The sequence below is a fragment of the Dromiciops gliroides genome, chromosome 1 (genome assembly GCF_019393635.1).
Source record: "Dromiciops gliroides isolate mDroGli1 chromosome 1, mDroGli1.pri, whole genome shotgun sequence".
Classification (NCBI taxonomy): domain Eukaryota; kingdom Metazoa; phylum Chordata; class Mammalia; order Microbiotheria; family Microbiotheriidae; genus Dromiciops; species Dromiciops gliroides.
The window spans coordinates 125,472,565-125,544,653 of NC_057861.1; positions in this window are offsets into that span (position 1 = coordinate 125,472,565).

Consider the following 72,089-nt stretch of genomic DNA (forward strand, 5'->3'; position numbering starts at 1 on the left):
GGTAGGGGTGGAAGGGAGGGGAGTGAGAGGGAACCAACACACAGAATGAAGCCCTAAAGGGGCTGGGATGGGCACTATGGGGTACCTGCTGGTAATCAGGTTCCTTGGAGTTCAAACCAAGCAGAGGTGTGGACAAAAAGTGAAGAGTTAGTTGGAAAGTTAAGATCCCAGCCTTCTATAAAGGAGAGTTTTGGTAGAAGTTTAGTGCTCCATCCTCTAGCCCTGCAGTCTTAGGAGAAAAGAAGCTAAAAGAGTTAGGGAAATTTTGAGTATCTAAAGGTAAGATTTCAGTTTATCTTGGAAGGGGCATCATGTTCTATGGAGTTCAAAACAAGCAGAACCATAGATGGAAAGTTCAGAGTTGCCCAAGGTCACACAGGTAGTAAGTAGAATAACTAAGATTTGAACACAGTCTCTCATTACAAATCAAGGGCTCTTTATACTGTTAAGAGTTAACTGGGACAGCTAGGTGGCACAGTGGATAGAGCACCGGCCCTGGAGTCAGGAGGACCTGAGTTCAAATTCTGCCTCAGACATTTGACACTTAGTAGCTTTGTGACCCTGGGAAAGTCACTTAACCCTCATTGTCCCCCCCTCCCCCCTGCAAAAAAAGAGTTAACCAATCAGTTAATCTGATAAAGTATAAATTACTTGATGGTAGGGGTTATTTGATTTGGTTATTCCTTCCCAAGAACTCCAAATAGTCCCTGGCATATAGTAGGCACTTAAGAAATACATATTTAATTGAGGCTAAAGTAAGTATCCACAATTCCTGAGTTTATAAACCTTTTCTAGAGATTCTTTGCAATTAAACAGAGCTAATTTACTTCCTAACTCAAAACTGTGATCAGTATCAGTATTTCAGATATTATGGCAGATGCAATTGAGGATGTCGCGGAAACCTTTTTTAAAACTATTAGGTGTCTTCCTGTTGAGACAGTTCTATTTTCTAATTATTTTGATTTATTTATTTGTTTTTGTTTTGGGTAGTTTTTTGGAGTGGAGAGGATGGGAAGAGAGGGGAATTATAATGTACCTTACAATCATTAGTCTCCAGCCAGGGGAAGAAGTCTAAGAAAAGGTGGAAGGAAAGGGCCATTTGACTCTAATTAGAGGATGGTATTTTGTTAACAGAGTTAGGTTTCCTTCCTACGTTGTGTAGGTCTGTTGTAGACCTTCCTTACAAAAAGCACCTGAATGATACTCAGCCTCCTCAAGCTCAAGGTAACTGGTACTGCAGTCTGGCTAGTGGGAGGATATTGTTCCTGAATATGTTGGGAAGTTTTTCTTCATCTTTAAAGCCTCCAGCAAAAATTTGACAACTACTGTTTTTATTATTTTGTGTTGTGTATCAATTTGCAATTTTACTTTGATTTAAATTTTTAACTTGAACTATTTTTGATGTTAGACTTTGAGTCGAGGTTGTGAGTTAGAATCCTAACTCTTCTTTACCTTGTGTGACCTTGAACAATTTGATCTATCTAATGATACTGTGTCCTCCTCCTTAAAATTGGGATTTTGGACCAGATGTGTTCTAAAGTTATGTCCATTTCTTATCTTCTATGATTCTATAAGCTTCGAATGTATTGAGATGATAGGTCTCAACCACTATTTTTGAGATTTAAAAAATGATATTCATTAGAACGTATTCTTATTTTAATAAGAATATGGAACATGCTAAGATTTGTAATCTCATTTGATCCTATTTGTGAGAGTACTTGTGAACTTATAGACTCCCAACAAAGCTAGTGTTTGTGTGTTTTTATCTTTACAGTTAATGTTAATTTATAATTTATTGGAGTATTTTTTTTTTTAATGAGGCAATAGGGGTTAAGTGATGTGCCAAGAGTCACACAGCTAGTAAGTGTTAAGTGTCTGAGGCCGGATTTGAACTCAGGTACTCCTGACTTCAGGGCCGGTGCTCTATCTACTGTGCCACCTAGCTGCCCCGTAATTTTTTTTTTTAATTTACAGATTAACATGTCTTTGCTGCGCCTGAAATTCCCACTTAAGTTCATTTACTTCCAGGTTCCTATGGAAAACTATCCTCTATTTCAAAGGATAACATATTCAGAAATATTAAATATCAATTTAAGTTTTTCCCCCTCTTTTATTAATGTGGCTCTTTTGGAGGAAATGAGATATATTTGGAAATGAAAATTATGCAAAAATAAAAAAAATGAAAACAATTTTTTGAAGAACTATTCAAATGTAATCACTTATTTTACAAATGAAGAAACTGATGCCTGGTGACATGAATTGACTTGTACAGACTAATGTACAGAGACAGGATTTGAATGGTGGTCTTCTCACTACAAATTTAAGACTCTACTGTGTCACACAATCTATATAATGGGGCTCAGTCTAATACAGCATCCTATCAGTGACCTATTTGAAAAAGTTTCAAAAGTTTCTAACTAGAAAGTAAGTTAGGGGAGCTAGATGGCACAATGGATAGACTGCTGGGCCTGGAGTCAGAAAGACTTATCTTCCTGAATTCAAATCTAGCCTTAGATATTTACTTGATGTATGACCTTGGGCAAGTTACTTAACACTGATTTGTCTGTTTTTCCTTTGTAACATGAGCTTGAAAAGGAAATGCCAAACCATTCCGGTATCTTTGCCAAGAAATTCTCAAATGGGGTCACAAAGAATTGGTCACAACTGAAATGACTGAACAACAGTAGAATTGCACATTTAAGTCTCTACTCAAGTAAATTACAACATGAAATCTGATGTGAAATCTATTGCTATGAAGACCAGCCTTAACTGCAACTAACATCATTGTCCAAAATACAGTTCATGCTTCTAGACTTCCAGTGACTGAGCTGCATGAGAAGAGTTCTCCTACCTGAGGCTGTCTATACCAAGGGAATCTCAGGTCTGTGGGGGCCACAAACAAACAGCAAAGCAAAATAATCTCAAGAGAACTATTGTATTTGATATGGTAACTTTATTTTATTGAACTCAAGCCACTTTTCCAAATGGGCATATTATATTTGGGAGACAGATTTACCTTCTTAATTATATTTCTCTTAAGCTTATAATAAAAGTTGCTTATATTTGCTAGCACAGGCACCATTATCAGTACTGCAGGCTGGCTAGTAGGAGCATATTGTTCCTGAATATCCTGGGAAGTCTGGCTTCATTTTAAAAACCTCCAGCAAAAATTTGAGAACTATTTCTATATTACCTTGTGTAGTGACAGTTTGCAATTTTATTTTGGTTTTAAAATCTTTCCTGAATTGTTTTTGATATTAGACTTTGAATCTGAGACTGTGAGATTGAATTCTTCCTGGCCTTGTGTGACCTTGAGCACATTGTTACATCTACCTGATTCTCAGTTTCCTCAGTAAAATGGGGAGATTGGATTGGATGAATTCTAATGGCATTTCTACTTTTTATATTATATGTATTTATAACCTTTCCAATTTTTAATGTACTTAGGTGCTGCATTTCAGCCCTTATTTCCTAGATTTTAAAAATGAAATTAAGAATAACCATCATATGTAAAAATTTGTCCTTTTAATAGGATTTTAATTTTATAGACCTTTGAACTTTCAGTACCTAATGACCAGTGATCCCTGTAACCCTATTCAACTAAATAATAAGCGTGTTAGACTAAATGATTAATATTCTATATGAAATTATATTATTCATGTGTGATGAATTTAAAATGAAAAGTGTTATTAATAATACTCTCTGAAGATTTTGTATCTTCTCAAATTCAAAATTCACTTAGAAAAATGCTATGAAATACGTCCTTGGAAGAAATGTGCTTTGAAAATCAAGAAATATGGCACCTTTGACTTTAATTGGAAGGCAATTTATGAAGATCATTTTCTAGTTCTATTTTGTGACAATACAATTATTTTAATTAATCAACCAATTAAGAAGTATAAGTAAGGCTACTATGTGCCAGGCACTGAACAAGGTGCTGGGAATGTATAAAACTGTCTAGATCTTTGAGGAGTCTACTCTTCAGCAAGGATAACAGAACATACATATAAAACATAATTGGTACAACTAAATTCTGTCCATAGTTAATGGCATTTCACTTATTAGGGCAAGTTCCCATTGAATGGTACTTACAAGAAAGAGTGCTCTATGAATTCATTGTGGGTGGTAATTGTAGTTTTGTATGGTCAGAGTTGTCACAGAAAAAGTAGACTTGGAGGAAGAACAAAATTTAGATGAGCACAAAAAGGAGAAGAACCTATTCCAGGCATAGGAAACGTGAGTAAATTTACAGAAACCAGAGTATGCATGGACCTGTTAGAGAAACAATGGATGGGCCATTCTATATAAGAGTCTTGATGGGGGGTGGTTGGAGAAAAATATGATAGGATCACAGGTCCTGATTAACTAAGAAGTCTAAACACAAAGAACCTGTTTCTTCAGTTGGTTTAGAAACTGGACTCATTCATATTAAATAAAGAAAAGAAAAAATAGATTTTTATCCCCACCCATATATTGTACATTTAAAAAATGTATTCTACTTAAGTGTTCTATGGGGTGGTTAGGGGCACTGTACATTTCTGAATATTCTCTTTTACTCTGTCATAATCATAAAACCCCATTATTAATCATTTAAATTTTCATTACAAGACAATTTTAAGCTATACTCTAATAAACCACTTATAGAAGCAGTGTAGCACTCAAGACACAATCTGGCTCCAGCTTACCTTGTCAAACTTATTACATATCAATTCCTTTCACATAGTCTATGGTTCATCCAAACTTTCCCACTTGTTCAAAGTTTCCCATTTATTTTTCTACACTTTTGCACACTACCATTACCTTCCTCCTTCCCCAACTACCCCATGCCTGGAATATACTTTCCTTTTATTTCCTTATATTTGCATATGCTCTTCCCTCCAAACAAAATGTAAGCTCTTTGAGAGTTAGGGTTGTTTCATTTTTGTCTTTGAACCTCCAGGATCAATACAGAATCTTCTCTTTGACTTCTAAACCCCTTCATACTTAGCCCTTCCCTAGCCTTCAGGTCTTTTTACACCTTACATCATTCCCCATCCCAACTTACTCTTTAATCTAATGATACGGGCCTTCATGATATCCCACAAACAAGCTAATTTATTTCTCTGCTCCTGACATTTTTTCTCACTGTTCCCTATGGCCTGGAATGTTCGCTCTTCTCATCCCCACCTCCTGACTTCTCTGGCTTCTTTCAATTCCCAACTAAAATCCTACCTTCTAAAAGAAGCCTTTCTCAATCTTTCTAAATTCTAGTGGCTCCTCTCTGGAGATTATCTACCTACAGAAATAGGGAAGTTAGGAAAAGCGGATGGTCTGGGGGAAAAGATAATGAGTTCAGTTTTGCACATGCTGAATTTAAGATAGTAGATACTTAGATGCTTATTGAGTGAGTGACTGACTGACATGTCTGCATACCCAGTGTTTAACATAGTACTTGGCACACTGTGGATGTTTAATAAATAATTAATAAATACCTTCTACCTTTCCATCTATATTATGACTTCTTTGAGTTTAGGAATGAGGTTTTATATCTCTTTGCATTCCCCCAGCAATAAATACACACTGTACCTTGCACCTAGCAACAGCTCATTAAGGCCTCTTCTACTGTCTTGCAAATTATCAGTCTAACAGTAATGTCAGGATAAAGTCATGTAGCAAAACAAATCTAAACAACTTGGCAATGCTTGCTATATGGATTTCAGTGGTATTGGTTATGGTCCAGTGATTATTGTCAGGATAACCATGTCTGCATTGTGCTAGCCTGAGCAGCCATCTCAGCCTCTTGTGGTGTCCTTTGCTCCAGAATCCTCAGTCCTTCCTCCCTATATGAACTTTTATGATATAATGTTCCATATTGCTTCTACTGATATAATACAGTTCTAGGAGATGCAGAATATCAAATTCTAAAACTTTATGCATATGTGGGTGTTTGATCTATTGTCATGATCAAAAGAGCATCATTATAATTTTGATTCAATTACTTTTATGAAGGATGTTGCTTCTTAATTATTCATACAAATATATATTTAAAAATCTAAAATATAACCCTTCTACACTTATTATTTGAAACTTTGCATACTTTGGCTTATATCAGTTAGTTTTTGAATGATTATTTAATCAACCTCTATTCACTTCCTTTTTAAAGACCAACTCAGGACACACCTCCTCTATAAAGTGTTTCCTGATAATACTGAGAGAAATAATCTGGGCCTAGAATTTATCATAACACCTGGTATGCACTTCTCCTTTACACTTAGCACAGTGACTAAAAAATATCAAGGGTTGGCGGCAGCTAGCTGGCTCAGTGGATAGATAACTGGCCCTGGATTCAGAAGGACCTGAGTTCAAATCCAGACTCAGATATTTGACACTTACTAGCTGTTTGACCCTGGGCAAGTCACTTAACCTCAATTGCCTAAAAAAAAAAAAAAAGAAAAGAAAAGCATCTCTCCAGAGGAAGTGTGTTTGGGGGCAGATAGGTAGCACAGTGGATAAAGCACTGACCCTTGATTCAGGAGGACCTGAGTTCAAACTCCAGCTTCAGATACTTGACACTTACTAGCTATGTGACCTTGTGCAAGTCACTTAACCCTCATTGCCCCATGCAAAAAAAAATCAAGGGCTTTAAAAAGGCTTGTTGATTGACATCATCTAATTCAAATCATAGTTATTTAGCTACACATATTACTTTCTTTATTAGATTATAGCCTCCTTGAGGAAAAGGTCTGATTTTGTATCTCAGGTACCTAGTATACTACAATCCACTTAGTAGGCACTAAAATACTCTTGTGTTTGTTTTATCATCTACTCACCTGTTCATGAAAGGTAGCATTGTGTGTGTATGTGTATGTGTGTGCATCTGTGCCTGTGTGTGTGTATAATTATATTTAAACTTTTGGTGTAAACAGTGATGTTTTTATTAATTCTCCTGCTAATCTAAGAGCCTGAAGAAAGTCTTTATGTTTCTATGAGGATAAGGTTAGGTTGTAGTAAATAAAAACCTCAAATAACAATGAATTCTTTACACTGTAAACTTGATGGGAAAATGTAGGAACCAGTTGACCTCAACCAGTAACAAGAATATACTCAAGGCTATGAGAACAGGTGACTTCCATTTCTATTATTGCTTTGTGAATCCTATAGTGGCAGGATAGTAGAACATTAGCAAAATACACTGATTCAAATACATTCACACTTACATACATAATACATGCATGGAGATAACACTGATGTCTATAATTATATGCATACATGAATGTGTATAAACATACAACACATATACATTGTATTGTAACACATGTGTACTATACATGTGTTTATCTATACATACCCAGTCTAAATTCATATATGTGTAATTCCATATATACATATACATAAATTGTTATTCTTTGTCCTTCATTCTTGAAGGGGACCATGACACTAGGATGACGTCATGGCTTGCAGTGAATTGTATTTAAGTGAGAGAGGGTTGTGCAAAGTCACCAGCCTCACTCTCTCCTTCAGAGCCTTCTGGGTCCAATGGCAAGATAAACATTAGTTTATACTAGAGATGACCCTGAAATGTTTAAGGCATTTGTAGCTAAGTTATTTGCCCAGAGTCACACAGCTAATAAGTGTCTGCAGGGAGATTTGAATTCAGATCCTCCAACTTCAGGACCAATGCTCTATTTACTTTGCCATCTAGCTGCCCCTTACATATACATATACATATACTTATATATGGAATTAGACTTAGAAGATTGAATGTCAGCATTTCAGAGGAAAGAATGACTGTCTCCTGGGTAGAATATGCTTTGTTTGTTTGAGGTGGTTCATCTATTCAAAACCCCCAGCTGCTAACTGTTTTGCCATTGGTAAAAGTTAGATGGAATTGTTAGAGCATCATCATCACTATCTGCTTTTTTTCCCATCTGTGCTGTACTCTGTGATACAATATTTGTGGAGAGAGAATGTATACGTTTAGAACTTTTTGTTCATGAAATATTGGGGCAAGGACGCTCCCCTACATCATGTATACCTATTTAGACATTTACAACAGGCTGTTTTTCTTTTAGTGAATAAGAAGTATTGGATAGTGCAGCTATAGAACCATTGGCTCATAAAAGGCAGGGACTTAATCTTATGCATAGAATGACAGAATGTTAGAACTAGAAGGGACTTTAGAGATAGTCTAGTTCATCTCCTTCCTTTTTGTCAGGGAGAAAACTGCTTTCAGAGTTCCCTGAAGTTTTAACACAGTATTCTTCATAGGATGCATGCCCTGTCAAAATGATTTTGATTGTACTCTTTTATTATCTACCTAGAGTTATCCCTTCCACATCATGACTTTCCCCATTGCTGATCGACATAAGAAATTAAATGGGAATTTGGGAGAGTTTTGTGGAAGCTTCAGACAACACAGGAAGGCTAATAGATGGCACAGAAGAAGTTTAGAAACTCAATAATGCATAAAGTATGTGTATAGTATTGTATAATATCAACATATTTTATCTTTTAATAGAATAATAATTAAGTCTTCTTTTCTGGTACAAAGGGAGGCTCAAAATTTTTACATGGGTTTTCCAGATCACAAGGATGCTGTGTGCCCTTAACCCCTGCAGTGTGGAAGGGATAACTCTATCATCTATCTATATCTTCATCATCATCATCTATCATCTATCTGTCTCTCTACTTACCTACCTATATATTTATAGTTGTGTGTGTGTGTGTGTGTGTGTGTGTGTATATATGTATATATATATATGTATGTATGTATATGTATATATATATATATGTATAAGCTTATATAATGTGGTAAAAAGTTTTAACAGTCGATTAGCAATAATGGAGAGACGCCAGTTTTTGAAGGTCCACCCTTTCAGGGAGGAGACCAACAGCCATGCATGGGCTACGCACGCCAGTCCGGCTGCTAAGCACTCCACTTCTGGGGTTCGAGCTTAAAAGGCAAGGAGAGAACGGAAGTGGGCTCTCTTGCCTGCTTTCCTGGTCCGAGGACTGTCGACACACAGACAGACGCTGACTGGAGTTGGACGCAGGCCGGCTCGCCATTAGCAGCACGTGCCTGACGCGGCTTTCCCCACCAAAGGTGGCCTTGGGCTTTTGGTGAGTCTTATATGGAATATAGACTAAGCTTAGACTTAAGACTATTTGTTTGTATTTCTACTTTCCTATCCCTCTAATCAACATCACCTTGTAACTACCAAACAATAAAAGCTCTAACTAGAGACAAGAAGCTTCTTCCATTTACTAGTCTGGGAGATAAATTAAGGGAAAGGTTAAAGAGGGGAGATTAATGCTCTATTATGCAATTTTAAAATTCACAATATGCATATATATGTGTATGTTTTTTGGATGATTTGCAGAAATACAATAGATGTTTTGCCAATATCTCAAAATTGATGCTGTGAATTTATGATTTTTTCTACTGAACTCTTCTCTGCTACACACACGCGCGCACACACACATTTCTAATTTGACTTTATTTAGGAAGTTATTCTTCCTTTACCAAATAAATAGTTTATCTTTAATTTCAATTCATGATTTTCTCCTACTAAAACATATCTTCCTTTATACTTGGAAAGACCCTGACCTCCTTTGTAATGTTTCATACATTTTTTTAAGACCCAGCTTTCTTTTTATTTTTTCTAAACATTTTGTACTTCTAAATCTAATTTAAATGCTGGATTTCAGACCCAAGTCTCTGTGGTCGTTCTCATCCCTAAATATCTCACAATCTAGAATCTGTTGGAAGAGAACTTTACATTGAATCCACCCACTCAGAACATCTTGAGATTGTTAATGACCAGCTGTCAGATTCAAAAGAGCCAATTATCTGACCATTTTGATCCTGGTTTCAGTTTGTAAACACAGCAACACAGAGATTTGCTTATTATTAGATCATTATCACATCCCACAATACCTTATGAAACAAGAATCAGAAAAAACCTCACTATCAAAATTCTCAGTTTGCACAATAAAGAACTGGTATCCATATAAGCACTTATTTGAACTTTTTATGGACTGACTCCTTCAATTAGTATTTTTTGTTTCATTTTTCACAAAATCCCTTTTCTTATAACCTTGTTTAGATGTCTGAACACCTATACTTATCAATGGAATTTAAAATAAAATGTATATGATTTTAAACAAAAACAATTAACTTTTTAAAAATATACTCTCTAGGAATTCAGAATTTTCCTAATTCATTTACTACGTCATTTCTGAACTAGACCTTCAAGTCCATCAAATTAACCAACTATTTTGTACAGGTAGACTCAATCATCCTAATCTGTTATAAAATATAGCTCCTAAATAATATATCCCCATGAATGGTATAATTATGATTATTTTTTACATTATCCAGAAAAATGTTTAAAATGCAGTCTTCCCTTTCTATATCAAAGGTTCTTAAACCCTATTTGGGGTTGTATAAGTGAATATGGGGATTGAAAAACATTTGGCAACAGTAAAAGTTTATGCGTACCTATTTTATATACCTATATACATGGGGTTGCATAAAAATGTCTTGGGCAAAAAGGAGTCATGAGTGGAAAAACTTTAAGAAGCCCTGTTTTATATTATTGTATCTACATAAGATTTATCATAATTTTTATGTGATTTATTCTGGTCATTTTTAGGGTGGAAACTGGCTTTTGCCTCTTTTGGTATCTCCAGCATTTTGTATTTTATCTGAACATAGAAGGTGCTACATGATTGCTTATCAGTTGCCTGAATTTCTAGTCTTGCTTTGGCAAAATGACTATGTGACTTTGGGCAAATCACTTAACTTTTCCAAGGTCAAAATTGATTTTTTTTTCTGAATTGTAGATAGACAGATGATGATGATGATGATAGATAGATAGATAGATAGATAGATAGATAGATAGATAGATAGATAGATCCTAAATAATATATCCATATGAACAGGATGTGTATATATGTATATATTAATACACACATTTCTTAGAAGAATCATATTTGCAAATGTACCAAAGGTGAATAGAAAGATGGTTGGTGGGTATAAGTAGATTGGATCATATTACAAAATGAGTCAATCAATAAGCATTAATTAAGCATTTACTATTTCATGCATGGTACTAAGTGCTTGAAATACAAAAGAAAACAAAACCATTACCTGCCTTCAAGGAGCTTGCTTTCTAATGGAGAAAACAATACATAAATATGTAGGTATATACATAATACATATAGATTAGATGGAATATAACTTTAAAGTGGAAAGTACTGGGAGTGGTGAAGTATTGGGAGAGAACCCATGAAGAAATGATAGGTTGTGTATAAGACATGCTATGAAAGAACTCATCAAGGTAATGCATTGCTTGTAAAGGAGGTAGGTTGTTGATGTAATGAGAATGCCAGATAAGAGATGAACAGCCTGGTATTCATGAAATATAATGCAAGAACAAGAGAAAGGCTTCTAGTTCATTTTGTTGTGGAGGATTTATGAAATGAGAAGAATGTACATCATATAGGATTTGATAGTGGGGATGGGACTTCATCAGCCTCAAAAAGATCACAAATCCATTGGAGTAGTGAATTTTGAATTTAAAACCTCTAAACCCTTGTAAGAAAGACCACCAGTCAAACAATTTTAAAAATATTTCAGTGAATAAAAATCTTCAAATCTCTTCCAGTCAATCTGAAATAAGTTGAAAAACATGCAGAGTATAGTTGGATTCAATGTTAATGTATGCACCTTTATACTTTTACTTTCACCCATAGTCCATAAATTGCTATCATATAGCCATGTGCTATTAACACTTCCAGAAAGAAGTGGTGTGAGATGTATTTAAGTTAAAAAAATTGAACATTTAAAAAATACATTTCCTTGATTCTTTAGGCACATAGTTACAATATAACTTGAGACACAAATATAATTGGTAACATTTTTCACTATTTCAGAGGATATACAATCTTGTCAAAGGGAGCACCCCCTCCAAGAACACAGAATGTAATCAATATAAGTCTTGTCATCCTGTAATTCTTGTCTCTGTTTCTGACACATTGTCCACAGGGGACCCACCCAAAGTTCTGGGAGCTTTCCTTTAGGTAACTTGTCATAACTGACTCCTAGAGCATATAGTCTGTTGATCTCTTCCTTTTTATTCTTGGTACATATGTGGTCCCAATTTCCTTTCTGAATATATATTTCTTTTATGATTTTTATACTACGGATGTGTAATTCAGCAGTGAGAGCAAAGGATAACAGATGGAAAGCTTGTGCACAGGACTGAAACCAGGCATGTGTTGGAGACATCCTGAATTGGCTCATAAGACTCAATTGTTAAATTTTCAGTGGGAGCATTTACACCTAAAAACCCAGCAAACACTATAAAATAGATTTGATTGAGTTATTGTTTTGCTAAATGTTTAGACTCAAGGATGATGGAGAAAATATTAATAATGCAAAGTTTAGAAGTGTGTCTTAAATACCTTTTTCCCTCCAGGATGGGAACTCTCTCTCTTTTAATCTAGGGTGGAATGTAATCTACAAAACATAGTCTCTAGAGAGTTAACCTGAGTGTTTAAATGGCTTGCCTATGGTCATATAGCCTGAATGTGTAAGTGACTGCACTTGAACCCAGGTCTTCATGGTTTTATAGACAGCTTTCTAAGGTAGCAGTCAGTATAGAAAGAATTGAATGTAAGAACTACCATAAAGGTAGAATTAATAAAAAAAAATGACAATAATAATAACATTCCTATAATACCTTAAATTTTACAAAGCACTTTTTAAATGTTATTTCATTTTATCTTCACAAATTTTTTTAAGAGAGGTGCTATTATTATCCCCATTTTATAGCTGTGGGAACTAAAGCAAACAGGATTAAACAACATCAGGAAGCTACTATGTCTCTGAGGGAGATTTGCACTCAATCCTTCCTGAATCCTAATCCAGGTATCTACTGTGCTGATAGGGATCAGTCAAAATTTGGAGGTGAGAATTGAGGGAGACAGAATTCAAAGATTAAGACCAAGGGTTTGAACATTGTAGACCAGGGGTATAGCACTGTTATTGATGGAATCAGTGAAATCATAAGGAAGAGCAGGCTTAGGAGAAAAAGTGATAAACTTGGCTTTGAGCATTATGTTTGAGGTGGACATGGGACACCATTGAGCAGAGGTTCTTACTAAAGCCCAGTGGAGCTATGACTTGAAACAAACATTTGGGAATTATTTGCTTATGGCAATTAGTTTAATCCAGAGTTTTCAACTATAACCCCTGCAGCACTCTAGAGAGAAGTAAATCAAAAGGTAATTGGGGAATATTTAAGAAAATATATAAAAATACAATAGAGCATGATGTTAATATGTGGTTTTCTAAGTCACTATGGAGCTTAAAGATATGATTCTTAAGACTGAGAAACTGATGATCTAATTAACAGGATAAATAAAATAAGTGTTCCAATATTGAGGAACTGCTACTGGGCCCAAAGGGGTGAGGAACTGCTTGAGATCCCTTTCAACTAAGGAGCTTTTGTGCTCTGAATCAAGACATGTAGTTTGCATAAAGTTTAATGTTGGAGTGCTTGGCTACTAATGAGAAGTGGGCTCATTTTTGTCACATTCTTCAGCTTCACAGTTCTTCATCAAAGAATATTGCTGTTACTGTATACAACATTCTCCTTTTCTGCTCACTTCACTTTGCATCAGTCCATGTAAGTCTTTCCAGGTTTTTTTGAAATTATCTTGCTTGTCATTTCTTCAACAAAAATATTCCATCACAATCACAAACCAGAACTTGTTTAGCTGTTCCCCAATTGATGGGTATTTCTTTGATTTCCAATTCTTAGTCACCACAAAAAGAATTGCTATAAATATATTTTTTTGTACAAACAAGTACTTTTCCCTTTTTTGGATGTCTTTGGTATATAGACATAGAAATGGTATTACTGTATCAAAGGGTATGCACATTTGAATAGCCCTTTGGCATAGGTCCAAATGTTTCTCTATACTGGTTGAATCCATGAACAATTCCACCAACACTGCATTAGTGTGCCAGTTCTCTGATATCCCTTCCAATAGCCAACATTTTCCTTTGACCATTTATCAATTAGGGAATGATTTGTAATTTTATAAATTTGACTCAGTTCTCTATATATTTAAGAAATGAGGCCTTTTTCAGAGAAATTTATTGCAAAAATTTCCCCATTTTCTACTTTCCTTGTAATTTTGGTTTATTTGTTTTGCTTGTGCAAAAATGTTTTAATTTTATATAATCAAAATGATCTATTTTACATTTTATAATTCTCTCTGTATTTTTTGTTTTAACATCTTCCCTTATCCATAAATCTGACAGAAAACTATTTCATGCCCTCCTAATTTGCTTATGCTATCACCCTTTATGCATAAATCATGTACTCATTTTGACTTTATGTTGGTATAAAGTGTGAGATGTTGGAAAATATTAATTTCTCATGGGTAGACAGCAAATATAATAAAAATGACAATTCTACCAAAATTAATCTATTTATTCAGTGCCATACCAGCCAAACTATCAAAAATATTTTATAGAGGTAGAAAAAAATAACAAAATTCATCTGGAAGAACAAAAGTTTGAGGATATTAAGGGAATCTATGAAAAAAATGTAAAGGAATGGGGTCTAGACATTTCAGGTCTCGAACTGTATTATCACATGATAATTATAAAAACAATCTGTTACTGGTTAAGAAATAGAGTGGTGGGTCAGTGGAATAGATTACATTATAGCAAATTACCAACCATATTAATCTAGTAGATAATAAACCTAAAGAGCTAAGCTTTCAGAATAAAAATGCATTATTTGACCAAAAAAACAATGCTTGTAAAATTGGAAAACAGTATGGGAAAAATTAGGTATAGACCAAGATCTCCTAACTTCTTCTCATAGAAGCCTCCAAGCCTGAGGACATCTATTTTGAGATCAATGCTTTTTCTCCCAAGATCATGAAAGATCAAGCACAGAAAAGGTGAATACCAAGCCCAAAGTCAAACTCACCTGGGCAGAACATTGTCTTTAGCTACCATGTTCTCATAGCCACACTGGCCTGGGTGGGAGACAAAGAATAAGCTATCCCCCAAAAGCACCTCCAACCCCTCCACACACTCACCCCCACAAACTTCTCACAGAAAACCTATCGGAGGTAAGAATGCTACTACCATGCAAGAGTGAAAGCACTTACTTTTTAAAAATCCATAACTCATTGGATCATCCCACCCAAAAAGCAATGAGGGGATGGTTTGTCATTTCAAAGATACAAAACTTCTGAGTCCTACATGGCTGAGAGAAAGCATCCAAGGACTTTGTCATCCTCAGAGAATCTAAGCCTTCACAGCCCTAAGTAACACTCACGTGGTCAACATGGAAGGCACATTGGTATACCATGGTCTACCATAAATTTTGTTGTGTTTGCAACTAAACTGTCATAATAAAATACACTTGGGTCACTCAAGTTACCTATACTGAAGTAATGAGGTAAAGACTCAAGATTACTTGTTATACTAATGTGTTTAATGTGCAAACTACTTGACAGAAAGACTTATGGAATTCTTTAGTCCCATTCAATACCTATGACTTTATAATAGATATGTGCAAAAATACAATTCTATACGTACATGCATAATACACACATTCAAACATTAAAAACAGTTACTTTGTGTATGACTATTTCAGTAATTTTGGCTGTTGACATGAACAATTTTGTCAGGTGCATGAACACTATGATTTATTGAATAGAAAAATGAATGTATTAAAATCAGTTGATGTAATGACTGTATATAGGCATGAGCAACACCATCATTTAGATTATTTATACTTACAAAATTTGTTCCTGACCTATTTAACATAACTTCATTTTGGACAATTTGTTCTGGGTCCATTGTTTGGTTTCAAATAAGTCTTTTGACATAAAGACCTTTGTTAGTAATTATTTTTAATCCATATCCACAAAATCACCCATTGACATTTTAATTAAATATTTCATGGTAAAAAACCCCACTAAATTCATTTTATTTTATGAGTTAATTTATAATGTAATTTCACAGTCACTTTTTCAAATAAATTCACTGAAGAAATCCCTGGGTACTATATGAACCATGTAATTGTTCATTCTCTGATTTATATAAAATGTTTCTTTGCATGATCACAGATAAATGTATTGATACATAATTTTAAGGCATATTACTGTGTTGGACAGTTATTTGAAATTGTCTACAGAAAGATTTCAAATTTTACCCAATGGCAAAAACATTACACTTAGAGTAAAAAAAAAGACTTCTTTTATTTTTAAAATGTACTTAATATAATTTTTATGAAAAGATTAACACTCAATATAAATACAGCCAATACTTACATTTAGATTTGGGCAACTAGTTGGAGCAGTGGATAGAAGGTCAGGCCTGGAACAGGGAAAATCTAAGTTCAAATATCTCCTCAGATTCTTAATACCTATATTACCCTGGGAGAGTCACTTTACTCTGCCCCACTTTCCTCACCTCTAAAATGAGCTGGAGAAGGAAGTGGCAAACCACTCTCGTATCTTTGCCAAGAAATCCCTAAATGGGGTCATGATGAGTTAGACATATCAACAAAAACAACAACAACAACAATAACAACAACACATTTGAATTAAATAATTTCAATGCAAAAAGTATGATTCCACTTTTTCAGATATTCCAAATCCCCATGAGAATTTTCTGTTGATCCATTCTCATTTAATTTTCCCCATATGATTGTAGTTGTCAATGTGTATATCATTCTTGTATTTTTGCTTCCAAAACCGCCCAAGAAAACAATCTAAATATAGCACGTATAGCTTTCCAGATTCATTCATATAACACCATTGGTCTCAAATGCATCATAATATTCCATTACTTTAATATATCACAATTTTGTTAACTATTTTATTATCATTGGGCATTAACATTGTTTCTAGTTGGTTTTTTTTTTTGGAGTTGTTTTTTTTTGCATTTTGGGGGGATTTTGGTGATTATATGCTAAGAAAATCTTTGAACAGAAAGTTTTCTTTTTAAAAACTATTACAGGGCATATGCCTAGCAATGTGATTATTCCAACAATGGGTAGTGCCGTTAATTTTTGAAAATTTTACTGTCCAATTCCACATTACCCTTGAAAATTATTCTACAGATTTGCAATTCTACCTGTAATGGACAAATTTAACTGTTCCTCTTGCAAACTCATCATCACTGATTTTCATAGCAATTATTTTTATCTATTTGATGGGTATAGAGTTGTACTTGAGGTATTTAAACTTTAATTTCTTTGTTAGATTGAGCATTTAAAAGTAATTTCTGATTCATCATTGGTCATACTTTTAACCATTTGCATCACTGAGATTTTAAAAAATGTATATGTTTCAAGTGAAAAGATTCCCATATGTTCATTCAATATCCCCCCATATTTGTTTGTCTACTTTTTCGTTTAATTGCATTAGTTGTCTATAATGAAATTATTTTACTTTCAGTCCTATATCTTATTCCTAATCATTCCAATTTGTTGAATTTAAAAACTAACCCATGGAGCCAAGATGGTGGAAGAAAGGTAGTAACTTCTCAGAGCTCCCCACACTATCACTCAAATAAACCTCCAAATAATGTCATAAGACCATTCATGGAGCAGCAGAACCCACAAAAGGATGAGCTAAGATCATTTTCCAGCCAAAGATATCTTATAAGGTTGGCAGGAGAAGTCTATTGTACCAGGGTGGGAATAGAGACCAGACCTGGGCCACACTGACAAAAATCCAGCCCCAGGCAGGATGCACTAGAGAAAGAGACCTCAAGACTCACTGAATCAACTGCAGCTGAGGCTACTTCTGAAACTGTTTGCATTCCTATGTGGGAAGATGATACTTCTAAATCATGAGGACTTTCTAAGTATTAGGGCAGCTGAAAGGAATAAATATGGACAGAGGGCACAGGTGGAAATGGACTATGAAGGGATGATATCTTTAAAAAATTAATTGTTTATCTTTATTTTTGTAGGACAGTTGGGGTTGCGGGGCATGCCCAGGGTCATGCATTTGGGGAGTGTCTTGTGTCTGAGGCTGTATTTGGGCTTGGGTCCTCTTGGGTCCAAAATGGGTGTTTTGTCCACTGTGTCACCTAGCTTCCCCATAAAGACATCTTCAAAAATAAATTAAGGGTTGATATAATTGTACTTGGAGAAAGGGAAAGGGAGAGGTGGAAGGGGCAATGTAGCTCACATAAATGAATCAAGAAAAAGCTTATGGAGTGGGAAGAAGGGGGAGGAGAAAGGGAGTGAATGAGCTGCACTCTCATCAGTATTGACTCAAAGAGGGAATAACATACCCACTCAAGTGGGTATAGTAATATATCTTTCCCTGCAGGGAAGTGGGAGGGGAAGGGCATAAGGGGGTAGTGGTGAAGGAAGGGAGGGAAGATTAGGGGTGGGACTGTCAGAAGCAAAACACTTTTGAGGAGGGAGAGGGCAAAAGAAGATAGAAAATAGAGTAAATATCATTGGTAGGGAAACACAATTGGCAGTAGCAACTGGGAAAAAATTTGAAGCAGAGGCAAGAACAATGTAAGATGTGGATTATAATGATGGTAGTGGTGGTACTTATTTGGCTGGGCTATTGTGAAGAAAATTCTTTGTCAGTTATAATGTACTATATAAATGTTAGCTATTATTGTTGTACCTCAGGGGTGTTTTATAAGGAAATCTCCCTTTAAAGTACTATATAAATGTAGTTTACTATTAAGGAAAAAAAAAAAAGATGAGCAGGATGATATCAGAAAAACCTGGACTTACATGAGCTGATGCAAAGTGAAATGTACTGTATACAAAATAACAGCAATATTGTAAGGTGATCTGCAGCAAATGACTGTTATTTTCAGCAATGCAGTGATCCAAAACAACTCTGAAGGACTTATGAAAAATGCAATCTTTTTTTTTTTTTTGTAGTGAGGCAATTGGGGTTAAGGGTTAAGTGACTTGTCTAGGGTCACAAAGCTAGTAAATGTTTCAATATCTGAGGCTGGATTTGAACTCAGGTACTCCTGACTCCAGGTCAGGTGCTCTATCCACAGCGCAACCTAGCTGCCCCAAAATGAATGGATTTTTGTTGTTGTTGGGTTTTTTTTTTGGATTTTGGTTTTGTTTTGTTTTGTTTTTGTAGTGAGGCAATTGGGGTTAATCGAGTTGCCCATGGTCACACAGCTAGTAAGTGTCAAGCGTCTGAGGCTGGATTTGAACTCAGGACCTTCTGAATCCAGGGCCAGTGCTCTATCCACTGTGCCACCCAACTGCCCCTTGCAATCTTCTTACAGAGAAAGAACTGATGGTATCTGAATACAGATGGAAGTATATTTTGTTGTTGTTAGGTCCATTTTCTAAATTTTTTTTTGTCTGCTATGTTTTACATGACTGCACATGTATAACATATTGAATTGCTTGAGTTCTTAAGGGGGGAATTGAAGGGTAGGATTAGAACTTGGAACAAAAAGTTTTAAAGATTGATGTTACAATTTATTTTTACGTGTAAGGTGGGGAAAATTCTAAATAAATTATTGTTATTCATATTTAAAAAAGAAATAAAGCATGTTACCAAAAAAAACCCTCACTCACACAAAACTGAGATTAGTAGCTGTATTTAATTTTTATTTACTTTTTGTTTTATTTTTTATGCTTTTGATGTAACTGAAATTCAACCTACTAAAGGGCATGAGGTGAATTGAAATGTTGTTGTTGCCAAATTATCAAATAATCTCCAAAAGTACCTTTATTCAAATAATGACTCCTTTTTCTAGGTTTTATTTTCTACAAGTTTGTAAAAAACATCATTTTCTACATTGGTTGTATTATTTTCTCAGTAACAGTTTTTATGGCAACACTTTGTAGTATGTTGGGATTACAACACAACTTTTATCAGCTTTTCTGTTAATATTTTTGCCCATTCATTTTTCAATAAACATTTCATTATGGGTGTCTAATTTTATAAAAATATTATTTTAATTTGTATAACATTAATATGATCAAAAATATTTATTAAGTACTTATGTCTTTGCACTGTGAATACCAAGATTAAAAACATATTAAGTTTGAGAGTATTATTATTTTTACTAAATTAATACACCCATCCCAACTATGAACACATAGTGTTATTCTTGATATTTCTAGATATGTTCATTTTCAGATATTTGATTTTATTTTAATGGAGTGACTTTTTAAATGAATACTTTTTTAATATAATTTATATTTTCACCTACCTCTTAAAGAATCACCCCTTATAATAAAGAATCTTTAAAAGAAAGGGAAAGAAATTAGTAAAGCCAAGTCACCCATTTTTTCCCCCCAAAAGCTTACAATACATGCAATAGTCTAATTCTTTAAAGAAGCATATACTCATATCTCTTCTTAATGGGCCAGGTTCTTTTTAATTTTACAGTACTCAGTTTCAATTGTTTTGTGGTCATTGTTCTTTGTGTTTATAATTACCTCTATTTGTACCAGGTCATTTAAGCCTTTCCATGCTTCTTTGTATTCATCATATTGGTCATTTCTTAGAGAATAGTAATATTCCACTCCATTTATGTACCACAATTTGTTTATCACTTCCCTAATAAGGGGAACCTACTTTGTTCCCATTTCTTTGTCACCACAAATAGTACTGCTTAAATATTTGCGTTTTTATTTATTTATTTTTTGGGAGTATAAATGGCTAGTAGTACTTTTGGTGCCAAGATGGTGGAGTGAAGAAGGGATCCTCTGAAGGCCTCCCAAATTCCCTTCCAAATGACTTGAAAACAATCTCATAATTGATCTAGGAGGAGGAAAGCAGTTTACCGTACTTCAGGAAAAAATTGTCTCCCTGGGGTGGAGGGAAGCAAGGTGCGAGATCAGCAGCAGGAGCCAGTCTCCTACAGCAGGGCTCTAATCCTGGGGAAATCCACCATTAAGGCTCTGTTCTCCTGCAAACCAGCAACCCCCTAGGCTAGTGAGCAGTCTGTGCAACACAGCAAGGGCCCAACTCAGTGACGCCAGCATCAGCACAAGTCACCAATAAGACCTTGATCCCATTGCTGACCAGTAGTGAAGCCCCATCCTGGAGCCGGCCAACAGCAAGATCACACCCCTAAGACCTGCCAGCAGAGAGACCCTCTGTCCATAGCAACCCAGCAGCAGGGTTCCACCCCAGGGGTAAGCAAGCAACTAAACTCCACACCCAGAGAGACCAAGAGGAAGGCCCCATCTTCCAGTACAAGCCAGAATGGAAGCTTATCCTCAAAGCAAGTAACTAAGCTGTGAAGCTCAGTAAAAGCCAACAGTAAGACACTGACCCTGAGCCCAAAAAGTGGGACAGGGTAGGACCAGACCCCAATGCTCACATAAAAATACCAAGTCACATAACAGGCAGAAAAAAAGGAATGCAAAAAACCAAAACAAAACAAAATTTTAAAAAGACTATAGAAAGTTACTATGGTGGAGTAGCTAGGTGGTGCAGTGGATAAAGCACCAGTCCTGGATTCAGGAGGACCTGAGTTCAAATCCGGCCTCAGACACTTGACACTTACTAACTCTATGATCCTGTGCAAGCCACTTAACCCTCATTGCCCTACAAAAAAACTCCAGAAACCCCAAAACAACAACAACAAACAAGAAGACATAACAGAGAAACTTACTATGGTGACAGGGATGATCAAGGCATAAATTTAGAAGAGCACAATAGTATCAAAACTGCTATATGTGAATCCTCAAAGAAAAATGTAATTTAGTCTCAGGGGCAAAAAGACTTCCTGGAAGAGCTTTTTAAATAATTTTTTTAAGTTAGAGAAATATAAGAAAAATTTGGGAAAGGAATGAGAGTAACACAAGAGAATAGTGAAAAAAGAGTCAAGATATACAAAAATTTAGCAAGAAAAATAACTCCCTAAAATTAGAATTGGCCAAATAGAAAAAGAAGGGTAAAAGCACACTGAAGAAAATTCCTTAAAAGTAAGAACTGAGAAAATGGAAGCTAGTGACTCTGTGAGACATCAAGATAAAACAAAAAATAGATAGATAGATAGATAGATAGATAGATAGATAGATAGATAGATAGATAGATAGATAGATAGATAGATAGATAGATAAGGAAATATGAACTTTCTCAGTGGAAAAACAACTGACCTAGAAAATAGAACAAGGAGAGAGAATATACAAATTATTAGACAGCCTGAAAGCCACAGGGGGAAAAAGCCAGAATGTCTTTCATGAAATTATCAAAGAAAACTGCCCTGATATATTAGCACCAGAGGGCAAAATAGAAATGGAAAGAATCCACCAATCACAGCCTGAAAGAGATCTGAAAATAAAAACTTCCAGGAGTATTATAGGAAAATACTGCAAGGACCTATACAAAAATTGGGCATACATTAGGACATAAAAGCTTCACAACCAAATGCAGAAAAGCAGAAATACTAAATGCATCCTTTTCAGATCATAATACAATAAAAATTACATTCAGTAATGGACAATGGAAAGATAATAAAAATTACTTGGAAATTAAATAATCTAATCCTTAAAAATAAGCAGTTAAAAGAACAAATAATAGAAATAATTACAATTTCATTAAAGAAAATAACAATGAGACAACAAACCAACTTTTATGTGATGTAGCCAAAGCTGTACTTGGGAGAAGTTTTATATCTCTAATTGTTCACATAAATAAAATAGAGAAAAAGCATATCAATTAATTGGGTATGCAACTTAAAAAAACACTAGAAAAAGAATAAATTAAAAATCTCCAAACAGGGGGCAGCTAGGTGGCACAGCACATAAAGCACCTGCCCTGCTGTCAGGAGGACCTGAGTTCAAATCCCACCTCAGACACTTGACACTTACTAGCTGTGTGATCCTGGGTAAGTCACCTAAGCCTCATTGCCCCGGAAAGAAAGAAAGAAAGAAAGAAAGAAAGAAAGAAAGAAAGAAAGAAAGAAAGAAAGAAAGAAAGAAAGAAATGAATGAATGAATGAATGAATAAATAAATATTAAATAAATATTAAATAAATATTAAATAAATAAATAAATAAATAAAAATCCCCAAACAACAAATTGGAAATCCTGAAAAGAAAAAGGAAGATTAATAAAATTGAAGGTAAATAACCCAATGCACTAATAAATGATACTAGAACATGGTTTCATGAACAGAACAATAAAATAGATAATTGGCTAATGGGATTTAAAAAGGAATGAAAAAATATAACTAGTATCAAAGAAGAAATGTAATTAGTATCAAAAATGAAAGAATTGAATTCACCACCAATGAAGAGGAAATTAAGAAAATTATTAAGAGCTGTTTTGCCCAATAATATGCCAATAAATTTGACAATCAAAATCATATGGATATCTACAAAAATAGCAAATACCCAGAATAATGGAAGAAGAAAGAAATACTTAACTAAACCAATATTAGAAAAAGAAATTGAACAAGCCATCAATGAACTTCCTAAGAAGAAATTCCCAGGTCCAGATGGATTCACAAGTGATTTCTACCAAACATTTAAAGAATAATTTATACCAATAGTATATAAACTATTTGGAAAAATAGGTGAATAAGGAGTTCTACCAAATTCCTTTTATGACACAAATATGGTTCTGATACCTAAACCAAGAAGACTCAAAAGAGAGAAAGACTATTATAGACCAATTTTCCTAATAACTTTTGATGCAAAAATTTTAAATAAAATACTAGCAACAAAATTACAGCAATATATTCCAGGGATCATACACTATGACGAGGCAGGATTTATACCAGAAATGCAGGACTTGTTCAATATTAGGACAACAATTAGCATAATTGTCCATATCAATAATAAAACCAACAGAAATCATATGATAATTTCAATAGATGCAGAAAAAAACTTGAACAAGCTACAGCACCAATTCCTATTAAAAACACTAGAGAGCATAGGAATATTTGATATTTACCTTAAAATTATAAGTAATATTTTTCCAAAACCATCAGCAAGCATTATCTGTAATGGGGAAAAGCTAGACACCTTCCTAATACAATCAGGGATGAAGCAAGGATGCCCAATTATGACCTCTTATTTAATATTGTGCTAGAAATGTTAGCTATAGCAATAAGAGACAAAACAAAACTATCACTCTTTGCAAATGAAATAAGAAATCATAATCAACTAAATACTACTTGAAATTATTAACAACTTTAGCAAAACTCAGGATACAAAATAAACCCACATAAATCATCAGCATTTCCATATATTACCAACAAAGTCAAGCACCAAGAGAAAGAAAGAGAAATTCCATTTAAAAAATGGTAGGCAATATAAAATACTTGGGAGTCTACCTGCCAAGACATACTCAGAAAGTATAAGAACTGAACTCTAAAACACTTTTTAAACAAATAAAATCAGATCTTAACAATTGGCAAAATATTCATTGCTCATGGGTAGGCCAAGCCAATATAATAAAAATGAAAATCCTACTTAAATAAATCTATTTATTCAGTGCCATACCAGCCAAACTATCAAAAGCTATTTTACAGGACTAGAATACAATTCATCTGGAAGAACAAAAGCTAAAAGACATCAGGGGAATCAATGAAAACAAAAATGAGAAAGAAAGTAATCTAGCCTTACTAGATCTCAAACAGTATTACAAAGTGGTCATTTAAAAAACAATCTGGTACTGGCTAAGAAATAGAGTGGTGGATTAATGGCATAGATTAGGTATAAATTGCATGATAGTAAATGATCTTATTAATCAAATAATATGATAAACTGAAAGATCTAAGCATTTGAAACAAAAACTCATTATTTGACAAAAATTCTGGGAAAACTTGAAAATAGTACAGCATAAAATAGGTATATATTGACATCTCACACCATATACCAAGATAAAATCAAAATAGATGTATAATTTACACATAAAAGATGATGCCATAAGCAAATTCAGAGTGCATAGGGTAGTTTATTTGTTAGATCTGTGGATAAGAATTTAGGCCCAAAGAAAATATAGAGATATTACAAAATATAAAACAGATAATTTTGATTATCTAAGATTTTAAAAGTTTTTGCACAAACAAAACTAATGCAACCAAAATTATAAGGAAAGCAGAAAACTGGGGGGAAATTTGCAAAAAAATATTTCTTATAAGGGCTTCATTTCTGAAATATATAGAGAACAGAGTCAAATTTATAAAAATACACATCATTCCCCAATTGATAAATGGTCAAAGGATGTGAACAGTTTTCAGACAAAGAAATCAAAGATATCTATAATCATATAAAAAATGATCTTTCTCACTATTGATTAGAAAAAATGCAAATTAAAACATTTAAGTACCATCTCACACTTATGAGATTGGCAAAAAATGGAAATAAAAAAAAAAGTTGGATTGTGGAAGGGATATGGGAGAACTGGGACATTAATGCATTGTTGGTGGAATTGTTCATTGATCTAACCATTCTAGAGCTCAATTTGGGCCTATGTCCAAAGGGCTATACAACTGTGCATAGCCTTTGATAAAGCAATACAATTTGTATGTCTATATCCCAAAGACATCCAAAAAAAAAAAGGAAAAATTCTCATTTATACAAAAATATTTGTAGTGGTTCTTATTTGTAGTGGTTGAGAAATGGAATCTAAGGGATGGCCATCAATTGGGGGATGGCTAAATAAGCTGTGATATGTGATTGTGATGGAATATTATTGTGGTATAAGAAATCACAAGTAAGATGATTTCATAAAAAAAAATAAAAGATGGAAAGGCTTTCATGGACTGATGCAAAGTAAAGTGTGCAGAAAAGGAGAATGTTGTACACATTAACAGCAATATTGTTTGATGAAGAACTGAGAATAACTTTTCTGAGCAATACTATGGGCCAAGACAATCACAAAGGACTAATGATAAAGCATAGTGTTTAACTCCACACAAAGAACTGGTATTGTTTGAATACAGGATAAAGCACACTATTTTTCACTTTCACTTTTTTCCCTTTTATTTGAGTCTTCTTATACAAAATTACTAATATGGCAGTGTTTTACATGACAGCATATGTATAACCTATGTCTGCTTACTGTTTCAGGGAAGGAGGATAAAATTTGGAATTCAAAGCTGTTTTTGAAATGTTAAAAGTTGTTTTAACATGTAATTGAAGGGGGGGGTATTTACAAACCATAGCATAGACCAGGCGAGTGCAGAACATGCATTTGCTTAAATCATGCCACATGAGGGGGCAGCTAGGTGGCACAGTGGATAAACCACTGGCCTTAGATTCAGGAGGACCTGAGTTCAAATCTGGTCTCAGGCGCTTGACACTTACTAGCTGTGTGATCCTGGGAAAGTCACTTAACCCTCATTGCCCTGAAAAAATATTATACCAAAGTGGACCCCCTGAAGCTTGGGAGAGTGCATCCTGGAAGCAGTGTCCTACTTTATTCTTTTCTTTTTTTTTCTTTTTTTCTTTCTCAGTATTAGGGCAGCTAAAAGGAATAAATTTACACAGAGGAGACAGGTGGGAATTGATGAAGGGATGATATATGAAAAACATTTATTTTTTGTTTAACATTTTGTTTTGTTTTGTTTTGTTTTCAGGGCAGTCAGAGTAGGGTGGCATGCCCATAGTTGAGCAGCTGGTCAATGTATTGTGTCTGAAGCCATATTTGGTATTGGGTCCTTCTTGGTCCAGGATGGGTGCTTTGTCCACTGTGTCACCTAGTTGCTCCATGATGACATCTTTAAAATAAAATTAAAGGGTGAGAGGATTGCACAGGGAGAAAGGGAAAGGGTGAGGTGGAATGGGGAAAGGTATCACATAAAAGAATCAAGATAAAGCTTACGGAGTTGAGGAGAAGATCAGGAAGAACGGGGACTGAATGAGCCTTACTCTCATCAGAATTGTCTCAAAGAACGAATAACATTCACACTCAAGTGAATATAGTAATATATCTTTCCCTGTGGGAAAGTGGGAGAGGAAGGGGATAAGGGCGGTGGGGTGAAGGAAGGGAGGGAAGATTTGGGGTGGAGCAGTCAGAAGCAAAACACTTTTGAGGAGAGAAAGGTAAAAGAAGATAGAAAATAGAATAAATATCATGGGGAGCAAATAGGATGGAGGAAAAAACAATTAGCAATAGTAACTGGTGGGAAAAAAAATTGAAGCAGAGCAAGAGCAATGTAAGATGATGGTGGTGGTGATGGTGATGGAACTTTGCTGAAAATTCTTTGTCAGGTCTAAGGTACTATATACATGTTAGCTATTATTGTTGTTGTAATAATCAACCTGATGGGTGTTCTGTAAAGAAATCTCCCTTTAAAGTACTATATAAATGTAGTTTACTATTAAAAAAAAAAAGATGAGCATGTTGCTATCAGAAAAAACTGGAAAGACTTACATGACCTGATCCAAAATGAAATGCACTATATACAAAATTGCAGCAATATTGTAAGATGATATGCTGTGAATGCCAGTTATTTTCAGAAATGCAGTGATCCAGGACTACTCTGAAGGACTTATGAAAAATGCAATCCTTTTACAGAGAAAGAACTGATGGCATCTGAATACAACTGGAATTATATTTTGTTATTGTTCCTTTTTCTAAAGTTTTTTTTCTGCTATGTTTTGCATATCTTCAGATGTATAATTTATATTCAATTGCTTGAGTTCTTAAGAGGGGGATAGGGAGGAAGTAGGAGAATTTTGGAACACAAAGATTTAAAAATTGATGTTACAATTTGTGTTTTACCTGTAAGGTGTGAAAAAATTCTAAATTAATTAATTAAAAAAAGAAAAATAAAAAAACCCCATATAATTGGGGAGAATTAGATAGATAGATAGATAGATAGATAGATAGATAGATAGATAGATAGATAGATAGATAGGTAGATAGATAGGTAGGTAGATAGATGGATGTTAGGGATATTTTAAAATAAGTTTGGAAATCCCAGGTCCATCAGAAGGACGTGGTTTATAGCAAAGAAGTTCCTCAATAAGATAGTATACCATTGAGTAGGGAAAGATCTCGAACCTGGGCCCAGTTTGCCATAACAAATCATTCTTTTATGGAGACAATGCTGAGTGTAAAATGACTAATAGGGAATCAAACAAACTTCCTTACAGCAGAAGCTTGTACAAGATTACTAACGTGGCAGTGTTTTACATGATTGCAAAGCACAAGAGAAAGGCTTCTAAGGCTAGGGGAAAGGAGTGAGAAATGGTTAGAATTTGGAACTAAAAATTTTAAATTTTAAATAAATATGTTAAAAAAATTAAATAAAAAATAACATTTGATAAAAAAGCAACTAGAATTTTTGAGTGGGGTTTCTTTTTAATTATATTTTCCATAGCTTTGTTACTAGTTAATCCAATTTAAGATTGTTGAATAGGTTAGTTTCTATCATGAAACTTTGCTGCCATTTATTCTCTTCATTATTATTCTAAACACAATGATTTGGAATTTTTTGTATACATTGTAACATCAATAGCAAATACCTATATTTTGACCTCTTCTTTTCCAAGAATAGCCCCTCTATTGTTTTTAATCTTTTGTAATCAGAATTTACAATCCTGTGTCAAATAAAAGCAGTAGTAGTAGGCATTTTTTGCTTTCCTTGTACTGGGAATTCATATCATGTTTCTATATTGAATAATCTGTTGGCATTTAGTTTAAAGCAGCTTTTATTGTGTTGAAGAAATATTATTCTAAATCTATGATTTTTAATAATTCCTTTCATGAATGAATGTTGGAAGTTAGAAGGTTTTTCTCTATCCATGGGTTTAATCATATGGTTATTTTGAGCTTCAGATTTTCTTTTTGTTACATGATAATTTTTTCTGGTAATAAGTCCAGTTTGGTAGATGAATAATGTTCTTAATGTATTTTATTTTATATTTTTCATCTGTATTCATTAGGTAAATTAGCATATAACAATCCTCATTTATCCCTTTCTCATATGAAGAGATAACTAACCCTTCTTTTTGTCACCTTTTCTTCTCCAATTGATTGCCCCACTATCATCCTGTACATTTTAACTAATCTTCATACCCTCTACTGGATGCATCTTGACAGATGACAAACATTCCCATGTCTGTTCAAAGAATTACTCGCCCACACAATCCAATCAAAAGTTAAGCAAAAGTTTTTTTATTATTTGGAACACAGAGGTATGGCCGGGAGAAGAAGCCTAGACTTCAACTCCCAGGGAGGTACAGGTTTATGGCATGTTCCTTAATCAGGTAGCACAGACAGGTATGGCTGGAAGAAGTTTAACTTCAACCCCTGGGGAAGGTTTAGACAGCCATAGAGGTATGGCTGGGAGAAGAAACCTAGACTTCAACTCCCAGAACAAAGGAGAAGATGACAATTTTATAGAGGTGAGAAAGGTGTGGGGGAAGAGAATCAAGACTGAAAAATTACAGAAGTTTGAAAATGATGATGTTAGCCATTTGGATATATGAATAATAAAATATCCTCATTTCTAAATTGAGATTATTGTCATTACCTGGTCCTAATTGCATAGCAAACATGGCTGGCTCCAAACTAAGCTCATGTTGTAAATTCTAGGAGCCCAGCTTTCTGTGTGTCCCTGACATGACTGCTTTATTATTTGTTTGACCAACCACTACCTGGTTAATCAACTACTTTGCTCCTCCAAGGAAAGAGTAATCTCTAACTGACCCCAGAAAGCTGATCAACCATATTTCTCCCTGGTCATAGTGTCCCCCTCAGGGCCAGAGCATCCCTAACTGGACCCAGGCCTACCAGGCTGCTACTACAATATGTAATGGGGTTGTGGAAACAACAGAACCTTTAACAACAAATATAGGCATAAAGCAAGACTGCCCATTCTTCCAACTCTTACTTGATATATTTCTGGATGTGCTAGCAATAGCAATAAAACAAGACAAAATAATTATGGCATAAATTATGTATATAGGTAAGGAGACCTAGGAAAGACTTTAATTTAGAAAGGTCAAGGTCACACAGCACATTTTTGGGCCATTGCCAGTTGTTTTGATTTTTGTCTTGCCACTGGACTTCAATAACTCTGGAAGGGAGAGTGAGGCTAATGACTTTGCATAGCTCTGCTTCATTTAAATCCAATTCATGATGAAATCAAGAAATCACCTTCATTATGTCATTGGTCCTCTTCAAGAATTAAAGAAGAAGAACAACAATGGCTTCTACATGAAACCTCTATAAAGAGAGGACTTCCAGAGTAGGTGTTGTGAGTTTAACCTTTGTGAAACATATTTTTACATGTATACCTCACTATTATTACAGCCTAAGTTTAATCTGACTTCTCTCATGGATGCTGTGGTATTTATAGGATAGAGAAAAAAGGGTTTTTAGGAGAATATTTTGTATTAATTGTCTTTACCCTGTTATCTGTGAGTTAGTGGTAGCTGCCCTCTGGGGACCCAATCTGCCAATTCAAGTTGGGGAATACTTCCTTTTTCCGCCTCCTCTTTCTTCTTTTTCCCTTGCCACATATGATCTCTATCTATAGGAATATTATTTTTTGTCATTTATATTTTGTAAGATATTTTGGGGGTGGGGGCTAGATCTGTCTGTCTGTTATTTTTTTTCCCAAAAGCTGGGACAATTTACTTTGTGTCCTGTGCAGTTTTCATTTATGATTCCTTGAAATTTACCTCTGAAAAAACAGGCTTCAAAGAAGCTCATTTTGTTCCAAATTGAGCTACTTGATTATGCATTTAAGCCCCAGTCACTTTGACTTTCATCAAATGGCCAACAGTAGCCTTAGTCCAAGTCTCTGTTGCACATTGTTTAGGTTTTGATGGCTTAGAATGAGTGTAAATAGCAATTGTTTCTCTTCTGGCAAGAATCTCTGAAGGTCTTCCTCTCCCAGATTGATATGTTTGTGATTGTAAACTAAGCCATCTTTTGTCTCAATTCTTACCTAGCCCTTAGGTATTGAATGTGCATTGCCTCAAGCAAACTGAGACCTGGGAAAGACTTTAATTTAGAAATACTAGGGTCATGGACAGCATTCTGAGATATTAGAAGTCCTCTTGGGGCAGCTAGGTGGCACAGTAGATAAGGCAATGGCCCTGAATTCAGGAAGACCTGAGTTAAAATCCAGCCTCAGACACTTGACACTTACTAGCTGTGTGACCCTGGGTCACTTAACCCTCATTGCCCTGCAAAAAACAAAAACAAAAACAAAACAACTAGAAGTCCTCTTGACTTTTGTCTTCCACTGGACATCAATGACTCTGGAGGGGAGAGTGAGCCTAATGACTTTGCATAGCTGTGCCCCATTTAAATCCAATTCCCAAGCATGTCAGGACAGAAAATGTAAAACGCATTCCTCAAATACAATTTACTTGGACTTAAACTCACAATAAAACAGTCTTCAATAATCTTGCTTAAGAAAAATCAAGACTAAAGCATTAAGCATATGTATCACTTTGTTATGAAATGTTTTTCATCGTTTCAACAACAAAAAATGTATTTGTTCTCATAGTGGTTCCCATTTAATTATTTTTCTTATCAATACTTACATCACAAATAAAACATTTCATAATTTCTTTATAATTACAATGCCATAATGAAATGGAATTACAGTAATATATGAATATATTATTACTAGTTTATCTAGAATGCAGAAATACTTCATTCAAAACTATATTTTGGTATAATGGAGAGTCAATGTGGTGTATTGGACAATGACTTGGGTGTGGATTGAGAAGCTTTGGATTCAAAATTAAATACACATTCTCATTTTGGATTGGTTACATAATCTTTGTAGGCTTCACTTTTCTATGAAATGAAATGTCTGAATGAAGTGATACTACACTAATGATTGGCATTATAGACTAAGTACTTTTGGAGTTTCTAATTTAGAAGAAGAAGAAAGAATATAAAAAAGCAATTTTCAAGTTAAATGGTATTCCACTTGGCTAGTTCAAAAGAGAACCACTATTGCTATCTTATTGGAGAAGGAAATGGCAAAGCCCTCTAGTATGTTTGCCAGGGAAACCTCAGATGGTATCCTGAAGAATCAAATATGACTTAAAAATGACTGAACAAAATTGCTATCTGATAGGCCTGTTATTATTCTTAGAAGCACAGGTATTGAGATTAATCTTTGCACAGTATGATACTTCCTGTGGGGATACAAATGAAATAGGATAATACATTTAGAATCAAAAGGCATATTAGTGGTCATCTAATACTACTCCTTGCTAATTGGGTATGGGGGTGGGAGAATATAATGAAATTATTATAATACAAATTATAATACAAAGGATGAAAACAGAGAAAGTAAAAGAAGTTTAAAGAAGAAAGAGTTCACTTATAAGTGGGGGAATCAGGGAAGATTTCTTGGAGAAGGTGGCAGTTGAGGTAGGTCTACAATAATAATAGCTGACATTTATATAGTACCTATTATGTGCCAGGCACTGTGATGTTTTAAAAATATCTTATTTGATTCTCACAACAATTCTATGAGATAGATGCTGTTATTATCCTCATTTTATAGTGGAGGTAACTGAGGTTAAGTGACTTGCTCAAGGTCACATAGCTACTAAGTAACAGGGCCTCTTTTTGAAATCAAGTCTTCCTGAATCCAGGCTCAGGATTCTGAACACTATGCCACCAGCATGCAGAGTGCTGGGCCTAGAGTCAAAAAGAAGTGAATTCAAATGCAGTCTCCAATACTTACTAGCTGTGTGGCCTTGAGCAAGTCACTTAACCCCTGTTTGCCTCAGTTTCCTCCACTCTAAAATGGGGTGATAATAACTGTACCTATTTCATGGTGGTGTTATGAGAATCAAATGAGATAATATTGTGAAAAGCACTTAACATGGGGCAGCTAGGTGTTGCATTGGACAGAGCACTGGTCCTTGAGTCAGGAGGACCTGAGTTCAAATCTGGCCTCAGACACTTGACATTTACTAGCTGTGTGACCCTGGGAAAGTCACTTAACATCAATTACCTCACCAAAAAAAAATGTGCTTAACAGTAACTGGTACACAATATGGGCTATATAAATGCTTATTCCCTTCCTTTACCCTGATAATGGCAAGAATTTCAACCAATAGTGACAAGGAAGGAGAACATTCCAAATGTGAGAAATGGAATATGCAAAAGCAAAGAGGTGGGAGAGATATACATAAGATCAGCAGATGGCAAGTTGTCTAGTTTGGCTATGTCATAGAAATGCATTAAGGGGAGTTAATGTAAAATAAAGCTGGAAAATTAAGGGAAGCATCTTGAATACTTGGCTTAGAGATTTATATTTCATTCAGTAAGCAATGAGAAGACCCTTAAGTAGTCTGAATGTTAGAAGGCCAGAGATTAGCTGAGAAACTTAAAGAGGCAATATGATTTATAACCGTTGCTTAAAAAAACCTGGAAAAAAATTTTAATGGTTTTGATACTTCTATGGGTGTAAAACCCTCCTGTATAGTTTATGTTGTAGAATAACATCAATTTATAGCTTGTTGGAGTGAAGCCTAGATTCAAGGGAACAGAGTGAAATTAAATGTTTTTTCCAAATTCTCTACTGCTCTGTCCAGGCCCTAGGATTTCCAGGCCTTTTGTGAAATTCATGGAATACAGCCACAGGCAGTTCACTAGCCATCTGCTTTCACGCTACTACATTTAAAGAGGAATAAGCTGAGTCCCCATGAGTGGTATTTGCAAACTAATCCCAAACCATCCTGGGTAGTCCATAGTATAAATTTTCAAGAAATGTGAAAGAAGGAGGAAGGTGGGAATAGAATTTCAATAGGTTAGCTCTCTGTGGTTAATTCTTGGATGTTTTCCATTTAATGGGTGTGTGAGTGTTCTCTTCTGGTTTGCTGATCCTCATAAGAAAGAAGCAAGGAAAGCAAGAAGTCTGTGTTTCCCTCTAGTTTAAATTATCTGTCTACAGCTAGTGAAGAAATTTATATGAGACGTATGGGCACTGAATTAGGAATAGTATGCAATGAGATGATGTTCATCAACTAAGATTTAATTCCATAAAAATTCAGGAAATTCTGAGGCTTCAGGAATCTGTACTTGGCCCTGTATGTGTAACAGTTTTATTCATGATTTGAATAAAGATATAGATGATATACACATAGGATTTTCAGATGAAACAAAGCTGGAAAGATATTATTTATCTTGTTATCTTGTTAGTTATTATGTTGAATAATAGAGTCCCGTGTCATAGTATTAATTCCTTTATGAGTATGGCAGGGACGAGGTCACAACTAAAGATGATTCTAACTCAAGGCTTCTGTGAAAATCTAAATGACTTGAAACAAAAAGTATTTTTCTCTAGGACTTCTTAAACTGTATTAATCATTGGTTTAGCACTTGAAACCACCCACTTAAACTCCTCGCTTCCCATTCTTAACTCATTTCTTTTTTTTTTTTTTTTGGCGGGGCAATGAGGGTTAAGTGACTTGCCCAGAGTCACACAGCCAGTAAGTGTCGAGTGTCTGAGGCCGGATTTGAACTAAGGTACTCCTGAATCCAGGGCCCGTGCTTTATCCACTGTGCCATCTAGCTGCCCCCTTAACTCATTTCTCATACTTTGGCAACCCCAATAGTTTTTTTCCCCTCATATTTAGCCAGGGGCAGCTAGGTGGTACAGTGGTACAGGATTGTTGTGAGGATCAAGAAATGAGACAATAATTGCAAAATGCTTTGCACAGTATCTGGCACATAGTAGCACTAAATACATACTTATTCCCTTATCCTCTATTCAGTCTTCAGTTTGGCTTAAGCTTTGGGCCTTTTCCTTTCTTTTCTAAGGATGAAGTTTGTTTCCTATCAGGGCTGGTGATTACTCTAATCACTAACACAAGTCAATCTTCCATACAGAGATCTATCACTTTCATTAGAACCAAAACATAATTTAGCAGGATTAGAGTATAACATGTGCTTTCTCCGAAAAAGAGACCTGTTACATCTCTCCTCTTTCAAGGTTCCAGTATACTCTGAAGGGTTTGTGGGGATCTCTTTTCTTGGTCTTTGACTTGAGGCCCCAGCTGTTTGTCTCCCCCCCCCCCCCGCCTTGTTGGGGCAAATAGTGACTAGTAATATTTATTACTTTTTAAATGGACCAGCTAGGTGGCACAGTGGAAAGAGCACTGGTGCCAAAGTCAGGAGGATGTGACATCAAATCTAGCCTCAGACACTGGACATTTATTAGCTGTTCCCTATAGCATGTCATTTAACCCCGATTGTCTTAAACATCTGGGAACATCTCCAGTTGTCCTGATACATATCTTGCCACTAGACCCAGATGGCTCTGGAGGAGAGAGTGAAGTTAGTGACTTTGCATAGCCCTCTCTTGCTTAAGTCCAACTCACTTCAAGTCATGACATCACCTTCCAATGTCATGGTCCTTTTTGAGAATGAAGGACAAATAACAACCTCTTAAAAAGGGTAATTACTTCAAAAACAGTGAGGAAAAAAACACACAAATAGTTTCCCAAATTATAAGGTGTATAGTGTTCCCCTATGCTACCTCAATTTCTATGGAAGTAGGCTCAATTTTAGTTTTTAGTTCCTACATAAAATTGATTCTCTGTTCATATCCAAAGGCTTCATTTCTGCCTCCTGAGTATTCATTTTGGCTTTCACTAACATGTATCCAAAAGGTTGTTCCTTGCTACAAGTGTATACATGTTGCAATTGACTATAAAAAACCAAACCAAAACAAAACAAACAAACTGTCTTTGTACTTAGAGGATCAACTCCCTCTACCTAGAAAGGAAAAGGTCCAATGAAAATTCCTAGTTCAAAGACCTAGTTCAATTTCTTGAAGGCTTTATGGGATTAGGGGGAAAGGATCTCCTGATTTCCCACATGGTTTCTCCTTGGACACCATGAAAGGAAGTATCATTGTACTCCTTCAGATACAAATGAAGCAAAGAGGCAGTAGCTGAAACTGTCAGGCCTTTTTGACGACATTGACAATTCTAGCTACACAAGCCAACTGTGAAAAAGGATCCTCTCAATCACAGGCTCAGCCAATTGGAACCAATTACAGAATATCCAAGGGTATTCCAAACCTCCACAAGGGATTTCTCTGATGCTAATCTCCCTGAAGAAAACTTCCCGGATAGTCCACCACATGAGGAAGTGACATGATGGGGTCTATACATGTACCTCATTAGAATAGGATTAAAAGATTTAGAGGAAGAAATACAATTGGAAAACACTCCAATCTTTTCATTTTATAAAGTTCTAAACTAGCACCCACACGTATGAAGTGATTTACCCAAAATCACACAGGCAGTAAATGGCAAATTTTTATACAACTCCCTTTCTACTTGAGAACACAAGGGTACTGTGATGTTTAAAATCTTAATTGTGGTCGCCAAAAATTAAAAAGCTTCAGTACCAGTCTTTGGGAATTAAACATTTATTAAAGCATACAGATATTTACAAAGAGTTCAGAAGGTTATGAAAAAGAAGTCCTACCTAGCCTAGAGTTCCAGCCTGGTTGGGTTCTTCCTGAAGTCCTCCTCCATGAGCCTGCTTTAATCAGGAACTCCTTTTAAGCTGACTGTGGAAGCTTTTTTTATAGTTCTGGAACAGAGGCGGTCCTTACACACTGATTCAAGGTGATTGGTTGGTGTCATCCAAATCCATTGGTTTTGAAGGTGTTCTCAAGTTGAGTTCACAGTCTAGTTTCTGAGAACAATACCTTCTTAAGGGCTAACTAGGTGTGATTACAATCCAATTAACCTGAAGTAGGCTTAATCAGCAGTCAATCACTCTCACTTGATTCAATCAGTCTCCATTAATCTCCAGGCAAGTCTTTGAGTATCTGCTAAATCCCATTATTTCATCACATTACTTTTATCCCCATGATGAAGTATTAGGATACAACTTTTGGTAATGATGTTGGTGTTTGACAGCATAAAATATAATTATTTTTATAAATATCCTACTTCAATATGTAGCTACTATTTTTATAGGGTAAAAAGGTATCCATTAGCTAAATAGTTATGAATATAATAAATCATTCCGATTTAAATTCCAGAACTCAATTAAAAACAAGCAGTTAGTAGCTATCATGAACAAAGCACTGGGGACACAAAGAATATAAAAGAAGTATTCTCCACCCTCAAAGAACTTACAGTCTGTTGAAAAAATATAATGACTCATACTCAGAGGAATTAAGGAACTTTTTGCAATTAGGTGAATAGTGGAAGTTTGAAAGATAAAAATCTACTTTTCAGATAACTTCCCTTAAATCCCTAAAGTCTCAATCAAGAATTGTTAGCCTGAGTTCTTTACTGATCCTAAGAGTGGTAGTCTTATTCACACAGAGAATAGGTAAAAGTAAGAAAAAAAAATGACCTCCCTCCTTAACAGCTATTGCTCTTTAATCTAATTCCAATTACTCTATTTCCACAGGTGAATATTTAACTCAGTGTCAAACATTATACTCCAGCAAAACTTTCTAAAATTAAAAATCCATTTATTTGAAGTATGTTACATTTAACAAATATGAAATTTCCTGAGGCTTGAAAAAAATCTTTATTTTTTGCTGCTTCTGGTCTTTGATCTTTACTTTCAGTGATTTTTTTTCATTCAACAAAATACCTCACAAGGATATTTCTCTGAGCTCCTTCCTGTGTTTCTTGCTTTGCCTGTGGTGCCAATGTTCCTGCTGTGGGGAGTGTGAAGAACAGAGCAGGAAGGAGACAAGGATTTTAAACTGACTGTTAAATTCTTTAGAATCATAAGAATATTGTAATTGCTGCATATTTCATCTCTAATTAATGCATCCAAACTAACAAACCATAGATTGAGAGAGATAGGGAAAATAAAATGGCTACTGGGAAAGGTACACAGTTTGCAACATAATGTACAAATGCATTAAATCTCTATATCATTTCCAGCTAAGGGATTTTTCTAGCAGATTCATATTATAGTTACTTCATTGCATTTATTTCAGTTTGCAAAATGGTTATTATTTCATTCATTTTCTTGTCTCAAGGGTCAAGTAGAATATTGAAACAAAAAATAGAGTAGAAAATAATATCCCTAGTAATGATGATAAAGGATAATTTCTTTTTAAAGAAATAATCCTTAAATGCTACCATCTCTACAAAGCTCTGCTAATGAGATGTGGACTGTGGGTTTATGATGTATTGTCTTCCAAGAATCATTAGATGTAATCATTATAACAGCTGGCACCTTGGTGGCACAATGGATAGAGCACCTGACCTGGTTAGGAAGACCTTAATTCAAATTTGGCTTTAAATACTAGCTGTGTGACCCTAGGCAAGTCACTTAATCCTTTTTGTCCTGGTTTTCTCATCTGTAAAATTAGGTAGAGAAGGAAATGGCAAACTACTCTATTATCTTTACCAAGAAAACTCTAAACACAGTCATGAAAAGTTGGACACCACTGAAATGACTGAACAATAAAAATTGTACCAACTCTGGAGTAGGAATCAAGCAATTGAGATATAGGGATGAATAGATAGTCATTAAATGCTGGTGATAAAAGGTTTCAGAAACAAGGTCAGAAACTTCAATAGTATTCTTCATTAGAATAGGCCTGCCTCATAATAATATTCATTCTCTTTTCATTCTTGTTAACCAATCAAAGTCAATTGCCACCATTAGGAACACACACTCTTCCAAGGGCATATAAGCACTGAGTAGGTTCCATCAGGCTCTTTGGCATTCAAGAATTTCACTGACCCCTTTTGTTAATTATTGCTAGCATGATTAATAAAATGATTAATTATCCAGAAATTATGTCTTTCCAACTTTTAAAATGTCACACTTTGTAACAATTTTGATTGTTTCGGCAGCTGTAGCAATCTGAACCTAAATTAATCTGGTGGCTCAGTGGATAGAGTACTGGATTTGCATTCAGGAAAGCCTGATTTATTATCCAGCCTAAGACACTTATTAGATGGGTGACCCTTGGACAAGTCATTTAACCTCTTTTATCTTCAGTTCCATAAAATGGAGATGATTAATGATAACACCTCACTTATAGAGTTGTATTGAGGATCAAATGATATAACATATGAAAGTGCTTTGTAAACCTTAAAATTCTATATAAATGCTAATTTTTGTTGAAATAATAATAATAATAATTATTATTATTATTACATTCTAACAAGTAAATGTTCTTGACTCTTCAGCCAGGTAGTTCATGAATGACCATAATATCAGTAACAAATAATTACTCTACACAGTCCTATACTCATGCTTCACTGTGCTATGGAGGGTACCCTAAATTCTAGAATGCTTTGCCAGCAGAACCTAAACTCCATTAAATTACATCTTGCTAGAAAGAATTATTTTACATTTTACTTTAATCATGCCATTTACTTTCAAATTCCATGGCCTAGGGCAATCTAATCAGATAATTTAACCCCACCCACACCTGAGTAGAACACAGGCCTGGAAGCTAGCTATTATAATTATTATATTAAGGAGGAAAAGGAAGGCCTTTTTGCAGTAGGTGGCATTTGAGCAGATACTAGTTCAATTTTCTACTACAAGGGGACCAAAGGAGCCTACACAGTTCCTTAGTCATTATACAATTGACTAAATGGAAAGATGGAGGCAAAGGTATGCAGGAGGTAACATTTTCCAGCAAGCAATTACACCTCAGAAACAAACAATTGCTACAAATCAGGGCTTGATTTATTGTTTTGTTGATTGTCTAATCCAGAAGCCAAATGTAGCCCTCCATCTGTTTGCGTAAAGGTCTGCTGCCTAAGAGTTAAGAGGAGTGTTCTACTGGTGTCCTTGTATGATCAGGAGAAGGTCTTATAGGCCCACTGTGGAAAATGTATGGGAGAGCATGGAAAAGAATCCCATAAAGATGGGCAGACATGGGATCTGTATGTTGGAGGAATGCTTACTAGTATCTTTCTTTTGAGATGATTTCCAATTTATCCTATGTCTTGTTTGCACATAGTTGTTTGTAAGTTACCTTCTCCATCAGACAGTGAGTTTCTTGGAAAAAGAGATCTTTTTTTTCCCTCCTTTCTCTTTTTCCCCCTCTTTCTTTGTTTTCTCACCACTTAGCATAGTACCTGGCAATAAGTACTTAATCAATATGAATAAGAGCACTCCTTATTTGCTTAGGAGCTGACAAGGCACTCCAGTTTCTTTCTAATTATCTCTCACCTTTCCATAGAATGTCTGAGGCAAATGGGTGGTATTATTTAAATCACCCTAAGCAGTCACATTTCACACTTAAAATGGAAAGTATAGATGGTGAAATAAGTACACTTGGGGCAGCTAGGTGGCGCAGTGGATAGAGCACTGGCCCTGGAGTCAGGAGTACCTGAGTTCAAATCCAGCCTCAGACACTTAACACTTACTAGCTGTGTGACCCTGGGCAAGTCACTTAACCCCAATTGCCTCACTAAGAAAAAAAGAAAGAAAGAAAGAAAGAAAGAAAGAAAGAAAGAAAGAAAGAAAGAAAGAAAGAAAGAAAGAAAGAAAGAAAGAAAGAAAGAAAGAAAGAAAGAAAGAAAGAAAGAAAGAAAGAAAGAAAGAAAGAAAGAAAGAAGTACACTTTCCAAGTCCTGCAATTTGCATTTTTTCAGGAGTGATTAATTACTTGGGGGAAGGGAAGTAGGGTAGGAATTGTCCTCAAAAATCTGATTAAACTACCCTCCGCCATCCCACTCTCCATTTAGCTCTCTACTATCTTCCATCTAATTTCTAATCCTAACCAAAAGAGATTTGGTTTTCTACAGTTCTACAATTCAGTTACCTATGGGATTGAAGGAAGAATGCTAGCCTCTTCCTTTGCATATACTTGTTGCTCTATGTAAAGTTGTATCAACATTTACTCCAAATTTTCTAACCAGTCCTGTAGAAAATCTTGTGAACAATCCCCAAAGCAACAGGACATTTTTCTCACATATGGAAGTATCACAGTCTGCTTCACAAAACTCGAGTACAAGTATCTACTAGTTACACTACCATTTTTACCTACTGTGTGAATTCTATTTAGAAAATCAAGTTAGTTATTGGACATATTGAAGCTCTTTCTCCCTCAATCAATGCAGTGCTTCTAAAAAAACAAACATACAACATATATAAATATACACATACAAACACACACATATCTATATCTCTATCTTTTATGATGCTTTGTCCTAATCAAGTAGTTCATTGCTCTTCAAAGAAATGCATCTCTCATGAGATATTAAGGCCATTTAAGCAGGAGGGAAGGGTGTAATATTTTGTGAATTTTAAGGAGCGGTATTTTCTATGTTTAGTAACAATTGAATTGAATTTTAAAATGTGCCACATTTTGTTTGGAAGTCAGTCAGAAGCAAGCACAAAATCATTCCCATAATGAAAAAAATTGATTTAAATTTTCACCATGACAAGCCATATTGTGCTCAGTCATGGGCCATGCCTATTATGGAGAAGTTAGAGAAAGTTTTACTTTATTTTATGCCTCTTCTTTTACCTTAGACATTTCTGACCTACCACTGCAGTTGCTGCTCCAGCCTCCAAATCTGATCTCTAAAGATCAAGGAGGAACTAAGGCCCTCAGCTTTGAACTTTCTGGAACCATGGTTCTTATCCTGCTTATTTCTTGCTTTGCTTCTGCATCAGCAACTTCTCTCCCTACCCTACTCCTAAAATAATACATTTAAAGAGCTTTACAGACTTATATGGACTATCTAAATGCTACTTATTATTGTTGCTACACAAAGTTTGCAAATAATAATTCAATTCATACCAAGCATTCTCTTTGATGTCAACTATGGATTTTTGTCAGTGGTGCTTCTTTGTTGCAATTCCAAATGGAGTAGACCCAGTCATAGATGATCCCATTACTGAAAGACAGTCAATCAGAACTGTATAACCTGACCTGTTTATTGTGATGTTTAAAATCTAAATTGTGGTCGCCTTAAATTAGAAGCTTTAGCATCAGTCCTTGGGAATTAAACATTTATTAAAGCATACAGATATTCCCATGGAGTTCAGAAAGTTAAGAAAAAAGCCTATTTAGCCTAGAGTTCCAGCCTGGTCTGGTTCTTCCTCAAGTCTTCTGCCACAAGCCTGCTTCAATCACGAACTCTCCCCAGCAAACTCATTGTGGAAGCTTTTTATAGGTCTGGAACAGAGGCGGTCCTTACACACTGCTTCAAGCTGATTGGTTGGCATCATCCAAATCCATTGGTTCTGAAGTTGTTCTCAAGATGTGGTTACAATCCAGTTAACTTGAAGTAGGCTAATCAGCAGTTAATCACTCTCACTTGATTCAATCAGTGTAGATTAATCTCCAGGTGGGTCTTTGAGTATCTGCTAAATCTCATTATTTCATCACATTACCAAACTCAGGCTCCTTCTAAGCATAGATGAATATGCTAATTAAATCTATTATATGGCAGAAATCCCTATTTTTTTTTCAGGGCAATGAGGGTTAAGTGACTTGCCCAGGGTCACATAGCTAGTTAAGTGTCAAGTGTCTGAGGCCAGATTTGAACTCAGGTCCTCCTGAATCCCAGGCCAGTGCTTTATACACTGAGCCACCTAGCTGCCCCATGTTTTTTTAATATGATAAGAAAGTGTACCAACCAATTGCATAATGTGATAAAAAAACCTAAATGTGGTCACCTATCTCTGTCCCAAGTGTGGGGAAAATTAGCTGATGCTTCTAATATAGTTGTTACTTATAAATTAGAAGCTTTAGCATCAGTTTTAGGGGATTAAGCATTTATTAAAGTATATTATATATGAGTAAAGAGAGCTCACATGTTGAGTTCAGAAGCCCTACATGCCTAGAAGAAAATTAGGTGCCCTCACCTGGGAGTCTCAGGCCAAAAAGAGGAAGTCCCTCTGCCTGTGAGAGTGGAAGCTACTTGTGGGTCTGGAATAGGGGCAGTCCCTACACAGTTCTCTAAGCTAATTGGTCAGTATCACCCAAATCCATTGGTTCACTGGACTTGAGGGTGGTCCATGAGCAGAACATGCTGAGGTCAGAGAACACACCCCCTGAGGGCCATACTCAGGTAGGTGTGCTTTTGAGTGAGGTAACTTCCTGACTCTGGGCTAACCTTAAGAAAGGTCTGTCCAGGCTCTGTTATTAATAATTTTCTCACAATTAGGTAGTAATTGAGGTTTACTTTTTAAAAGGCAACAGTGTGAATTGTTCACATTAATTTAATGGAAACCATCCCAGTGAAATTACTTATATCCAAATTAAAATTTTATTTTATCAATGTGAAATTACTATAGAATTGTAGGAGCCCTATAGATTTAGAGCTAGAAGGCCCTTCAGAAGTCAGTTAGTCACATGAGAAAACTGAGGTCCACAAAAGTTAAATGATTCGTGCAATATAATGAAGTAATTAAGCAGCAAAACTAAGATTCAGGCTGTTAATATGAATATATGGATCACCTGGATTTGATGGAGGTACCTTACTATCCAAATGGATTTTATGAGACCCTGGATTAATAGGAGCAAAATGCCCTTTGCTCAGACAGTCCCTATTTACTTTCCCCAAGAGAATAAACAAACTCAAATGCCCCAGGAAGAGAGACCTCCTTGTCTCTGATAATACCTATTGCAGTTTCCACCTATCTATTCATTAGCATCTGCTTTAAGTTGAGCTGTTAAAATGATTTCTATTGTTTAACTGATTTCTATTTGTTTTTTTTTTAATTGAGGCAATTGGGGTTAAGTGACTTGCCCAGGATCATACAGCTAGTAAGTCTTAAGTGTCTGAGGCTGGATTTGAACTCAGATACTCCTGACTCCAGGGCCGGTGCTCTATCCACTGCGCCACCTAGCTGCCCCGGTTTATTTTCTTGTAGGAGGTTGGGTATGAAAACTATATTTAACATTCAACAAAACCCAGGTCTTTTAACTGCAGAGCTCTTTACTCTGTACCACACTCCTGTGGTAAAGTGGCTTTTGAAGGACCGCCCCTTTTGGGGAGGAGACCATAACTAACAGCTGTGCGCCTGCTGCTGCCCCAGAGAGCATGGCCAAGCATGTGATACTTCTGGGACGCCAACTTAAAACTGAGTAGTAGAAGGGAAGTTCTCCCTGGGTCTCACACACTCTGGCTTCTCAGTTTAGCGGTGATGGTGTGTTCTAGTGATTGGCTCTGGTTCTTGGCCTGGCAGGCAGTTTTGGGATTCAGTGAGTTTTATAAAAGAATATAGACTAAGCTTAGATCTAAGATTATTCATTTGTATTTCTACTTTCCTATTTCCCTAATTGGTATCACCTGTTTGTTGGCTAATAAAATTCCCAAACAATAAAAGATAATCCCTCTCTGATTAAAGCTCAGAGGCTTCTTTTTCTTACTGGTCTGGGAGATATATAAGGGAAAAGTTCAAAGGGGAGTTTAATACTCTTATATCCGATTTTAACTCTCACACTCCCTACCAGAGCACAAATAGGCTAAGCACACTCTACCTGGATACTTAATATTCTATTCTAATACATTTCCTAAAACAATGCATTTTCAACTATGAGTTTTCCCAGTCAATCAGTCATGTTTCTTCAGAACTTTTCTCAGTTCCTTATGATTTAAATGAGAATGAAATCGTTCCCCTTAATTTCATCTTTATATTTTTAATTATTGTATTAAATAGACGTATTTTTTCTTTCCCCATATCCACTGCAAGAAAATGTTCTATTCATATAAGTTATATATCAATGAATTTTTCAACAAAAAACATAATCCAAGAATGTAATTCAGTGGTATTGAAATCATTCAATTAAATTTGCTCTTTGAGCCCAGTTGGACACTAATCATACATCCTTTGTGCATTGTGTTGGGAACAAGAAAAGAAAAATGTCTATAAGTTCTTATCCATACCTCTATATTCTACTCCTGGATGAGCTTTTGAATGGTACTAATAGGAGCCAGTAAACCTTTGTCCCGGGCCATAGTGTAGGAAGGGATACTGATTATTATATTCACTAATTGTCTCCATTCAGTCAGCACTTTTAATTAATTGTTTCCTAGACTACTGAAATATAAAAAAAAAAAAGCAACCAAAAATCTCAAGATAAGAATCAATGGATATTTTGGAATATTTATTCACTTAGGAAATAATGCTTATTGCTATGTAACCCAGGCTTGTCTGGGCATGCTCAGTGCACTGAACATGTAGGTAACCTGAGTAGCCTTTGGAGTTTGTCCCGAATTACTAACATGGAACTCTGGAGCTCTTTGTATCCTCTACCATGTAGGTGGTAGATGGGTGCAGCAAGCATCCTTTAATTGGTTGCATATGTCTTTAAAACTTACATGACAGAAATTTTTATTTTTGTTTTCAGTCATTACATTGTGTCTGACTCTTCGTGACCCCATAGAGTATAGCAAAACATCTTAAACTGTGGGTTGAAATCCCATATGGAGTTGTGTAACTGAATGTGGAGGGTCATAAAAAATTTGGCAACAGTAAAGGGTTAGGTATACATATTTTATATATTTTACATACTCAGGGATGTGTAAAAATTTTTTGGGCGAATAGGGGTGGCAAGTAGAAGCCCTGGACTTTAGTACACCAGGTCCTTCTATTCTCAATTTTCTTCTGAAGTTTGTCCAATCTTATGTTTGTTGCTTCCATGGCACTATCTATCTACTGGATCCTCTCTACCCCCTTTCCATTTACCTTCAATTTTTCCCAACATCAGGGTCTTTTCCAATGAGTCCTGTCTTCTCACTATGTAGTCTAAGCATCCAAGTTTCAGGTTCAGTATTTGATGTTCCAGTGCATAGTATGAAATAACTTATTTAAGTATTGACTGATTCGATCTCCTTTTATCCAAGGGAGTTTCAAAAGGCTTCTCTAGTACCAAAGTTTGAAAGCATTAATTCTGTGGCACTCAGATTTCCTTATAGTCCAACTTTCACAGCCATACATTGCTACTGAAAAAAAACGTAGCTTTGACTATATGGACCTTTGTTGACAAGGTGATGTCTCTGCTGTTCAGTATGCTATACAGATTTGCAATAGCTTTCCTTAGAAGGAGAACGCACCTTTTAATTTTATGGCTGTGGTCTCCATCTGCAATTATCTTCGAGCCAGAGAATATAAAATCTGACACTGCTTCTATTTCTTCTCCCTCTATTTGCCAGTAAGTATGGGACCAATTGCCATAATCTCAGGCTTTTTGATGTTAATCTTCAAGCTAGCTTTTATAATCTCTTCTTTCTCCCTCATTAAGAGGATTCATAATTCTTCTTCACTTCTTATAATCAGAATGACATAGTCTGCATATCTGAGATTGCTAATATTTCTCTCAGCAACCTTAATTCTGGCATTTGATTTGTCCAGCCTGACATTTTTTATGACCTACTCTGCATATAAGTTAAATAAATAAGGTCACAATATTTAGCCTTGTTGTGCTCCTTTTTCCATTTTGAATCAATCAGTTGTTCCATCTTGAGTTCTAATTGTTGTTTCTTGACCCCATACAGGTTTTTCAGGAGACAAGGAAGATAATCTGGTACTCCCATCCTTTTGAAGACTTACCACACTTTGTTGTGATCCATACAGTCAAAGGATTTAGTGTAATCAATGAAACAGAAGTAAATATTTTCCTGGAACTTCTGTGCTTTCTTCAGAATCCAACACATGTTGGCAATTTGGTCTCTAGGTCCTTTGCCTCTTCAAAAGCTAGCCTGCTCTTCCAGTAATTCTTGGTTTGCATATTTCTGAAACCTAGCTTGTAGAATATTAAACATAGCCTTGCTAGCAAGTGAAATGAGCACAATTGTTCTGTAATTTGAACATTTTTTGGCATTGTCCTTCTTTAGGATTGGGATGAAAAGTGATATTTTCCAAACCAGTGGTCACTTTTGAGTTTTGCAAATTTGCTGCCATATTGAATGGAGCACATCAAAAACATTGCCTTTTAGGATTTTAAATAACTTGGATGGATATAAACTCCATTTATAAGCTCCATTTATAAGCAATGCTTTCTAAGTACCACTTCACTTTATTCTCCAGGAGGTCTGTCTTCAGATCAGAAATCATATCATTGTTTGTTGGTGATGTTAATAGGTTTCTTTTATATAGTTCTCTTGTGTACTTTGCCTCCTCTTCTTAATTTCTTCTATTTCTGTTAAATTCCTACCATTTTGGTGTTTTATTATTTTATCATGCCCCCAATTGTTCTTTTAAGAAAACATTTTTATCTTTCCTTATCATTCTCTGGAATTCTGCATTCAGTTGGTTATGTTTCTACCTTTCTCCTTTCCCTCTTGCTTTCCTTCTTTCATCAGCTCTATGTCAAGCCTCATCAGACAGCTATTATGATGTGGGCAGGAAATTTGGGGTCCAATTGATTGTGAGTTGTCCCAAAAGAATTACAAGACTCAGTGACTCAGTTTACCAAGTTTTATTGCAATTCTGTGAGTGATCACAGGGAGAGAACCAGAAAAGTGGAAAGGTATCTCTCGAATAGTGAAAGAAAAGACAGTTATATTTTTAGTATAGATAAATTGATTATCAGTCTCATTATAATAATCTCCACCTTGGGGAGGTACAAGGGAGGGCCTGTCCTACTCATTATATTATCCACCTAGGGGTGTTACAAGGGAGGGCTTATCCTTTTTTGGATTTCCTGGGGGTCCTATGCCAACTCCCCCCCCAGGCAGGTACGTTTTTTTCAGTGGAGGTGTATTTTTGGTGTTTACACATCATAAGGTGAAACTGGGGACAAATTTGGCCTTTTCTGCGCATGTCTCTTTCTGATTCCCATGGCTAGTTTCATTTTTCATTAGAATTTCTATAGGTTGTCGTTTTCCTTTATTTTTATTTTGACCTGACCCACTCTGGTCTATTGTGGTTGTTGATCACTATGAGTATAAGTACGTAACGTAAGTTATCCATTAAGTGGGATCTGACTCCCTTTAAAGCTAATGTCTGTATTAGAGCTTGGGTCTTAGGTTTTTCTATTAACCCCTTTTTGCCTCCTACATCAATTATACTTTCTTGTTCTTATTTTTCTTTGAAATGTTTTTGTTGCTACCTCCTGTATAATGTTGTGAACCTCTGTTTATAGTTCTTCAGACATTCTTTCAAATCTATTCCTTTAAATCTATTATTACTTCCATTTTATATTCATAAGGGATGTTATTTAGGTCATATCTATATGATCTGATAGTTTTCCCTACTTTCTTCAATTTACACCTGAATTTTATAATAAAAAGATCATGATCTGAGCCATAGTCAGTGCCAGGTCTTGTTTTAACCGACTGTATATATGTGTATGTTTGCACATGTGTGTTCATGTGCATATGCACATGCATGTGTTTGTATGTTTTATATGTGGATAGATATGGGTACATATATATGCATTATGGGGACATGCATGCATGCATACATTTTCAATCTGATTTTGATATTAACCATTTGCTGATGCCCATAAGTAGAGTAATTTTTGGGGTTGTTGAAAAAGAATGCTATGGTAGAAGTGATCTCTCTCTGTTGCTCTCTTTCTGGCATTCCACATAATGATTACAGTTGCCTGATACTTCTAGCCTCCCAATCTGATCCCTAAATATGAAGAAGGAACTAAGTCTCTGAACTTCCTGGAACTATTATTCTTCATCCTGGTTATTTCTTGCTTTGCTTCTTTACCTGCAAGGTCCCTCATTATCTCACACCCACTCCTAGGATAATATATATAAAGTGATAATGCTAGTTATCATTACTATTATGGCAGAAAGTTCACAAATTGATTTCCTTTCCCTGATTTCCCTCTCCTGGCTCCCTGGCTCCAAGAAATGGGGCTAGGCTTGTTTGTCTCTGTTCTGTTTCATTTGTCCTCATTTTCAGGTGCTGGCAAAAATGCCCACTGGACCTGGGAATTCGAACCATAGCAATGACCTTGGAGACAGAATTCTAGGCAGAATGGTGCAGCCAGTCAGTCAGTCAGAAAAGCTGTGCTGTATTGTGCTCTATAGGAACTATTAATCCAATCCTCTTCCTCCTCCCAAAGACTGAGATGGTGACAATTTGGGTGGTTGGGAGGGATAGATTATAACTCCTATGTACCGAGAAAATTAGTTTACATATTTATTATTATACCTTTTGAAGTAAATATTTCCTTGTATAAAAGTTAATAGAAATGTTAGTGGCTAAATGGAAATATGATGTAGGGGATCTTCCCTCTGCCCCCCACCTTCACTTGGGGGATCAGCATTGGACATGGGGCAGACTGGAGCACTTTGCAGAGAGCTTAGAAACCATCCCCAACCATTTTAAGGGTACTGGAAACCTTTAAGGGAGGAGTGACATGTAACACACCTTTCCTTCAGGGGATGGAAGCCAGAGTGGTTTTGTGTTATATATTTGGAGTTTATAGGTCTTAGTGAATACTGTGATGTATTGCAGATGACCACTGATGACACGAAATATTCAGTCTACTTAATTGAAAATCATATGACAATTTAAATAACAACACAATATTTAATTTAAAATATATGACAATGGTACAAAAGATCATAGATTTAAAGTTGGAAGGTCAGTTAGTCCAATACCCACATTTTCCTTGTAAGTAGAATAAAGCCAAGACTAAATCCCAGATTAAGGCAAACTATTATTTGCCACAAAAGTAGCATGTAAGATAGACAGTATTAAAACATATATCCTTAAGCACAAAATCTAGCACTTTTTACTGCAATATACTGTAATATACCAGAGCGCTGGCAAACATGATATAAGTGCACACAAAAAGGAGAATTATTAACTGGAAGGGTCAGCAAAGACCTAATAAAGAAATTAAGATTGGGAAACTAGATAGGTAGGATTTGGATAAACAGAAAGGGAAAAGGTGGTTGCAGTTAGGGTTATTAGTAGTCTTCTATCTTTAATTCATTGGTTTTTTTTGTTGCTGTTGTTTTTTTTTTTTTTAAGTGAGGCAATTGGGGTTAAGTGACTTGCCTAGAGTCACACAGCTAGTAAGTGTTAAGTGTCTGAGGCCGGATTTGAACTCAGGTACTCCTGACTCCAGAGCCGGTGCTCTATCCACTGGGCCACCTAGCTGCCCCATTGTTAAGAAATTCCTTATCAACACCCACTAAGCCTTTGCTGGGAAATCTTAGTCTCTCTGTCTCTCTTTACAGGAGAAAATTTTTGGAAAGCTAATTACCACATGAATCTGCTTTGCATCTATCTTTTCATGGCCTTGTGATCCCATTATTCATTCATTTTCTCCTAAACAGAAGGTTGGCATTCATTTTCATAGGGAAGTAGAAAATTAAATCATTAAGTGAATTAAATGAATTTGACTGAAGGGAAATTTCTAAATTTTAAAACAACCTCCAAGTAATACTATAGAACAGTCAGAAACAACATTCCGAAAAAAATAATTTAACTATAAAATACCCCGTGATTTTTATGATATTTATTAACAATGCTTTAAAGCAAAAATCATAGTTTTGTTGAAATCTATTTTTGTACTATTGATCTTGCATTTTTCATTTAATATCTTGCCATTTTGTAAATAATAAACAAAAATGTTTCACAATAATTATACTTCACGAAAATGGAAATATTGAACTGTGCTGAGAAGGAAAATAAGTAATGTTTCAAGCCACAAGTTTAATTTTTTTTTTTTTTTTTTTGCTGGGCAATGGGGGTTAAGTGACTTGCCCAGGGTCACACAGCTAGTAAGTCAAGTGTCTGAGGCCGGATTTGAACTCAGGTACTCCTGAATCCAAGGCCGGTTCTTTATCCACTGCGCCACCTAGCCGCCCCAAATATATTTTAACAAATCAACAAATAATTTTCCAGACTAGATAATATATTCTGACAGCATGAGAATGACATATGCTATTGATTGAATTCTTAACATTGATTCATGCTTCATTCTCCATATGCATATCCTTTAAGTAGAAATAATTCTCTTTCATATTCAAAATTAATTCTAAGCCCTTCAGCAAGTATATACTTATATTAGGATGATCTGAACTGAAACAGTACCTATGCATTGCAAGTTGCCAGAATGCTTACTGATTAAATCAAGTTCATGGGAGAAAGATTTTCTTTAGCTGTCAACATTCAAGAACAATCCCTTTATTACATTCATTTCATTCCACCTAGACCTCAATGATAGTGGTAGCAAATAGAACCTACACAGTGCAGGTGTGGAAAATATTTGACATTATCATGAGTTATTTTTAAAATTCAGAGAATGTTTTCTGCAAAATTTAATTATACACAAAATAACAAAGCTCAGGGCTTTCATTCTAGGATATATTCTTTAACATTATATAATTCCTTATCAAGAATAAATGCAAGCTTCCTGATTACATTCACCATATCCAAATTACCTCTCTGTATTGGCATGTATTTCAATTATTTATGGCCTCTAGGAAGTGAAGTCTCCTTCTACTTGTAGAAAGCTTATGGGAAGAAATGGACAAGACAACAGTTCCACAGGGTGGCAAGCATGGATTAGCTTTGGTTTCAATCATTGGAAGGAACATCCAAATCACTGACATCAGAGATGGAATGAGCATTTCATTAGGGAATTCCCAGTGTGGAGTATCCCCACACATTTTAAATACATATTTCAAATTTATGTAATCTATAGTCTTAAAGTTGCCTGGGATTGTGGATAAAGCACCAGCCCTGAATTCAGGAGTACCTGAGTTCAAATCCAGCCTCAGACACTTGACACTTACTAGCTGTGTGACCCTGGGCAAGTCACTTAACCCCCATTGCCCCGCCCAAAAGAAAAAAAAAGTTGCTTAGGAGACTGAGAGATAAAATTACGGATCCATGGCCACCCACAGGTTATCTCTTCAATATCTAACCTACAACTATACTCTGGAACCTGGCAATTCTTATCCCTTTCAGGTAAGGAATTCCTGGGCTCAGGGCTATCTTTAGTGAACACTTTGCACAGCTCACCCCAACTAGCTCCATTGACCATCCCTGACACCTTTCCTCCCCAAAAAATGCTTTCTAGGACTACTACCACAATTCAATCAATCAATCAACAAATATTTATTACAATGTTTAAGTCACTGGGCAGACCTTCAAGGACATAAGTCTGAATACTGAAACAATCCCTACTTGGAAAGGGCTTACATTCTATGTCATGCTGTCTGTCATCTTTCCCTTATATTAATGATTATGGGATCATTCTAGTCTATTTCATTTTACAAATAAGCAAATTGAGACAGAGAAAAGTGAAATTACTTGCCCAACATAATAGCTAGCATTTATATAGCACTTTAAGGTTTGAAAAGTACTTTACATGTTACCTCATTTGATCCTCACAAAAATACAAAAATAAGAGAAATTATTACCCCCTTTTACAGATAGGAAAACTGAGCCTTAGAATGGTTAAATGATTTGACAAAGATCACACAATAAGGAAGTGTGAGAGACAGAATTTGAACTCAGGTGTTCCTGGTTCCGGCCCTTCATATTTACTGTTCAAGGTAACTGCCTAAGTGTAAGTGGCAGGGCTGAGATTTGAACTCCTTCCCTTCTAGTTATAGATAAATGCATTAAACTTTTCATGATGACTCAAATTTTTATATTCCCTTCTGGTTTCTAAGGAGAATTGACAACTCATTTTGCTGTGCTCTGGTGGTCATAAGGAATAACATGACTTTCTCTTGCTTTCTGGTCTGGCGCTACCCTGATTTATAGATAATCCAAGGAACAAAGATTTGGCATTGAAGTCTTTTTCTCTCATTGTCACTTTCTCTGTCTCTCTTTCTTTGCTTGGAGTTAGTCTATATGGTCTTTTATCTAAGGATGTCCAACTGTGTGTAGGAGAGCTAATCTAGTTTTATCCTCATTACAGGAATAATTTTTTGCTGTATGTTTTCAGGATTATTGTTAAGGATCCTTTCTACCTTCATTGAATAGGAATAATTTTGACAGATTTCATATGCTATTGGGCTAAGAATTCCCTGGAAGTCCATGGGTCATAGTGTGTTTCTTATTTATTTTCTACAATAGTCCACCTACATTGTTAACCTGTAAATTAAGGAAACAGTCAATATAGGAGAAAATAAGGTCCTTAATCAGGGCAGAGGAACTATAGGCTTGTGGTATCACAAAGCCAGAAGCTAGGAATACCCAAAGATGGGAACTGAGGACAGGGTTTTTCTGGGTCTAACAGAACAAAAGGGAACCAAAAGATCTCTCCAGAGTCACATTACAACTACTTAATGTAAATGAAGCTTTGACAAAAGACACTATAGAACTGCTCCTGAGTTAAGCATAGATGCTACTTAACTCTAAAATAGAAACTACTTAATATACCCTTTTACATATTAACAAAGTCCAGGGAGTAAGGTGGGGAACCATAGAGAGGGGATAGTTTGCTTGGGGGGAGGTCTAAAAGTTGATCAAGAGTCTGGAATTGACAAAGATTGCTTAGCCCCAGGCAATTCATTTGCCTGGGAAGGGGGAGTGGGTGGGGATCAGTCATTTCTCAGTACATTTGTAGTTATCAACTTCATGGATCCAATTAAATACCTTTATTTCCAGAGAAAAAATGTCTCTTTGATTTGTGAGAGTGCTGTATGACCAAGGACTAAAAATCCAAGAGATACTAGCCACCAATGCTATACCTAGAAATTGTTAGCCAGTAATGAAGTGGGAAAAGTGACCTCAGATGATAAATCAGATTAGAATATTCTTATAAATTTAACAAATTCAGAAAAGCATGGGAAGAGGTCTAAACTGATTGTGAAGTAAGCAGACCCAATAAAATTATTTATATGTATATATAATATGGTAAAAAATTCAATTAAATGCTATGTAATTATAATGACCAAGCTTGGCCCCCAAGATGAATCAAGATCTTCATTCTTTGAAGAGGTGAAGTGACATGTCTATGAGGCCTCCACATATAATTACATATAGATCATATATAATATTGTTAAATAATATAATACATATTATATATCTTTATATATGATATCTATATATTGTTATATAATATATATTGTGTCTATATATAGTTACATAGACATAATATATAGTTATCTCATGCACATAATATGCACAAATTATTACATCTTAATAGTTATGAATATATGCTATATAAAATATCTATATTAATATATACATGTATTAGTGTACATATATGTACATACATACACACATATCTATATAGCTTGTACAAATGTAATAAATCAGGGAGATATTTGGGAAACATGTATTTCCTTCCATTTTTTTTTTTTTTTACAGAGCCATCTGTGCTAGATATGGATAAGAAATAAAGGTGAAAAAACTTTTGAAGAACAGAAATAGTGTCAGTATGGCTTAACATATTTCCTCCTTAGTGGGAAATGATATTCTTTCTATCTGTCTATCTATCTATCATCCATCCATCCATCTATCTTCCTTCTGATAAACTCCATTTTCCTTTTGTAGTCAAAGGCATGTGGAATGGAGTGTGACAAGAACTTGAGATGATTTTCATCTTTGTTCCTTCCTTTTTCCTTTTGTACTGGGGTCATAAGAAGGGGGTGGGTGGAGCTTTAGACCAGGAGTAGAAGAGGTAATAACAGCCAGAAGATGTTTTTTTAAGTAATATTTTATCTACTACTAATTTCCTCTACTGATCCCCTGTAAGGAAAGAATGGATATGGAATGGGAGGTGAGTACCTTCAAAGCTGCAAAATCTTTCTCCCCCTATTCTATTTTAGTGAATGCATTGTGATATGTGTGTTTGTGGGAGGGAATGACAAGAATAGTTGTATTATGGTATGGTTGTATGTATGCTCAATCCCTTGGCATCTTGTACTAATATATTTTTATTGTATTTCAGTCCTTGGCAAAGATACTGGAATGGATTGCCACTTCCTTCTCCAGCTCATTTTACAGGAAGGAAGGAAAAAAGAAAGAGAAAGAGTCTAGCAGGGGAAGGCCCTAGGGGGGTTTTGGCCAAAACAGAAGCAATTGCTATTTACCCTAACTGAGCCCTTAAGCGGCCAAACAAAGGCCAACGATGTTTGGGCTGGGACCAATTGTTGGCCAATCTATGAGAGTTAAATACTTTCTAGGGATGCATAGATGATGAAATTGACATATGCATTGCCAGAGTTAGCTTACTGTTTGAGAGACTTAGAAGGAAAGTGTGGGAGAGAAGAGGTATTAGATTGAGATTGACTACCAAACTGAAGGTCAACAGAGCCATTGTGCTGATCTCATTGTATGTCTGTGAAACTTGGACAGTCTACCAGCAACTTGTCAGAAAATTGAACCATTTAAATTTTAACTGTCTTAGGAAGATTATGAAGATCACTTGGCAAGAACAGAACTACAAAGCATCCAAACTTTACTGCAGAGAGAACAACTCCGATGGGCTGACTATGTTGTTCAAAAGACAAATGTAAATTTGCCTAAAAGAACTCACATAACTCAGGTCAGAAGAAATGACAAAAGGATACTCTTAAGATCTCTCTAAAGAATTGTGTAATCAATGGTGGGACATGGGAGATAGTAAGTAGTACAGGACCCTCTAATAGGGCATGCCTGAGTCAAAGAAGATGCTATGCTCTATGAGCAAAGCAGAGTTGTGATAGAGCAAAAGAAAAATGAGATGTACAGACTTAGAGACATCTTCCTCCTAAAATGGTCCTAAAAACTATTTTTGCCCAGCCTGTGGTAGCCTAGATTAAATCACCTGGTTTTCATGATTTCAATGATACTTTTGTTAAGAGAAACGTATGAACCACCTAGATTTGATATAGCTGCCTTATTATCCAAACAGATTTTATGAAACCCTGCATTAGCAAAATGCCCTTCAAACTGAACTCAGATGGTTAGCAGATAAGTCCCTCTTCACTAACTTCTTTCCCTAAGAGAGTAAATAGATCTTTTGTTCTCCTTATCAAATATCTAGGCATGGGCAGCTAGGTGGCACAGTGGATAAAGCACTGGCCCTGGATTCAGGAGGACCTGAGTTCAAATTTGGCTTCAGACACTTGAAACTTACTAGCAAGTCACTTAACCCTCATTGCCGTGCAAAAACAAAATGAAACAAAATATCTAGGCATCCTTGTCCTTAGTAAACCCTTCCTGTTTCTTTAAATTGCTTGCTGTGATGTTTGTTTTGGGTTGATTTATGTGGTGCTGATGGAGCTGATGCTGCCCTGTAACCAGTGAGCAAAGAAACCTTATAAACCCTTAGAAACAGGGAATCTTTGTGAGAACTTTTCCTTAGAAAATTAATCATGCTTGCCTGTTCATGTGACAAATAAACTGGTACTTTGTTTTTCCTGTAGGAGAAATTATAAAAATGTATAATTTCTCTGATTTGTTTTTTCTGTAGTAGACATTATGAAAATAATTTCTCTGATCTGATCTGTTCTTGACCTGTAGGAGACATTATGATCTCTGATCTGTTTTTTTTTTTCTTTTTTCTGTAGGAGACAGGCAAAATACAATAATTGACACTTCGGAAGAGGAAAAAATATCAATACTCTTTTATGAGCAGCAAAGTGGTGTGGTGGATATGTTGAGGGGACTTGCAACCTAGATTGGAGGGGCTAGCTCACTGAAAGAATTGGGGGCTCATCATGAATCTTGTAAAAAAAAAGATTTATTAGGAGAAAGGAATATATGGCCAGGAGATAGAATCACTATGGAGACTGTCTTGCTGAGAAAGAGAAGAGCTGGTCTTTTTGCATGTTTTCAAACAAAAGCTGTCAAAATAACTGGGAGGGGCAAAGAAACTGGGAAAGGAAATAACTAGGAAGGAGTGTCATCAGGATAATGGTCACTTAATCTTAAAGAATCATTTTCCTAAAGCCACTTGTTCCCTCTATGCCTGCCTTCCTGCAGGGCTCTCATTCATTCCTTCTTCCTTCTTCCTTTCCTCCCTAATTGCAAGTTGATAACTTCTGACTAGTGCCAGTGTTCTTTCTACTATAACATGTATTACTAATGATAGCAGTGTGATCCTGGAGGAAAAGTGAGATTTCATTGACTAATGACAAAACATTATATAAAGGGGCTAGAATTTGTATCATTCTCAAAGAGATCATCTTCCTCTCATCAATATCCTACTCTTTTCAGGGGAAAGTGGGAAGGTAATGATCTTAAGCATAACTGAGGTATTTCTTATTCTAAATCTGGTTAACAATCATTAATCCATTCTCCAGGGTACTAGTTTTCTTTCTTGACCTTTTACAGACTTGGGCCTAAGAGAAAGGGGACTTAATGGAGGGCATTATGTCTAGAAAAGTTTGATTAAATGATAATAAAATCTCTTTCCTTTGGGCAAGTCTGTAAATTTCTTAGATTAAAGAAATATTTATTTCTTACTGTTTTCAGTTGAGACAAAAAAGGGCAGGATTAAATATTACCTGTGCTTGAAATATAGATAAAGAGAAATTTAAAAAAAAAATAGACTTTGCCCAGGAATGAAGATTCAAGACAGGACATTGTAGGTCATTTTGTCAAGGGATTCTAGGTAGTCACACCTCAGACCTTTTTGTCTCTTGTGATTGCAATACTTCCAATTATGAATTGTACACCAAGACCATCATTTACTTTCTGTCCACTTATGCTACTTGATTTGAACCTAGCTTTTGTCTTACTATGTTCTCAAGTCTGTCTCTGCTCCTACGATTTTATTTGTTGCCATACTAAGCCTAGACTACAAACAAAATCTATCTCTTCAATATTTCACTAGCTATTCACCAAGAATCTGTTGCTCCCTTCACTCACTAAATCCCTTCTGTCTTTGTGCTTTGAGAAAGAAAGTCATAAAACTCAGCTGAGTTTACTAAATATCAATATATTATACACAACCTCAAGTAGACTCCTGTTGTCATCTACCTATTTTAGCCTTATAGACTCCCAATTTTATTTAAAACCTACACTCTTAGGTTTTGCTCCAAACATAATGATCTTCTTTACTTCCTTCACTTGAAATTTATAAAGCTTCTAGTAATCTGGCTTCTTCTCTCTCTGGACTTATTTTATTCCCTATCATATAATCTATATACCAAACTGTCCTTTTTGCGGTTCCTTTAATATATATTACCATTTCCTCCTACCATGCATTTGCCTGACCTGTTCCTTCTTCCTGGAAAGTATTTCCTCTTGTTCTCTTCCTCTTAAAATTCCTAACTTCTCCTTGGCAAAACCCATGTACCTCCTATGGAGAACTTTACTGCTTCCTTGGGCTATAGTTCTCTCTACTGCCTAAAATTATGTTGTATTTACTTAATTATTTGTATTTGTTTGTCTTGTTTTCTTAATATACTGTAATCCCCCTAAGGCCTGAGATCTCAGTGTTACTTAAGATTTTGTATATCCAGAAAGCCATAGAGCTTTGTATAGTTGCTTAATTTAATTGTCAAGCATTACAGCAACATAGGAGGAAAACATTTTTTATTGATACTTTGATATTGTCAGTTGTAAGGGCTTATGGAATATTATGTCAAAATTTGGTAGCCCAAAGAAGTTCATCAGTATTGTAAGTAGATTCCATAATGGCATGCTTGCCTGAGTTCTGGATAATAAATGATGGTCTCATGCTTTCCTAGTCACCAGTGGAGTGAAACAAGGCTGTGTGCTTGCTGCTGTGTTATTTAGCATGATGTTTTCAGGATTGTTGTCAAATACCTTCAATGAGGACAAACATGGTATCAAGGTCAATTACCTTACTCTTGGTAAATTATTCAACTTGAAAGGGCTACTTTCAAGACTAAAGTGGAGGTAGAGTTAATGCATGATTTTTTATTTGCAGATGATTGTGCACTCAATGCAGTCTCTGAAGCTGAGATGCAACAAAGTATGTATCAATTCTCTGCTGCTTGTGCTAATTTTGGCCTAATAATTAACACCAAGAAAACACAGGTGTTCCACCAGCCAGCAAAACATGATCCATATGTGGAACCACTGGTTACAGGAAATGGAGAAGTTTTGAATACTGTGGATAAGTTCACTTAACCTTGGCAATATACTTTCCAGGGATGCATAGATGATGAAGTTGACATGCATTGCCAGAGGTAGCTCAGTGATTGGGAGACTCCAAATCAAAGTGTGGGAGAGAAAAGGTAGACTGACTATTGAACTGAAGGTCCACTGAACTATTGTGCTGACACCTGGCAGGATAAGGTTCTGGACACTGAGGTGCTGCAACTAAACTGCCAAACATTCAAACTCTACTGCAGAGAGCACAGAAGGTCTGGCCATTTTGTTTGAATGCCAAATATATGCTTGCCTAAAACACTGTGTTATGGAGAACTCATGCAAGGCAAGCGCTTAAATGATGGTCAGAAGCCATACAAGGACACTCCCAAGGTTTTGCTGAAGAACTTTGGAAGTGAATGCATGACATGGAGACACTAACACAGGACTGCTGTGAGATTTAAAATTGGATATAAGAGCATTAAACTTCCCCTTTAACTTTTTCCCTTATATATCTCCCAGACCACTAAGAAAAAGAAGCCTCTGAGCTTTAATCAGTGAGAGATTAGCCTTTATTGTTTAGACAACAAACAGGTGATACCAATTAGGGAAATAGGAAAGTAGAAATACAAATGAATAGTCTTAGATCTAAGCTTAGTCTGTATTCTTTTATAAAACTCACCGAATCCCAAAACTGCCTGCCAGACCGAGAACCAGAGCTCATCACCGGAAGTGCTCCCATCAAGCCTGAGTGTGAGAGACAGAGGGCCAACTTCCGTTCTACCCCCAGTTTTAAGTTGGCGTCCCAGAAGTACGGTGTGCTTGGCCACACTCTCCCGGGCAGCAGCAGGCGCAGCAGCAGGCACAGCAGCGGTCTCCTCCCCAAAAGAGCGGTCCTTCAAAAGCCGCTTCAGTAGTATGCTGTTTTTTACCATGCTGCCCAGCATGGTGTGTCCTCATCAAAGAAGGTGCTGTACTCCTAGGAGCAAAACAGAATTGAAATAACTCAAAATACAAGTGAGATGTGAAAATTTAGAGAATCTACCCCAAATGTTCACATGGACTATTTGTGCCTGACCTGTACCAGAGCATTCTGAGGGCATATTGGTCTGATCAGCTACAGTCAGACACACTGTAACTTGAATCTAACATAATGGTGTCATTTTGGTCCTCTATTGAGAACAAGAGGACAACAACCAAGGTTAGAATGTGTTTGCGGAATTTTGTGGTACTTCTAATGATTCCTAAATTGTCTCCCACACAAACTGTCTTTAAAATATGATTTGTCACCTATTGATGCTGTATACTTGTTCCTTCTGTTGATTTGTTGTTGTTTTAGTAGATTAGTCCTGTCTTCATAACCCCCTTTTGGTTTTACTTGGCAAAGATCCTAGAGTGGTTTGCTATTTCCATCTCCAGCTCATTTTATAGATGAAGAAACTGAGGCAAACAGGGTTAAGTGATTTGCCCAGGGTCACACAGCTAGTAAGAATCTGAGGCCATATTTGAACTCCGGAAGATGAGTCTCTTCCTGACTACAGACCCAGCACACTATCCACTGTGCCACCTATCTGCTATTGTAGGTGCTTAATGTTTCTTGAGTCCAAAATGAATAGAGTGCCACACCTACATTCAGAAAGACATCTTCCTGATTTCATATCTGGCCTCAGATACTTACTATCTGTGTGACCCTGGCCTTAACCCTTAACTTTCCCCATTTATAAAATGAGCTGGAGAAGGAAATGGCAAACCATTCTAGGATCTTTGCCAAGAAGACCCCTAATGGGGTCAAGAAGAGTCAGGCATAACAGAAAGGTGACTGCACAATAACTGTTTTGTAATTAAGAATTTTGGTTTGTTACAACTCTTCCAAATTGTGTTTGTTAGCTATTTGTCCTGTTTTAAAAGCAGTTTTACAGTGCACATTTGATTATAGCTCCTGTGGATTCGAGAATTTAGTCAACCAGATACATACAGCATGTCTTATTATTTCAGTAGGAAGATAAATGGAAAACTTAGAAAACATTTTTATATCTTACTCCAATCTAGTTCCTTACAGGAGGGAAATGTTATTTTCAAAACTTTCATCCCAGGTAATTAAAGGATGATGAAGCTACATTTTCTTGGTGAAATATAAAAAGTAAAGACAGAAGGTATGCTGTAGTAAAAAAAAAAAGATATAAAGTTAGGACACTGGAGAAATTCTGTAAAGCATAGTTGCACATAGAATTATAACAACAGGCTAGTCTTGCTTCAGGGGATTTCTCCCCCCTGTATGAGATGATTATGGATTTGAGTCAGATTAAACTCTGAGGATGAGGTCTGGAAGATACCCAGCCCTGCCCCAGCATAGTTAGTTTAAACGTTTATTGCTTGTCAAATTCTCACTGTCTCCTTTAAGTTCTATTGCCAAGTAACAGTATTTTTACTTCTGCTCAGTCTCCCCACTTGTCAGCTACATCTTAGTTTTATCTGGAATCCATCATGTGTCAGAACCCCAGTCCCTGTTGAGTGGGTCGGGGAGTTTGCCCACCAATTCAATACTCGGGACTCAAGAAGAAAGAATGGGGCTCAGCACAGGATGCGGCAATTAAGTTGAGACCAGATGTTAAGTGACATGTCTCTTTTTCTCAGAGCAGAATCCCCTTGACCCTAGGGTCCCAACAATGGATTATTCTTTTATTTTTTATTCTATTTCTTTGATTTCCCAACATAGCTGAAAATAAATTTTAACCCTGTCATCCTTCTAAAATTAACAGGACTAGAAAACAATGCTGAAACACCTGAGTGACTCTTCCTGTTATTCAAGTTGAATATCTTTAGAGATAGGGGAGGGGAGTCAGTGGGAACTGTGAGATCTGAAACATCTGACTGTCACTCCCCAGTTCCCTCTTCCTTTAGTTTGACCTTGTTCCCCCTCCCCTTTTCCCCCTTGTTACTGGAACACGTGTGCATGTCTCCATACATTGATCACGAGCTAAACACGCACCCTGGGTGAGACAGGATTGGATGTTAGATTGTGAGTTCGCCCTAGTGTGCGTGGGGACTTCCCCCCTGACCAACATTCCTATAAAAGGTCAAGGCATGTATTAACTATTGCGACTTGATATTGAGTTTGCTCATTCCTGCAGGAATGTAATAAATCTGTCTCTGCTTGACTTGGTGGTCTCCTCGAGTTATTTGGGTAAACTGAGGCAGTTTGCCCCAAACACCCCAAAGGGCTCCAAACTTGGGGTTCATATAGGAAGCCCTGGGTTTGGTCATAGAGGAGACTGACCTTGAAAGAATGGGTTTCTACTCCAGAATATGGAGGGAAATCACTTAGCTGAGGTGTGACTTAGGTATAGGGTCTCCATGAAATAAGTTGAAAGGTACTCAAGTACATTGTAGTTCAGTTAGGTGAAAGTGTACTGTGCTGCATTGATCAACACTTAGGTTTCTTTGATATTACACTCAAAAGGGAGCATTGCAAGGAGGTAGGGAGGCAGGGAGGAATGAAGGGAAGAGAAAGTACCTGCATCTTTTTAGCACATAATCATTAAGTGGTGTACAAAAGGAGGTCAGGAGATTGGTAGAAAAGAGTATCAAGGGTGTTGTGGCCTGTCTTTTTAGCAGGAAAATAGTGGGAGAGTGGGATTGGGGGATTCATATAGGACTTTTCTGACCATCTGGGTCAGGTCACCATTGATGGACAAATCAACCAACTCTAAAGTTCTTGGGTGGAAGGGCCAAATTATAATCTTAACTAATGCTATTTTAAAATTTATTTATTCACAAGTGGCATACAGTTATGTGATCTCATGATAATAGTTACTCATACACACAAAAGAACTGCTTTAAAAAATTAGTGGACACAATGGGGCAGCTAGGTGGTGCAGTGGATAGAGCACTGGCCCTGGAATCAGGAGTACCTGAGTTCACATCTGGCCTCAGACACTTAACACTTACTAGCTGTGTGACCCCCGGCAAGTCACTTAACGCCAATTGCCTCACTAAAAATATTTAAAACATTATAAAATAACCAATTTCTCTTCTTACACTCTCCCAGAAGGTTGACATTTAAAGCATTAAAACACGGAAAATGTAATGGGATGGCTAAGTAGGCCTTTTGCTCTTACCTCAGGTCTGCCCTTCTCGAATGTGGACATGAGCTCTGTAATGTCTGTACTCCCAATTAAATATGCTACAGCTTCCCCTTTTCACAGGAGAACCAGACAATGGAACAGCACAACAACGAGCCAGTCAGAAAGACTTCTGATGCCCAAGGCTTCTTGACATACCAGTGATCCTTTGTGAAGTAAATTTTAGCTAAACTTAGAGGCAGCTACAACTACTGAAACCAGTCTTGACCAGCTCAGAGAGAAAAGCAAACATATTGCTTTCTGACTTATCTAAAGAGAAGAAATATTCCAGCTTTCTGATTTATTGTATTTATAGATCTTTTCTCCCTAGACCCCCCTTCCATATGACTTTCCAATTTATTGTGTTTCTCCCTTAATCCTTACTTAGTATGTATAAATACCTTACTCTTTTCCCACTCTCCTTTGAGCAGTTGTGAAATCACTTCTACTCCAGCTAGCAACCTTCTTCTACTCAGGCAATAAATTCCATTATAATCTTTGTAAACTGTGACTTAACTCTGGCTCATTCTAGATTCCCCTTTTGGACCTGGGGTTTCTTCCATTTTAGCAGTTCACAGGGGTTTTTATATTATTGTGAACTAGTTCAAAGTCAATATATTCTGGCAAGCCAGGCACATGACTTGGACTCATCTTTTTGTTAAAGATGACCTTCCCTAAAAAGGGTATGCCTGCAGAATCTGTTCTTACTGCCAGTTGGAGGAACCCTGAAACTGAACCTTTTGGGGTTCTTCCTTGCTTTAAGATTCCTATTAACTTACCTATGACCAGGAAAAGAAATTCAAGCAGATGTAGCCAAAGCTCAGCACCTGTGCCCATTTCCATGTGAGAGTAGCTATCGTAGGTGCTAGGGTGAGAGAAGGTCCAAGACTGAGCCTTAAGGCTGCTTAGCAAGTGAGAAAAGAACAAGAATGGAAAGCTTCTCTCTCCCTCTCTCCCTCTCTGTCTCTGATTCTGTCTGTCTCTGTCCTTCTCTGTCTTTCTGTTTCACTCTCTGTCTCTTTCTGTCTCTCTCTCTCTCTGTCTCTCTCTCTCTCTCTCTCTCTCTCTCTCTCTCTCTCTCTCTGCCTCTCTCCCCTCTCTCATTTTGAGAAGATAACTCTTTCTGGATCAGCAGACAATCATCTCTTTTCAAAAATTCCCTTTCCTCCAGAAGCTACCCCAAGGAATAAAAAATTATTGCATTTTCCCAAAGTGCCAAGTTCTTCAGTGATGAACCAGAGTATATTTAACCCACTGGAAGTGCCAAGGCTAGCTCAACATTACATGCATGGCATCCATGAGGGATGTGATAGCCAGAGCTGCTCGGGTCCCTGGCCAGTTTCATGATTACTCCTTTTTTAGGGTGTTAGAGTTGGGAAACAGTATGGTATTTTGTTGTGTTGAAATAGTAATAAGAAGATTTGAGTTCTAGTCTCAGATCTACCATTTAACTAGATTTTTCAACTTTTAAATCTGAAAGTACTCTAAAGATGAGCTAACCCCACCCTATCTTTTTGGAGGCAACATGTATTAGCAGGTAGAGTGCTGCCCATGGAATCAAATCTATATAACTTACCTAATAGGCTTATAATTATACTCCAAGGGCTATAAAACTATGAATACACTTTGATCCAGCAATACCATGACTGGACCTGTATCCTAAAGAAATTTAAAAAGGAAAAGGACTCATATACGAAATATTTATAGAAGCTCATTTTGTGGTGGTAAAAAATTAGGAACCAAAGAGATGTCCATCAACTGGGGAATGGCTAAACAAGTTAGATTATATCATTGAAATGGAATACTATCTTATTGTGAGAAATGACAAAGGGGTTGGTTTCTGAAAAACTTGAGCAGCTGATGCAAACTGAAGTGAGCAGAACTGGAAAAATGTTATACACAGTAATAGCAATATTGTAACAATAATTGATTGTGAAAGACTTAGCTACTCTCATCAATAGTGTTTTGTGACAATTCCCAAATGACATGATGAAAAATACCATTTACCTCTGGATAGAGAACTGATGGACTCAAAGTGCAGTTGAAGTATATATATATATATATATATATATATATATATATATATATATATATATTTTACTTTGTAATGGGCTAAAATTCTAGCTATACTGTGATGTTTAAAATCTAATTGTGTGATCGCCTTAAATTAAAAAGCTTCAGTACCAGTCTTTGGGGATTAAACATTTATTAAAGCATACAGATATTTACAAGGAGTTCAGAAAGTTAAGAAAAAGAAGTCCTACCTAGTCTAGAGTTCCAGCCTGGTTGGGTTCTTCCTCAAGTCCTCTTCCATGAACCTGCTTTAATCAGGAACACACTAGCAAGCTGTTTGTGGAAGCTTTTTATAGATCTGGAACAGAGGTGGTCCTTACACACTGATTCAAGATGATTGGTTGGCGTCATCCAAATCCATTGGCTTTGAAGGTGTTCTCAAGTTGAGTTCACAGTCTAGTTTCTGAGAACAATACCTTCTTAAGGGATAGCCAGGTGTGATTACAATCCAATTAACTTGAAGTAGGCTTAATCAGAAGTCAATCACTCTCACTTGATTCAATCAGTATAGATTAATCTCCAGGTGGGTCTTTGAGTATCTGCTAAATCCCATTATTTCATCACATTTCCCCCTTTGTTTCTTCTAGGAACAGTTGTTCCTAGATGAAACAATACTATCTAAAATTTAATGAGTGGTCACCAATAAATTATAAGCTTTAGCAAGAGTATTTAACTGTTTAATTATTTATTAAAGAGCATTAGGATCAGAGAGAAAGGTAAAAATCTAACTATTTCTAAGACACCCCATCATCCGACCCACCATGGCAAGGTCAGGAACCACAAAAGGAAAAAGCCCTCTGCCAGTGTCCACTTCCTACTTCATGTCCTCCTCCCAGAAATGGGAGGCTCCTCAAGATGATTGGCTGGTAGCTTTGATAGTACCCATGAGCAAACATCACTTACTGACGCCAAGGACCTTGACCACATGGCTTACCCTCAGACGCCTTCTCCTCATGGCAGAGCTTTCCTACAGTAGCTCTCCAGCAGGTGGCATCATTCCAATCATTACAACTTTCTTGTTTTTCTTGCATTTTTGGGCAATATGGATAATACGGAAATGTGTTTTGTATTTATATGGATATCATATGGATAATGGATATCATATTTCTCCCTTCTCAGTGGGTGGGGAAGAGGCTAGAGGGAGAAAATTTTAAACTGAAAATAATTTTTAATTAAAAAAACCCTGCCAGATCAAAAACAAAAAGAAAAAAGAAATATTTATATTAAGACTCAAGAATGAATGTCAGTTCTTTATGAATTTTATAAACTTTGCAACATTATACTATTTATATGTTTTACTATTTATATGCCAGATAGTACTTTTTATCCAATAAGAAAACAAGTCCAGAGATGTAAACAATTCCACCAGTCTTTTGCTACAATTAATGTGTCATTAGCATAGGTAATCTCTCCAATTCGGGTAGCAAAACTTTCTTCTATGTCCCAACCCTTGAAATTAGTGTTTATATTTTCCTATCCAGCTTCCACAGATGAACATCTTAATACATGTGATGCCTTCTTTTTGTGGATATAGGTAGATATGTAATGCAAAAAAGTAGATAGTTCATGTAACAATGAAATGATTAATGATTATGCCAACCATTTTGATTTTTAGAACTCCATTATTTTCCAGAGGAGCTATATGAAAACCTGGCCTAACATATTAAAAAATCCTTTGTGGTAACAGAGAGTGGATCTGACAGGATGTGCAAGCAGTAGAAATTCTGAGGACAATAAAGGCATACCAGTCTTGAAACACACCATGAGCCATTTGAGAATTTATGGTATTTCTAGGAACATCCTTATATGCAGACCACCCCCCGCCAAGCCATTTGGTGGTTTATGTTCCTTGCAGAGATATTCTTAACTGCTAAAGACACCGTGTCTCACCTCCCCGATATTCCTGAGTCATTTGGGGTTTCATGGACACCCCAAAAAATGTCCTTACCTACAAAGACCTGTTTCACATCCTCTTATAACATTGTTTGCTTTCAAGATTGGAACAGTCAAGCTGATTTATGCTGTGCAAATGGAAGGAAGAACATCCTGTTGCAAACCAGGAAGCAGGGAATTAATTAGATGCTGGAGCTGACTGACATAGCAATAATGTCATATATCACCTCAGAAGACTGCAGATTGCTCCTACCTATTACCTCGCTCAGCTGTTTAAATCTCCCCCTTCCCCAAATTAGACTGAGCTCCTCCCTTTGAAAAGCTCCTATACATGTACGATTTGTTTTGTTAAGCATCATCATCATCTTCAAAATTAATAATTGTGGTGGTGGTGGTGGTGGTGATGATGATGATGATGATCAGATGCTTGCCTAACAGAACTTTACCTCACTCTATTCCATGGAACAAATGGTCCTTCTCTCTCTTTCTCTCTCTCTCTCTCTCTCTCTCTCTGTTTTCATAAGGGATAGTTTTCTGGTGTCTCTTACTCTGTATCTCTGGAGAGCAATTTACTGAACTGTGCTTCACTCTGGTCCAATAAGCTTACACAGTTTCATGGGGGACAGTACTCTTTTTTTTTTCTTTCTTTTTTTTCTTCAGGGCATTGAGGGTTAAGTGACTTGCCCAGGGTCACACAGCTAGTAAGTGTCAAGTGTATGAGGCTGGATTTGAACTTCGGTCCTCCTGACTCCAGGACTGGTGCTCTATCCACTGTGCCACCTAGCTGCCCCTGAAAGTACTCTTTTTTTTTTTTTTGGTGAGGCAATTGGGGTTAAGGGACTTTCCCAGGGTCACACAGCTAGTAAGTGTTAAGTGTCTGAGGCTGGACTTGAACTCCGGTCCTCCTGACCCCAAGGCCAGTGCTCTATCCACTGTGCCACCTAGCTGCCCCGACAGTATTCTTTTCAACAATGTACCCCTTAAATATTTTAACTCCCACTGAGCCCCAATTCCAAAAGCCAAATCACTCACTGAATAAAAGTACAATAGATTTGAATTCAGGCCCTCCTGAATCCAGGGCTGGTGCTTTATCTACTCTGTCACCTAGCTGCTCCCAGACCCTCAACTTCCTAATGCAACTTTGAAAAATAAAACTGAGCTAGAGAAAGACTCCATGGAGCTCCAAATTTATTTTTACTTTCAGTGTCAGTGCCAAAAAAAAACTTATCTAAGACTATAGAAATTATAGACCAGTTGCCTGTCTATATCAATGTAGATATTTTTGATCCTAGGAGTTCTATGCCTATGAAATCATAGATCCAAATGTTGCCCATCCAATCAATGTTCCTCATTTTTACTGTAACAATTTCTAGTTTTACACATTCTTAGCAATATTCTTTATATCATGTCTTGTAAAAATTATTTGGTGTAATATGCAGTATATTTAGAACTTAATAAAATTGTGGTTTTCCAATATTGCCAAGCTATATAATATCAGAAGAACATTAGTATCACAGAAACACGTTTTTACAACAGTATGAAGTTTGGAATTTTGGAAATACTTCAGAGTTTATGCTGTGCAGCTTCCTAGACTCAATAATATAAAAAGCAACGATATCAAAAGAACCAATAAATTCTGTAAAAGTCAAAAGGTAACTGATCTTGAAAACAGGATATGGGCAGCTAACTTAAGGATAAGGATCAAAGGTCTCTCAGAAGAACATGACAAATGAAAAAAACAAACAAAAAACTGAATAAAACAGTTCCCAGAACTTTTGAATAAAGATAGCCAAGAACTGATTGATCTAACCCATCCTTGAAACTCCAAATAACAAAAATTTCAATCAGCCAGAGAAAACCTTTTAAATATTAAACAGTATCATTTCAAATAGCTGAAGATTTCTCTACATTTATGAGAAACCGGGCAATGGAATACCACAGGTTATGCCAAAAAGCAAAGAACCTCAAGCTGTAATCCAAAATGATTCAACCAAACAAAACAGGGTCTAATCAGTATTTTTTTAATTGACCCTCAACAAAAGAAAGACTAGAGGCATTTCTGGGGGAAATAAGTGAACAGAATATTTTAACTTATACACACCCTAGATAAAGAAACATAAGGAAGCTAAATAAATACAATTAACAAAGAAAGACTAAGGAATGAAAAATATCTTATTCTTTTCATAGGCTATTTTTAAAAGAAAATAACTGAGAAAAGTTAAAGAACAGGGGGATTATCAAAGGACTTGTTCATATTTATCATTTAACTTTTTCATTGCCCTTTTGAGTGTTAGCATTTTTAATTCTTTGAAAAGTTATATTCCATGTCTCTATGATATATAAATTCACATACATGAATAAAATTCATGGTCTGACTATGCATATACAGATGACTCTGCAATGACTTTAATATCAGTAACAAAAGTAAAGTGTCATGCTACAAAGTCCTGCCAGGATGCTTCATTGTTGTGTGGAATCACTTAGAATTTTTGTAGGCTATGTCAACATACTATAAACTCTGTCAGGTTCTGACATGCTAGGAAAGGTACCATGGATAGCCCTGGCAATGACTATGACTGATGTATAAGAACTAGTCTGACTAAGTATGCAGAAGTTTAGCACTGGATTGGCAATGAATTATTTGACTCAGACACATATGATAGAAAAGAAAAAAAATAACACAAAAATAAGATTTTTAAAAATTCATCAAATAGTAAACACAAATTATAATGCATACAGAAATCATGTGTTTTGAACATTAACTCAAAAGGTATCATTTTCCCCCTAATATATACACAGTCAGTTATTTGTATGGTAGGGAAAAATGGGTTTTAAATCAGAGGACCTTGAATTAAAACCACAACTTTGCCACTTATTTCTTGTGTCACCCCAGACAAGTCATTCATTTAGATGAATTTTTCTTATCTAAAAAAAGGAATGCTGTTTGGACTCCATGGGATTTGAACTCTCTTCTATTTCTATGTATTCAATCTAATTCTTGGGACAGGTAAATTTCTTTTAAAAGTCTCAACATGAGGCAGACAAGAAAATGGAAACTAAACCTGAAGTATCTGTTTTGTGTCATTATATAACAAAATACAAGTATTGCTAAACACTGTGTTGATAGCAGAAGGAAATGACAGGGATAGAAGCCTCCTGTTCCACCGCTGAGTCACTATGTGACCTCTGGCAATATTGTATCTCTTTTCAATTACTCCATGAAGAAAGTGGGAGAATGATTCTTCCTTCCTAAGGAAGAAGAAGATAGGCAGCTAGCCGTAGCATAGCAGAGTGGAAAGACTATTGCATTTGGAGGATGGAGATGTGAGATCAAATCCCAACTACTTAATACTCATGTGACAGTCAAGTTATAATCTCTTGGGGCCTTATAAAAAATCTCTTAAATGAGAGGGATTGAACTAAATATCCACTAAGTTTTCTCTTCCAAATCTTTTATTTCTGCTATCCTAGCCAGTCAGTTGAGAATCAAAAGCAAATGAACTTGGGAGTTACCATAGGACTGAGTTGAAAGTAGAAAGCAGCAAACCATTGTCATTGATGCTAAAGTATAAGTGCACACAATTGCTCTACCCGTAGAGATAACTAGCAGAAGGGTTGAGATTTATAGAACAAGCCCTGTGCACAGGAGTTGGTGAAGAAGAGCAAAAACTAGCTCAAGAACAGGATACCAGGATAACTCATGGTGTCAGGGAAGGCCTGCCACGCCATTTGGCTGGAAGCAAATGATTTCACTCATTATAGGCCTTGGTTCTTCAAAGGAAGGAATTCTCTTTTTAATGGGTTTGTTCAATCTGGCCACACACCCCTTTTAAGGGACACTGCTGTCATCTGTTGGGATGATATTGGCTAAATCAAAATGATTTAACTTGACTTCTCTTATAAACAAATTATAAATCAGAATTCAGATTATTCATTGACATCTGACATGTTCCCTAACAGTCAAAAGGAATCAGCTTAAAATTTGCCCATTCATATATAATCACTAAAATTTAAATTCTAACCCATAGTAATCTTTGGAGTTATGACACTTCACAGAAAGCACACAAATGCCTTACATACCCTAGATAAATAGCTGTTGTGTTGGTAATCAGTTTTTTGGTATTAAAGCTTTTCTGCATATTCACTTTATAAAACAAATCCCTGTTTGGATCAAAATCATTTTTGTTTGATAGACATGATCTATCTATCTATCTATCTATCTATCTATCTATCTATCTATCTATCTATCCTTTTTAGAATAAGATTGTAGAATATCGATCCTTAAATTTAGTTGATCTTTCAAAGCTCCTGCCCCAGAAAACAAAATATCTATATACTTCATTCTTTTGTGTGGCATCACATGAGAGATTGGATCACAAAATCCACAGTTGAAGGATGCAGTTCTTTTCTACAATAATTTTGTTGAAGGCAACATCCCTTTCTAGATAATGAGATGAAGATGGTGAGCCTTCCCTGACTATCTTAGCATTATGTTAATTGATCTGTCCCCTGAGAAGAAAAAGTCTACTTAATACCTGTGCTACCTTAACCTCTATGGGTGATAGTTCCAATCTGAGGGATGGACTAGATTATCTCCAAGGTAATTTCCAACTATTATCTCATCATCCATTACTTTTTTTTATTATTTCCATCAGTCACTTTTCATTTAAGAAATACTGCCTTGTAATGAAAATTATTTTATCCTATGTCTGTGTTCAACTCTTCAACTGGATTTTAAGGTCCTAGACTAAAAGAGGCATCTCTTATATTTTCTAATAGCTCACCACAGTTTCTCATCTATATTTCTATCTCTCTAAAAAGGATCTTAGAAGCCATCTAGTATACATATATACACTCATTTTGTATGTTTATGCATATTTGTACACATACATGCATGTGTAGGTATATCTATATGCATACATATGCATATACATGTATGTATATATGGGCATATGCATGCATATATACACATATTTACATATACATATACATACCTATACCTATATCCATACCTATACCCATAAATCTATATAGCTATATGCATTTATTTTCTTTCCCTGCACCATTCCCCAATTTAAAAGAAAAAAAATCTTATAACTAATATAGATGGTTAAGCAAAACAATCCCCACATTGTGCATGTACAAAACCGTATATCTCATTCTA